Source organism: Schistocerca gregaria, chromosome 11, assembly GCF_023897955.1.
Source record: "Schistocerca gregaria isolate iqSchGreg1 chromosome 11, iqSchGreg1.2, whole genome shotgun sequence".
Classification (NCBI taxonomy): Eukaryota; Metazoa; Arthropoda; class Insecta; order Orthoptera; family Acrididae; genus Schistocerca; species Schistocerca gregaria.
Window position 1 is genome coordinate 101,859,158 of NC_064930.1, and position 56,509 is coordinate 101,915,666.

At 42.2% G+C, this 56,509-nt stretch overlaps 1 protein-coding gene and 1 long non-coding RNA gene across 4 annotated transcripts; one reads left to right on the forward strand and one right to left on the reverse strand.

Moving 5' to 3' along the window:
* Positions 1–17,616: 17,616 nt before the first annotated feature.
* LOC126295403 (uncharacterized) lies at positions 17,617–45,930 on the reverse strand. 3 transcript variants are annotated; one of them, XM_049987884.1, is made up of 4 exons: positions 45,296–45,382; positions 36,233–36,572; positions 33,624–34,140; positions 17,617–18,076 (listed from the first exon to the last, which is right to left on the reverse strand). In XM_049987884.1, the coding sequence occupies exons 2-3, from the start codon at positions 36,275–36,277 to the stop codon at positions 33,667–33,669; spliced, it is 519 nt and encodes a 172-aa protein (XP_049843841.1). In that variant the 5' UTR covers positions 36,278–36,572; positions 45,296–45,382; the 3' UTR covers positions 17,617–18,076; positions 33,624–33,666. The 3 variants fall into 3 exon arrangements, 2 of the variants coding, with proteins under 2 accessions (XP_049843841.1, XP_049843840.1); XR_007552484.1 differs by lacking the exon at positions 36,233–36,572 and having other exon boundaries at positions 33,605–34,140; positions 45,296–45,857; XM_049987883.1 differs by lacking the exon at positions 36,233–36,572 and having other exon boundaries at positions 45,296–45,930.
* Positions 45,931–46,298: 368 nt separating this feature from the next.
* Positions 46,299–47,536, forward strand: LOC126295299 (uncharacterized). The gene is made up of 2 exons (XR_007552453.1): positions 46,299–46,459; positions 46,568–47,536. It is a non-coding gene; the product is annotated as an uncharacterized LOC126295299 (long non-coding RNA).
* The last annotated feature ends 8,973 nt before the right edge of the window (positions 47,537–56,509 follow it).

The following is a 56,509-nucleotide window of genomic DNA, read 5'->3' on the forward strand; positions in this document are numbered from 1 at the left end:
TTTCCTACTGCCGAATTCCAGTCACCCATGACTATTAAATTTTCGTCACCCTTCACTATCTGAATAATTTCTTTTATTTCATCATACATTTCTTCAATTTCTTTGTCATCTGCAGAGCTAGTTAGCATATAAACTTGTACTATTGTAGTAGGTGTGGGCTTCGTATCTATCTTGGCCACAATAATGTGTTCACTATGCTGTTTGTAGTAGCTTACCCACATTCCTATTTTCCTATTCAGTATTAAACCTACTCCTGCATTACCCCTATTTGATTTTGTGTTTATAACCCTGTATTAACCTGACCACAAGTCTTGTTCCTCCTGCCACCGAACTTCACTAATTCCCACTATAACTTTAACCTATCCATTTCCCTTTTTAAATTTTCTAACCTACCTGCCCGATTAAGGGATCCGACATTCCACCCTCCGATCCGTAGAACACCAGTTTTCTTTCTCGTGATGACGACATCCTCTTGAGTAGTCCCCGCCCGGAGATCCGAATGGGGGACTATTTTACCTCTGGAATATTTTACCCAAGAGGACGCCATCATCATTTAATCATACAGTACAGCTGCATGCCCTTGGGAAAAATTACGGCCCTAGTTTCCCCTTGCTTTCAGCCGTTCGCAGTACCAGCACAGCAAGACCGTTTTGGTTATTGTTACAAGGCCAGATCAGTCAATCATCCAGACTGTTGCCCATGCAACTACTGAAAAGGCTGCAGCCCCTCTTCAGGAACCACACGTTTGTCTGGCCTCTCAACAGATACCCCTCCATTGTGGTTGCACCTACGATACAGCTATCTCTATCGCTGAGGCACGCAAGCCTCCCCACCAACAGCAAGGTCCATGGTTCATATGGGGGGGGGGGGGGGGGGGGGGATCTGTTAAAGTGAGAACATACCATTTTGCACCACAGTTTAGGATTCACACTACACAACAGTTTCCCATACTACAACTGGCTGGGTAACTCAAAAGATTTGGGAGGACGGTCCCCTTTTACTTAATGTGCCATCTGCAAGTTGTGTGTAAAATTCAAAAAATTCTTAACAACAGATCCAATCTAGAGTAGTGTCCTTGGAAAACAAACCAAGTCTCAGATGAACGCGAAACTCTGCATGAAGCAAAGGCAGTGAAGGGACCTAACCAATTGGGAATGTGGCAGGTATTTAAGGTTAAGCTTCCGAAGCAGTAGACAAAAACAACACCAGGAGGCAAAAAAGGAGTTGTGTTTACTCCACACGTGGCAATGCGAGGAGGGACGAGTCGATCAGCTGCAAAGGAGTAGTATCTGGTGGGCAGTCAAATAACCATCATCAGTAACTCCAAAAACTGATGTGTGAAACTGGATAACAGTATTGATCAAACAATGAAATTAACTTTGTTGCAATTGGTATGTTATTTACATGACACAATAATGAAATGCAATGTTGTAAGAGGGTCTAAGTGCTGTTCAATTTGGCCTGACAAAGTGGAGTTGCCTACATTCTGACATCTACAGAAGTATATGGAGCGAGAATCTAACATCTCTACCATTTTTGCAGTAACATGTGACAACCAAGGAAACTTCATCCATCTCGACTGTGTGGCTGGCATCTGAGTGGATTAATTTGAATAGTATATTTCTTGGACAAGATTATAATAGACTGACTGCACCTAAAGTGGAAAAGTAAAATTTTGCTCAGTAGGGGAAAGTGGTGACTTTAAGAGGTCATTTTTGTTATTTCTTGCAGAGCTGTTAGAAGGACAAGGCAATAGGTAGTAGTAGGCTTCGAATTATTTTATTCCTCAGAGTGCTACACCATCCGTTTTTTACTTATGTAGAAAATCTGAATTTTTCCTCAAGTAGACAGTATACCTTATTTCTTAGACAGTGTGGGGTGCTAGTTATCCTACTGGCCATGTCTGACAGTATGTTTCGAAGGGAAAGGAAAGGGAAAAAATGCATAATTTTCATTAGAAGCCTTTTTAGGGTTAACTATTAAAGAACGGACTTAAATTTGCACACTATAAATTGGTTTCATTTAAAAGAAAAGCGTTAAAAAAACACAATGTCCAAAAACATGTCTATATATGCACAAAATTTCTGTTATTGGACAGTTCATAAAAAATTAATCTCAAAGAATATTCAGACATATTTCATGTTCTAACAGCAGAATCACTTTCATTCAAATATCAGGAACTACTACTCTCAAAATATCAGTCTCATCCATTTTTTCCAAACATAGTAGGTTTAGCTTTTTCAGAAATTGTTCTGCACAGGAAAGTGAAGTTTGACGAAGATTGCCAGGTGGTACTTTAATAACAATAGTACTAAGAATTAGGAATGCTGTTGCTGTTGAGGCAGTAATATCGGTGGTGTGTGCAATGCTAATAAAATTATGCAATACATCTACAACTATGATCAGGAAGAGAAGTAGCTGGCAATCTTTGATAATAACTGGTATTTATGACACCCCCGGCTTGTTTCTGTAATGTATCAAAAGAAATACTTAATACTTACAAACATAGCTCTTGTCTGACATTCACTTGCAGAGTAATTCGAAAGAGCTCAGCCCTCAAGGTGTGTTCTACACCTACACCTACACCTACACCTACATTCTGCAAAATATCATGAGATGCAGGGCACAGGGTATGTTCCATTGTACCAGCTATTAGGGTTTCTACCTGTTCCATCCACGTATGGAGTGCGTGAAGAATGATTGATTGAATGCCTCTGTGGATGCAGTAATTATTCTAATCTTATCCTCAACATCACTATGTGAGCAATATGTAGAGGCATGTAGTATATTTCTAGTCACCATTTACAACCAGTTCTTGAAACTGTTGATAGACTTTCTCGGGATAGTTTAAATTTACCTTCAAGAGCCTTCCAGCTCATTCCTTCAGTATCTCTGTGACACACTCCTACGGATTAAACAGACTTGCGACCATTCGTGCTGCCCATCTCTGTACACATTCCATATCCCCTGTTATTCCTATTGGTACAGGTCCCATTCACTTGAGCAAATATTCTACAACAGGTCGCACAAGTCATTTGTACGTAATCTCCTTTGTAGATTGATTGCACTACCAATAAACCAAAGACTTCAGCCCGCTTTACCTACGACTGAACCTATGTGATCATTTCATTTCATATCCCCACAAGATGTTACACCGGGGTATTTGTACGCGTTGACTGATTCCAACAGAGCCACGATATTATAGTTATAGGATACTACTTTTCTTTCCATCTTGTGAAGTATAAAATTTTACATTTGTGAACATTTAAAGCAAGTTGCCAATCTCTGCACCACTTTGAAATCTTATTAAGCTCTGACTTAATATTTATGTAGCTTCTTCCAAATTTTACTTCACTACAGATAACTGTAGCATCTCCAAAAAGCCTTATTTTGCTATTAATATTGTCTACAAGGTCATTAATATACAACATGAATAGCAAGGGTCCCAACACACTATACAGGGGCACACCCGAAGTTACTTCTAAATCTGACAATGATTCTCCATCCATGACAATATGCTACCTCAGCATATGTTCCAAGATTCTACAGTAAATCAAAGTCAAGGATATTGGATGGTAGTTTTGTGGATCACTTCTCCCCTTCTTGTAGATGGTGTGATCCGTGCCTTTTTCCAGGAACTGGGTACAGTTTTTTGTTCAATGGATCTAAGACAGGTTATAGTTAAAAGAGGCTAACTCAGCCTCAAAAACAATATAGAATCTGATATCGATTCTATTGACACCTGGAGCTGTGTTGAGTTTTATTGATTTCAGCTGTTTCTGAACATCACTGACACTAATACTTATTTCACTCTTCTTTTCAGAGGTATGAGGGTTAAATTGGGGGCAATCCATCTAGGTTTTCCTTTGTAAAGGAACAATTGAAAACAAAGTTAAGCATTTCAGCTTTTGCTTTGCTACTCTCAATTTTAGTTCCTGTCCCAGTCGCTAGGCGCTGGACCTAACTTTGGTGCCACTAACAGCATTTATATATGAACAGAATGTCTTTGGGTTCCGCGAAAGATCACTTGACAATATTTTGCTACAGTACTCATTGAAGGCATCACACATTTCTCTCTTGACATCCAAATGTGTTTCATTCAGCATCTCTCTATCTAAACCCTTATGCTTTGCTTTACACTTATGCAGTAGTCTCTGTTTCTTTAGAAGTTTCCTTACAGTGACTGTATACCATAGGGTCCCTCCCATTATGAACTGTTCTACTGGATGCATATTTATCCAGTGCAAGGTCAACTATTCTTTTAAACTTGGGCCAGAGTTCCTCTACATGCTCTTGCACTGTGCTCGAAGTTTCAAGATGTGATAACTGATTTTTTTATCTAGTTTACTGAACATGTACATCTTTCTGCTTGTTTTAATTATACTTTGTACTTTGGTAATCCTTGTTACCACGACTGTGTCATGGTCACCGATACCAGTTTCAATGTGAACATCCTCAAAGAGTTCAGCTTTGTTTGTTGCCATTAGGTCCAAGATATTCTTAACATGAGTAGGGATCGTAACTATCTGTTCCAGATAGTTTTCAGAGAAGGCATTTAGTAAAGTTTCATGGAGTGTTATCACGCCCACCACTAACACAAAACTGTAATTTTTCCCAATTAATTGTCGGATAATTAAAATCTCCACTGAGCTTTTCTGCAAACTTTTCGGTTACATCATGAGATAAGGCTGGTGGGCAATAGAAGGATCCAATTATTTTATGCTCACCCCTGATACTGATGTGTTGGGTCAAAGTTGAGCACTTACAAACATGACAAGGCAGACACCAATTTTGGTCTTTTGAGAAGGAGACAGTTCATTTCCATTCATATCCTCCCTGACTCCTACCCCTTTGTCCATCACTAATGACTGTTGTTGGTGAGAAATTAAAAACTAGTCTTCTATCCTCCACAAGCAGTGCATCCTTCCCATCCCATCTTTTCCACTGAATGATGCTTGTGAACAAACGGAACAATATAATGAACCGATGGCACCATTTTGTTCGGTACTTTGCATGTGACGAATCATCTCTAGGTATGACGGCCATCTTCAAGGTGTGTCAGCAGTTACAGTTACTTTGAAAAAGGATGTGCCTCCAGGGTGGTATGTAATAATATAATGAAAAATGACAAAGGCCTTGATGGCCGAAAGCTAATTGTGTGGCAGTCTTTTCGTTGTGCCTTTCTGTGACTCAGCATTTCCGCAATATGGTGAGTAGCAAGTATCCTTTTCATTATATTGTTACATTCCATCCTGAATTTACCAATGTTTGATGTACCTCCAGGGCCATTTCTTAACACATTGTGCATTATCTGCCTGCGTCAGAGAAGCGCTTCGGTCTATGAGCGAGAGCCATAGTTGACAATTTTAATTTGCTGGTGAAAGCAACTGAAGATATTGAAATGTATTCATCCTAATGCAGATTTTGGACTTTCAGGCCAACATTTGCACTGATATTCTGAGGAAAGTTATAAATCATAGCTACATTACTGGAGAAAGAACAGTTCAACATGAAGAGTTAACAGTATAGTATTACAAGAATATGCAATACACATCACAGTGATTAGCCATGTTCTGTACTTCCAGAATCTTGAGAAGTCCAAGCTTTTTAGTACCCACAGCCACAAACAAATGAAAAAGTTGGCTCAGTAATATCTGGCAATTACCGCACACAAGAAAATTAAATGTTTGTATAAAGGAAACATTACAATGTGTAATTTGATTGATTCCATATGGCTGTAGGTTCTTCTTCACAGTGGGATTTATGGAAGATGGTGTGTGGACAAATGAGTTAATCGTCGTGTTAACCAAAATGGAAACTGTTGGATGTAATAACAAAAATTATAAAGGATGAATTGCAACTCACTATGTACAGGAAGTGTTGAGTGGCAGACAAACACATTTAAATGTTGATTAGCCTATCAATGTCCTCCCTCAATCTACTGTTACGGTCATGAAGATTCATATTTTAAGAGGTAAGTTTTTATTGCAGGAGATGCCACATTTATCAGATTTTATTAATGTAAGAAATAGAAGTTATGAAAATGAAGGATACGTAATTACATAGTAATATTATACACGACACACAGGCATCGTCTTGTGAAGACGATGATCGTGGCCAAGAAGTGGGGCAAACACAGCTACTATGACAGGCAGAACCTAAAGTAGTGCAGGCCGACCATGGTCACTGCCCTAGAATAATAGACCTATACAGAACAGTGACCAAAACGAGGCAGTGCTGGCCTAGGTAGGGCATTTCCAGACTATTTGATACAGTTCCAGTACCTTCTGGAAAGATTCAAGTCATTAGAAGGACCTTCAGTAAAGCAGGTGAAGCCAACATTGCACGAGAAATTTCCAAGACCTTTAAGAAGTGGCATATAACCAGGAGTCAGAGGTAGCCTCGGCAGTCGCAGTTACAGCCATTACCAGCGATCAGCCAAGTTGCCAGGTGCTGTCAATATAGAGTGACAGTTTGGAGATGCTAAACTACAAATCAAAAAAGCTGTAATTGCAAGGGAAGAGTAATGACCTCACATCATCATTCAGCATTGAAGAACTACAGAAGGCAATCAAACGAAGTAAAAATGGTAAATCATCTGGCTTGGATGATATACGAACCAAGCAAATCAAACACTTCGCCTTAAGTACAAAGAAGTGGATTCGCCAACTTTTCGACAACTGTGTAAGCAGAAACCAAATTCCAAAGATGGGGTGGAAGAGTCGAATGATTGCTTCGCTGAAACCTGAAAAAGAAGAAAATGATCCAAAGAATTTTAGATCAGTTGCACTACTTTTATCATCCTTACAAATTTCTGTAAAGACTGATTTAAAAATAACCTATCATTTGCAATTGACCCCTCGCTTATACCTCAGCAATCTGGATTGTGTCCAGGTACAAGCTGTACTGGATAACTGCTAAACCTCACACAATTTTATAGAAGATGGCTTTGAAGTTCGGAAGGTGACAGGAGTGGCATTTGTCAACTTATTAGCAGCGTATGATACGGTCAATTACCAGCTACTACTAATCAAGATCTACAATCTAACTTAAGATTTAGGTCTAACCATACTCATCGGCTCCCTTCTGCAGAATCACATGTTCTTCGTCGACTTCCAAGGACAGCCTAGCTGATAAAGAGTACAGAAGAATCACCTCCCACAAGGAATTGTTTTGGCTCCAATCCTGTTTAATATATACATGAACGACCAACCTATAGCCCCAAACATCAGGAGTTTCTTATATGCTGATGAGCACGCTCTAGCCACCCAGAGCAGATTTTGAATAAGTGGAGAACAACCTCACAAATGCCCTTTAACATCTATCCAGATAAAACACAAACCAGCTTAAACCAAACCCTTCAAAGACCCGTGTGTGTGTGTGTGTGTGTGTGTGTGTGTGTGTGTGTGTGTGTGTGTGTGTGTGTGTGTGTGTGTGGGCGCGCGCTTTTCATTTGAGAAACAAGGAAACCACTAACAAGTTGAAAATATGGTCAGGGGGTCGAACTGGAACACTACGAGACTATAAAATAACTAGGAGTGACACTTGACAGATCTCACATTTTCAAAAAGCTCTGCATGAAATGCAAGTCGAAAGTTTTCACCAGCAACAATCTCTTATGGAAACTGGCGGGATCACAGTGGGGTCATCAACCTGAAACAATCCGAAAATCTGCAACTATGCTATTCTATGGAAGAGTATGCCTGTCCTTTTTGTATAATTCAACTCATGCCAAACAGCTCTACGTAGCTTTCAACGAAACCTGCAGAATTATAACATGTTGCCTGAAATCCACTCCAGTCGAATGGCTTTACCACTTCGCAGGGATAGCACCACCACCTGTTCGAAGAGAGATAGCTGCGAACAAAGAAAGAAAGAAAGAAAGAAAGAAAGAAAGAAAGAAAGAAAGAAAGAAAGAAAGAAAGAAAGAAAGGCAGTGGAACAGGGAATTACCCTTCCTCTGTATGGGCATGAACCGCATCCGTAATGACTAGTCAAGGAAGAGTTTCCTTAGGACATCAAATGAACTTGGAACCACTCCTGAAAAAGCTAGATTAAAACTATGGAGGACGACAACCAACCTTCTCCCTGGTTGGAAAAAAAGAGTTATTGAAGCTTTAACTCCAGGCCATGATGGGGAATGAACAACTTTGAAGTTCCTGAATAGTCCGAGACCTGGAGTTGGAAGATATGAAATGAAATGTCGTGTGAAGAGGGCCTCCCGTCGGGTAGACAGTTCGCCTGGTGCAAGTCTTTCGAAGTTGGAAGATGAAGAGTTAACTTGGCAAGATGGGGATACACTGATCCAAATGATATTCGGTGTGACTGTGGAGAAGAACAGACAGTTGAGCACATGCCTCGGTGGAGATTGTGCCCAGTCTCCTGCACAGATGATGATCTTCAACAAACAACACAAAATGCACTGGAAGTGGCAAATTTTTGGTCAATAGTAATTTAATCATAACTGCGTGAAAGGTATGTACTTGTACCTGTATGTTTCCGTAATGAGAATAACAACGGGAGACAGTACACATTCCATGGAGGCAACTGATTTTCTGATAAGTATCCAGCCACAATTATCACCTCGAGTTTTCTACCTGTTAGTAAAGAACAAGCTCTTGACAGTTTGTCCCTGGAAGTAGTAATGGGTAATAGTACCTGTGTGGGTCAGAATAACAGGACCAAGGGCAGTCTTACCCTTGTCTCCTATGTGAATAAGGTGTCTAGTTGTGTGATTCAAAGCGACAGATAATTAGTATTTTTCTGCATGGCAGAACACAGGAAAGAACGAGCACTGTCTCCCACTTGTCTCTTATCTTGAATCGAGTATCTGTGCACAATCTTAATGATTAACAAGCAGAGCATTTGTCTCTCTCAGTGAAATGTAGAATTCAGGAACTGGGAGTCACTAGAAAGGACTAACACACAGAGGGTAAAGTTTAGTTACTGATGTGTGAACAGCCACTGTAAGACAGCTCTCTAAGTTGGGTCAAATTGTTGAGAAACAGTGTTCTTAAATTGTCTGTGGGAGAGACTGCATACCTATTATTTTACGAGGGGGGACCCAAAAGTAACTGGAATCTTAATGTTGCACATCGTGTACTTGTAGTAGCAGGTTGCGCTGCCAGAGTGTTGTAGTAGGAGCTCTGCTAAGTCATTCTGCCACGCGGCGTCACCCAACAGTGGGAAGTGTGGTTTCTTCGGCAGTTCTTTGAGTGTGCGTAAGGTGCAGACGTGACACGAGGAAATGACTAGTTCTTACGAACAACGTGCGGCAGTGAAGTTTTGTTTCTTGCTTGGCAAGAACGCAGTAGAAACTTATGCGGTGATTCGGACAGCCTACAAAGACCACACTCTTAGCAAAACGCACATGTACGAATGGTTTTCTCAGTTTACAAAGGGAGAAATGGTGGTTGAAAATCAGCCCCGTTCCAGTCGACCTTCAACTGCTTGAAGCGAAGACAACATCGACAAAATCCGTGATCTCATCAGTGAGGATCAACGCAGGACAATCGACCGACTCGATAACTTGTCCGGGTTGTCCTGGAGATCAATTCAGCACATTTTGACCACTGATTTGGGAATGCGAAGAATGGCAGCAAAATTCGTACTGAAGCTTCTCACCGGAGATCAAAGGGATTGTCGCGTTCAAGCTTGTCTCGAAATGATGGACGCTTTCAAAGATGATCCATATTTTTTCAACAAAATCATTACAGGTGATGAGTCGTGGTGCTATGGGTACGATCCAGAAATAATCCAACAGTCATCACAATGGAAGTCACCTGGCTCACCTCGACAAGTGAAATCAAATGTGAAAATGTCGATGTGTTTTTTCGACATCAAAGGGATTGTACACACTGAATTTGTCCCTGAAAACCAGACACTAAACCAACAATTCTATTTGGAGGTTATGAAACAGCTTCGCAGAAGTTTGACATGAAAATGTCCGGCTTTGTGGGATTCTGGAGTGTGGTTCCTGCATCACGACAATGCTCCCGCCCCCACGGCTCTCAGCGTTCGCCAGTTTTTGGCCTCAACGAAGACGACTACCTTGACCCACGTGCCCTATTTGCCGGAGGATTTAGCACCCTCGGACTTCTTCCTATTCCCGAGGTTGAAACGAGACTTGAGAGGGAAGCACTTTGCTGATGTGGAAGACTTAAAACACAATGTCATGAAAGTACTAGCAGGTACCAAAGAGGACGAATTTGAAAGGTGCTGCAAACACTGGAATCAACGTTTGGATAAGAGTATTAATGCTGATGGAGAGTACTTCGAAGGAGATTAAAAGTTGTATTTGAAAACAATAAGGTATATGCTTTCTAGAAAGAAATTCAGGTTATTTTTGGGTCTCACCTTTCAACAAGAGATGTTAATTGTTCTGAATCTGAAGAATCAGAAAGTGAAAGTGAAATGCCTAGAAAGAAATCACATCTTAGCAATAAAGCTGACTGGGACAAAAAATGATTATCAGCCATTACGCATTTCATGACCTGCTATCGGGACAAGTGAGCAATAGAGAATGAGCCAAGTATTCTGTCAGTTTTCAAGTTATTATTTACAGAAGAACTGATGAAATATGAGGGTAATTCAATTATCATCCTCAAAGTAGTTATAAAATTTTATTGTAATCAAATAGGAAACTTCCAAGAACATCATTTTACAATATAGCCTCCTTGCGTTTCAACGCACTTGGTCCATTGTTGCACACGCTTCCTGATGCCTTCATTAAAGACGGTTTTCAATTGAGCTGCAAGCCAGGAATGCACCAGTTCTTTCACTGCTTCGTCCAAGGCAAATCGACGTCCCCTTAATGCCTGTTTGAGTGGACCAAACAATTGGTAGTCAGAAGGGGCAAAATCAGGACTGTATGGATGATGATCCAGTGCTTAAAATTTGAGTTTCTGGAGCATTTCAGCAGTGTGGGCAGCAGTATGCAGACGGGCATTGTCGTGCAACAGTACAACACCTTTTGACAGCAATCCTCGGCATTTGTTTCGAATTGCAGGCTTTAGCATGGCAGTAAGCATCTCACTGTAGCGTACACTTTATTCTTGTGCCCCTAGCCCCATAATGTTCCAGTACTGGACCCTGTGCCTCCCAAAAGCTGTAAGCACCAATTTTCCTGTGGACGGTTGGGTCTTTAACTTTTCCTTGCACGATGAATTTGGATGTTTCCATTCAACACTCTGCCGTATACTCTCCGGCTCGTAATGATGGATCCATATTTCATCACCAGTAATGACCCGGTCTAAGAAGTTGTCCCCTCCATTACCATGGTGATCCAAATGTTTTTTGCAGATGTCCAAGCACGTTTGTTTATGCAACTGTGTGAGTTGTTTTGGGAGCCATCTTGCACAAACTTTATGAAATCCAGGTCTGTTGTGGATAATCTCTTAGGCAGAACTGTAACTTGCAGACGATGTGCCACTTTGTCATCTGTCTAACAGAATCATTCCACGTGAACACTCAATGGTTTCTTCATTTCTGGTGGTAAATGGTCGTCCGTCTCCCTCATCATGCGTAACACTTGTGCGATGATTTCAGAATTTTTCAATCCATTTGTAGACACTCCGTCGCAGCAAAACACTGTTCCCGTACTATACCAAAAGTCTTTGATGAATTTCAGCCCCCGATATGCCTTCCGACTACAAAAAATGGATCATTGAACGTAGCTCTTCTTTGGTGCAAACAGACAGCAGAAGCAGGCCATGATTAACAGCACAGCAGAGGTAACAAAACTAACCTATCAGCTTGAAAATTGCAAATATATAACAAAATAATAAACAAAGCATGCGTCATCAACATAAAACGACAGTACTACCAAAATAAACAAAAATACAGGGTGTTACAAAAAGGTACAGCCAAACTTTCAGGAAACATTCCTCACACACAAAGAAAGAAAATATGTTATGTGGACATGAGTCCGGAAACGGTTATTTTCCACGTTAGAGGTCATTTTATTACTTCTCTTCAAATGACATGACTCGTGGAATGGAAACACACAGCAACAGAACGTACCTGCGTGACTTCAAACACTTTGTTACAGGAAATGTTCAAAATGTCCTCCATTAGCGAGGATACATGCATCCACCCTCCGTCGCACGAATCCCTGATGTGCTGATGCAGCCCTGGAGAATGGCGTATTGTATCACAGCCATCCACAATACGAGCACGAAGAGTCTCTACATTTGGCACCGGGGTTGCGTAGACAAGAGCTTTCAAATGCCCCCATAAATGAAAGTCGAGAGGGTCAAGGTCGGGACAGCGTGGAGGTCATGCAATTGGTCGACCTCTATCAATCCATCGGTCACTGAATCTGATGTTGAGAAGCCTACGAACACTTCGACTGAAATTTGAAGGAGCTCCATCGTGCATGAACCACATGTTGTGTCGTACTTGTCAAGGCACATGTTCTAGCAGCACAGGTAGAGTATCCCGTATGAAATCATGATAACGTGCTCCATTGAGCGTAGATGGAAGAACATGGGTCCCAATCGAGACATCACCAACAATGCCTGCCCAAACGTTCACAGAAAATCTGTGTTGATGACGTGATTGCACAATTACGTGCGGATTCTCATCAGCCCACACATGTCGATTGTGAAAATTTACAATTTGATCACGTTGGAATGAAGCCTCGTCTGTAAAGAGAACATTTGCACTGAAATGAGGATTGACACATTGTCGGATGAACCATTCACAGAAGTGTACCCGTGGAGGCCAATCAGCTGCTGATAGTGCCTGCACACGCTGTACACGGCACAGAAACAACTGGTTCTCCCGTAGCACTCTCCATACAGTGACGTGCTCAACGTTATCTTGTACAGCAGCAACTTCTCTGACGCTGACATTAGGGTTATCGTCAACTGCACGAAGAATTGCTTCGTCCATTGCCGATGTCCTCGTCATTCTAGGTCTTCCCCAGTAGCGAGTCACAGGCTGGAATGTTCCGTGCTCCGTAAGATGCCGATCACTTGCTTCGAACGTCTTCCTGTCGGGACACCTTCGTTCTGGAAATCTGTCTCGATACAAACATACCCCGCCACGGCTATTGCCCCGTGCTAATCTGTACATCAAATGGGCATCTGCCAACTCTGCATTTGTAAACATTGCACTGACTGCAAAACCACGTTCATGATGAACACTAACCTGTCGATGCTACGTACTGATGTGCTTGATGCTAGTACTGTAGAGCAATGAGTCGCATGTCAACACAAGCACCGAAGTCAACATTACCTTCCTTCAGTTGGGCCAACTGGCGGTGAATCGACTAAGTACAGTACATACTGACAAAACTAAAATGAGCTCTAACATGGAAATTAAGCATTTCTGGACACATGTCCACACAACGTATTTTCTTTATTTGTGTGTGAGAAATGTTTCTGAATGTGTGGCTGTACCTTTTTGTAACACCCTGTATAACTAAATTGCGTATAAGATACTGACCATAAAGAAATGTATTGTTTCATAACTGTTTGTCTTCTGATGCCTTACATGAAAAAACTGAAAATCGGCGTTACTGGACCACAGATGTTCGAAATACTCCAATTTTAGTGCACTTATGTCAAGAGACCACTTCTTGTTACTTATGAGAATGTTACATTTCAGTGACAACTCTGCCCATACTGGAGTAGACAGAGAGTACTCAAAATTAGGAACATTGTTGATAACACTCATACAGCTTTCTGTCGTGCATGTAATCCACTTCAGAAATTCTGCTTTGATAAAAATTTGCTATAATTCAAAGGACGCTTATCTTTCAGACAATTCCTTCTGCAGAAACAGTAGATTCAGAATAAACATTTGTGTTATGTGATTGTAAGACAGGTTATGTCTTGATTCCATTGTTTATACAGAGACATCAACAGAAACTGAGTTCCACAATTTGTGGAAAAGTGGTGACGCAGTGGCTACACTTATAAAGCCCTATTCAGAATGTGTACATACCATCTACCTCAATAATTGGTACTCAAGCCCCGACTTATTTTCCTGACTTTAGTCACAGGAAGAACACATGTGGTACTTTCTGTAAAACAGATGCAACATGCCAGAACTTCAGAACAAACTGAAACAAGGAGATATTCAGTTCGTGTGTAATAATACAATGCTTGCTGCATGGTGGTGTGACGAAAGGGAAGTGTGGATGTTGACCACATGTAACACCACAGAAATGGTTGACACGTGAAAGACTGGCGCATACTGAAGGGAATATTAAAAAACCACAAGACATTGTAGATTATAACTTTCTGAATATGAGAACAGCTGACCGTTCTGATATGCTGGTTGTCTCTGTTGGATGTATATGGCAAATAACGAAGTGGTATAAGAAGTTCTTTTTCCATGTTCTCGATCTGTGTGTTTTAAACGTTCATTTCCTACACAGGTCACTAGCACGTCGTAAAATGTCGACAGCAGAGTTTCGTTTGTTGCTGGTAAGGGAACTTATGGAAACATAGGCACCCATCAGAGAGCAGAAAAGCTAGCAGGGGAAGGCGTTCTGATTATAATCCCCCAAGGTTTGAGGGAAGGCATTTTCCAAACATTATACCAAGTGAGCATTCCAAGAAAAGTATGTAACATGTTTTCTGAAAGCAGAAACTGCATTGAGAAAGCAGGTACAAATGTAAAACTTGCAACATATGATTGCACGTTTTGAAAATTAACATGCGGAAATGAATTACTAATGGCAGCACAGAACAAATACAACACTGCTATCAGCTTTCTTTTTTCCCCCTAAGGGAAGTCTTTCCGCTCCCGGGATTGGAATGACTCCTTACCCTCTCCCTTAAAACCCACATCCTTTCGTCTTTTCCTCTCCTTCCCTCTTTCCTGAAGAAGCAACCATCGGTTGCGAAAGCTAGTAATTTGAATCTTTGTTTTTAATATATATATATTTTACTTTGACAGAGCCGGTCGAAAGCCTGGATCTAAATGCAGTATGGACAATATATTCACAAGTGTGAAAGGAACTCCTAAATTTACACCTCATGACTTTGAAACATCTCTGTAAGTGAATTTAAGGTAACAAAGAAACAGATTACACAGCCTTCAAATGTTGGAAAATCTGTTGAGAATTTATGTGCAACAATTAAAAGTATAGTACATGAAAAAACATCTGTGGTGGACAGCCAAACACTTACAGCAGTTTCAAATTATAACTGCACTGATTACCATCCACAAGGGACAGCTGCATCAGTCACTGTATGGAACATTTTACACAGTGTACCTATTACAGATAAAAAATCTGACTGCAGATGACTAAGCACTCAGATTTTTGAATTCTCGGAAACAAACAGTAGGCCATGTGAAAATTCCCAACACATCACAAAACAAATTTAATGAAGCAAAGTAAAATTGTTCCTAGTGCTGCTCACCGTAAATTACAATGTTGTGCGACATGAAAGATGACATGTATGACCCTTCCTCCTATAAGCGAAGTAATACAATGTTTTGAACAACAAAAATGATGTACTATAATCTGTGATCTATGGATGTTTTTTTTTTTTTTCATTCTCTAGTCAGGACTGTGAGGAGCCCATAGAGAAACGTAGAGTTATAAACGGGTAGCAAGAAATAGCAGTAAACTATTAAGGTAAAACTAATGAATCACATTGCTTTTGGCGTAAGCTACAAAAACCGCGTTGTGTTTTTTTTTTAAAAAAAACACCTAACTACAAAGCAAGATGACACAAAACAGTTTTAACGATTCAGTTTGATTCTGCAGTAATTCGTCTGTAGAGAAACTACGTAATGAGAGCATTTATTCCATTTCAGCTTTGAGAGCACACAGTGCTTCACCTGGAGTTGTTGTTACTCCAGAAACATTCAGCACAGAGCGAGTGGGGTGGCATGTGCCGCTCGGGCCCAGGAGACGGCTCGAGGGACAGGCACTTAGTGCAGTTAGCCGCATTACGCCGCAGGCTGCAGCACTTCAGCGCACCAAGCAGATAGTGCACCACCAGCAAGCAAAGGGTTAAGAACAGTTCATTAAAAAACCTCAATGCTGAAACACTTAAGTCTACATCATTCGTGGGAGAACTGGAGAAAACTATTTTATTTTAAGTTATTGCACCCCTCATTTTATGTTGTGCACAGAATATTTATTTTCTTTTAACCTCTTGCTGAATAACATACGGTTAGGAAAGATGCGACACCTCTACCATTTTGATAATTGCCAGAGGTGTTTTGTTTTTATTCTTGATCTTAGGCTCCACAGTTGTGGAAACACACTATAAAGAGAAACAAATTTTAATAAAACCATTTTTCACTGAACATACTGGGCAAATGTGAACATAGCATCTGTCATCTTGTCAGATCTTCTGTCAATCAAAATTTCTATCACACATGCTCTATTTTTTGACACACATATTAAAGTGCCATACACAGTCACATATTTGGCAAAGATAGTAAAATTTGACAAATTGTTTAATTTTTCACGGTATGAGGTATCACGCAATATGAGAGAAAGCAGTGTGACTTGACGTGACTGTGCTAAAGAGAGAGAGACGAAGATGTTCTTTATATATTACTCTGTGGTAGTTTGCGCTCAGATAATTATTCTTAGTGTAGGAAGTCTCTGTTCTTGTTAAGTAGTAATCAAGAGTTTTCATTCTTGTGAAGTAGAAATCAACACAATTGGGAGATTTTGAAGGAAATTGTATTATATATATCTGTATATAAGCCAGAAAACAGATAATTCATGTTACAAGAAGAATTCCATTGACAAAAAAGTCAATAAAAGACTGTTCGTTTCAAGAAGGTGCATGTTTATTCCACAACTGACGTATACTTCAATTATGATCTATTAATGAATACCAGCTCGAGAGCATTTCCGATGGAAGCCTTCAGTTCTAATTTAATAGTTTGATGCTTTCTTCGGAAAAGGAGTAATTTTACGGATCATTTAAATCCACCAATGTTGGACATTTCTAAGAACTGAAAGCAAATCTGATTGCTATGCAACAGAGCCCAGGCAAATATATCTCTGCAACTTTGATAAACATTTTCAGCATCTGCAGCAGATCGCTACAACAACAGAAGCGTGTAGTGTGAAAGCAGTTTCGCACATCAACCTGTATCAAACCAACAGTGTTGGTATTCAACACAGGAGAGCACACAGTCACTCATACATATAAAGACAAACCCAGTGTGGTGTAGGAAACACATAGAGAGAGACACTCACTCAATATAAGTGCCCATCACAGAGACTTTGTAATGGGGGGAGGGGGGGGGGGGGGGGGGAGCAGGGGCTTTAATCTGCTTTTCCACATGCCTGTCTGCTGATCAACACTTCATCAGGTTGTTATTTGTCTAGCAGGTTATACGAGCGCGTGCAAACACACCAGAGTAGGACTCGAACCCATTCACCTTGCAGACAGTCTCGCCACTGCGGTGCGCTCGCACTGATCACTACGGAGCGAGGTGTCTGGGCTCAGTTCCTGGTCCAGTATGGAGAACCTTCCGCATTCAATGTACATTCAACACAGTAAACACCCTGGGAAACAATAAGTGTCTGTCTGGACACCACAAAACTCTCCATTTGAAGGAGGGTAGAGAAGGCACAGCTGAAGTGTAAAGGACTGAATCAGCCTCTCACTAGTATAAAGTGGTAAAAAATGTTCATTCAGTTTTATTACAAACTAGTCGCAAGAAAAAAAAAATAACAGTATCACTCTGTTGACAGCAATGTGGCACAAAAGTGAAAAAGAAAGTTACAAAACTGTTAACTAGAAGTGACCTGACGCTCAGTCACTACTGCACAGCCTTCTTCCAGAAAGGCACCTGAACGAGCCCCTTCACACTCGCCACAAATGAAACGTACGTATCTCCAGGTCCCAATCTGTAAAGAATGTCACACGATGCATTCATAACAAATTACACACGCAACAACACACGGAGACGACGGTAAAGTTGTTGTCCCAGTCGCAGCCGCACCCACACTCGGCCATCTGAATGTTCCGACCGGATCGCCGAGGTGCGCCTCTCTCTGCCGACAACACTAACGACCCGTATCCTCCCTCCACACTGTCCTAACTCTGGCATCGGCTGCTCCTCTGATTTGTCCATTGCCAGTCTGAAACAGTTAACAACACGACTACATCTCACGCAGCTGTAGAAGGTGAACAAAGATAAATTTTAATTAATTATTACATCATTAAATAGTAAAGACTCCCACGAGCGTCATGAAATTTCTAGTAGGACTGTACAGATCAACATGCCTAATTTTAGTTCTGTACTCAGTCACCTCTGCAAAGCATATCAAGTGTGTTCAATTTGCTGACAGTGAAACCACTTCATAAAGAAGGTCAAAAGAGGTAACTTACACAGTTACCGTTAATTTATTTGCTTAACAAGGTAATTTTTCTGCATAAGCTGTGTGTAAGGATTTCACCGTATAGTTAAATACGGAAGCCACTGAAGGTATTAATTACAGTCAGTCTTCTGGTAATCTCTTAACTCCTTCCTTATCCAAATCCAAGAAACACATTTCAGTTCTGGAATTGTCACCTGCTACATTGATAATGAGCCTATCAACAATAGACACCATGGAGGCACCTAGGAGCAGCATTTTCTCTTCTTTTATGGCGAGCCGTTCTATATCCCGCCAGTGTCCGGCAGTGACATGTGAAAAAGCTGCGTGCGTTAGTTCTGGTACGTCTGGCAGCTTAACAGTCTTGTTACTTCTCGGGTCAAATCCCACAGCTTGGCTCCAGATCAGTTCTGTTGGGTTCATATTGTACTGGTCCAGTAGCAAATGCAAAAAATGCAGCATTTGTATGACATGCTCGATGCTGTGAATTAACAGCGTGATAATAAGAGCACAACGCTGCAGAGGCTGCGACTGTACACGATTTTTGAAATACAAACTACGTAGCTAAAGTGTGATTAAGAAAATTGTTGATGGCTGTTAACACGTATGAATATCTAACAGTTTCATTTAACGACACTTAGTAATAAGATATCTACTAGGTAAGTAGGAACTACTTCCAAGAGTTTAACAATGTCAGTATACGTGTGCTATGGCTTCTGACCAATAATTACGTTTTTGTTTATTTACATCAGGTTTATTCTTATGAGGAACTTGGCACAGTGCACTTCACAGTGGTTTTGAGAGTGCATGTGGAGAAAGCTTGGGGTCGGCCCTGGAACGTGTTATCACCATGCGACTGATGGTGGGCTGCACCTGGAGTGATAGTCTGCAGCATGCAGATGTTGGCAGCAGCAAAGAGAAGGCTCTGGCCAGTACGAGCTGTGACAGCAGACTAGTAAGGAACAAACACGAGTCAACGAGATAAAATACTGTACCTAGACCAAATAAGGAAGTCTTCAGCCCTATATATTTTGTTAGCTGAATTACATCTGTAAATGTGAAGTCTACATATCCATTCCCAGTGGTGAATCTATCTTGGCCTGGTCCAGCCTCATCTACTGGCAGCTCTGTGGCACGGCACTACTGTCAGCTGTTGACAATGGCAGTTCTGCACACCAGTGACAAAATGCTATTCATTTGTATGGCATGAGAAACAAACATTGGTTTGTTGCAGGGTTCTCGAACATATTCTCAGTTCGAATACAATGAATTTCCTCGAGACAGAGAAGTTGCTGTCCATGCATCAGCACAGCTTTAGAAACCATCGCTCCTGCGAAACGCAACTCACCCTTTTTTCACATGATATCTTGCGAACCATGGATGAAGGGTATCAGACGGATGCCATATTCCTCCACTTACAGACAGTGTTTGACTCTGTGCCCCACTGCAGACTCATAACTAAAGTACGAGCATACAGGATTGGTTCCCAAATATGTGAGTGGCTCGAAGACTTCTTAAGAAATAGAACCAAGTACGTTGTCCTCGATGGTGAGTGTTCTTCAGAGGTGAGGGTATCATCTGGAGTGTGGTAGGTCCGCTGTTTTCTATCTACATAAATGATCTTTTGGATAGGGTGGATAGCAATGTGTGGCTACTTGCTGATGATGCTGTGGTGTAGAAGGTGTTGTCGTTGAGTGACTGTAGGAGGATACAAGATGACTTGGACAGGACTTGTGATTGGTGTAAAGAATGGCAGCTAACTCTAAATGTAGATAAATGTAAATTAATGCAGATGATAGGAAAAAAATCCCGTAATGTTTGAATACTCCATTAGTACTTAGCGCTTGGCACAGCCACGACATTGCAGAGTGATATGAAGTGGGACAAGCATGTAATGGCAGTTGTGGGGAAGGCGGATAGTCGTCTTCGGTTCATTGGTAGAATTTTGGGGAGATGTGGTTCATCTGTAAAGGAGACCACTTGTAAAACACTAATACGACCTATTCTGAAGTACTGCTCGAGCATTTGGGATCCCTATCAGGTCGGATTGAGGGAGGACATAGAAGCAATTCAGAGACGGGCTGCTAGATTTGTTACTGGTAGGTTTGATCATCACGGGAGTGTTGCGGAAATGCTTCGGGAACTCGGGTGGGAGTCTCTAGAGGAAAGGAGGCGTTCTTTTCGTGAATCGCTACTGAGGAAATTTAGAGAACCAGCATTTGAGGCTGACTGCAGTACAATTTTACTGCCACCAAATTACATTTCGCGGAAACACGAAAAAGATAAGAGATTAGGGCTCATATAGAGGCATATAGGCAGTCATTTTTCCATCGTTCTGTTTGGGAGTGGAACAGGGAGAGAAGATGCTAGTTGTGGTATGAAGTACCCTCTGCCACCCACCATATGGTGGACTGTGGAGTATGTATGTAGATGTAGATGTAGAAACATCCATCAAAATCCACAGGGAAATGCATACGGGGAAAAGTGTCTCACTATGAGAAGTGGGAGGAGGTGGTGGTGGTGGTGGTGGTGGTGGTGGTGCTGGTGCTGCTGCTGCGAGTTTGCGAAGGCCATGAAGACTTGCACAACAATGAGAGTTCGTGGAGGCCATGTTTGTCACCGACTGACAAAATTTCCCACATGGGTGCAATGGTGAAAGCAGATCGGTGTGTGCATTGAGAGGACATTTGACAGGAGATGGGCAATTTGTATGAAAAGTGTTTACAACATCATTTGTGGGACTGTTGGGCACCAAAAGGTTTGGCGGCGGTGGGTGTCTACACAGCTGGATGAAATGATGAAAGGCAAGTAAATGAGTGCTTCACTCATCGTCTGAAACATGTAATAGTACGACAAGGAGGATTAAAGTTTCCTGGACCACTCTGTTACTGGTGATAAAATGCACATAATGCATCTCACGAAGGAATCAAAGCACCACGGCAGGTGTGGAAGCATCCACTCAGTGCCGTCTGTTGGGAAACCATGGTCCCGTATCACCATGGACCACTCCAGCCAGATTTTGTGCCACTACATGCAACCATTAATGCCAACAGTTATTATTCAACACTCCAAAGTCAGCAGGCTGCCTAAGGAAGAGGTGCCGAGGCATTCTCTATGTGGACAATGTGGTTATCCTCCAAAACAATGTGAGGCGACTTATGGTAATCTGAAATGCCTACAAGCTCAAGTCAGTTAACTGGAAGAGACTAGACCAACCACCCTCATCATAATGTTTGGTTGATATGGGGGAGGGGACCTCGCCATAACGATTTCCATATTTTTGGTCTGCTGGCGAAGTTCAGGGCAGGGTAGTGATTCACGTGCAAAAACGAAGCTGACACAGCAATCCAACAGTGGCTGCAGACTATTCATTAGATAACATATCACTCCACTGAAACTAACCACATATCTGGCACTGCGAAGAGTATCTTAAGACTTCTGAATTGCATCCAGATGCAGCCTGGTAAATACTTCTGAGTTTTTGTTCTTTGCAACGAGTGTATTACTGAAACCCCCAGCCATACTTAATTATATAAGAAGCCACATTTCGAGGCACTCTGGGTGCCTGGGTTTTACTCCAAATCTCTTGCTGTGAATAAATTAGAGGTTAAAAGTGAGCAGTATAAAGTTTTAATGTGCAGCTGAAAGGGCAATTACTGGAAATGGAGATACACTTCATGGATGTCATGTGAAAAACAGTTGGCTTAGCACTGTATGTCATTCGTCATTGTCTAGTGTAACCTTTATGCCTTCCGTTACAAGCAATGATGTGTGACTTAACTGTCTCATCAAAAGTGACATGCTGATATAACTATCACCTCCGAACTGTTCCTCTACAGTACACAATGCTGTAAAATCTCTTCATATCCTTCTCCACCCAGCATTTTCTTATGCACAATAAGGGGAACACAGCCTAACTGTGAAAAATAGTAACTCCACCACCTCCTTAAGGATCCCGTCAACAAATTTGTTTGTCAAACATGTCCTTGTTTAGCTGCAGAAGAAAAAACCACAGGTGTATGTGTGGACAAGGAAAAAAATTCTCGGATTTCCCAGTTAAAAATACACTTTCACCCGGGTGAAAATACACTTTCTGTGTTAAGTGAGAGTATACTCTTCCTCGGCACATTCTTTGAATGTTTATGTTTTTCTCTATAGATATTTTGAAAGACCTTTGATATGCATCAACATGTACGCTGCATATATCCGTATTACGAAGGTATAAATTTGAATTCCACCAAACACCGCATGTCACTTTCCGAAGCATTGCAATTGAGTTTGCAAGGCGCTTTTGTAAGCCAGTCATAGCTCATTGTCACGTGATCTCGCCAGCTGATAACAGCATGGACACGTGATATAGTAAGCCAATAGCAAGATTACTCTTCAGTACCGCGAACACACAATTAAGAAAAGTTCACGGTTTAAATTAATATACATAGCATTCACATGTAATACTGGTCTCTAAAATTAATAAGCTAGAAGAGAAGGTACACTTCCACATATAATGTTGATCTTTTTCACGCGTGTTACATTTTAAGATACATCACAAATGTGCCACTAAAATTTTTAATAACAATGTAAATGTTTGATCTTCTGGGCTCGAAATTCTTCTGAATGGTCGTCCTCAAAGATTGATTTTTAAATGAGAGTCAAACATTTCGTGATTTAAGTAATTCATTCTACATTCTCGCACATAGTTCATCTTGCGTAAAAGGAAATTTGGTTTGAATGTAACGCTTCTCAAACCACCGTTCGCAACATTTTCCCGCAACCTGTTAGAAATACATTCAGCAGTTGGAAGACAGTGCCAGATAATAGGCATCACCACGCTTACGCAGCTACGATGACACAGGAAGCCCATATGTTCGTACGTGTAAAACATTAAAAGATCTTACATTATGTAATATATAAAAAAAAATAATAATAAAAAATAAAAATAAAAATAAAAATAAAAAAGACATCAAAGACTACTTCAAGAGCATCAGAATTTCGTGAACCATACTAAAATGCATATTCATATGTCCAGATTCATATGTAAATTTTCTTGGAGTACCAGTACTGTATTATCGCATGTTTGGTTCTTTATTATGGCACAATGCCATACGCGCACTTCAAAGGCAGCGAACAGTTGAAACTAGCCAATAGTGTGAAATTAAACACTTCGTTTCAAATAAAACCGGAAAGATTAATGAAAGCCAAATCTCTTTAGCAAACTGACAAAAATAACTTCATTGTTCTGCAAGGCGATTAATGCTTGACTGTCAGGAAGGTGGAAATAAAATCTAAAACTAATAACATATTTTAGCCTTCCGTAATTATGCGAACGTATTTTAATTGATCTGATAACTCCATTTGCTATCATTTAATGTGAGAGCAATAAACGAAGAGGAAACAACAAAATCACTGAACTTAAACACAGTTCACGTGGATACGACCCATCTCCCCACCACAGCTCAGACTGCTCTGGGCATCAGCGCCAGATTTACTATATTTCCGAACCGGAGCAATATTAAGTAGTGGCGCCCAGCCACACTTCAGTAACCAGAAGCGAAAGAAGGTAGAATTCATACGAGACTCAACTACGCATGCACAAGAGACTGCCCGCCACTACTCAAACGAATCTAGTTTAAACAGTTGTCACGTCACGGTCATCGGAGGCAATTTGTTGTTAGGAAGCATTGCATAGTCTTCCTAAAGCCTTTGACACACTTTGCTGTTGGCAGACACTTGTATAAGCACTGTGTTTTATTTTTCTATACGGCGCATTTCCTTTGCAACTTAAGTTTTATTTATTTATTTATTTTTCTCTCGTTCATGTTTTGTTGCTGCAGTATTATTCTGCAATAGTGGGATACAGTAATATCCTTTGTTAGAGTGTTGGTTCTTACCAGTCAAAATCAAAAAAATGTAGCCGAATACTAAAACAATGAAAAAATCCCGGAATTTTAAAAAATTCCCGGGTTTTTCCCGGTTTTCTTCCAGATGAAAAAATTCCCGGCTTTTTCCCGGATCTCCTGGTTGTCCCGGGTTGTATACACCCAGAACCAAGACACTGGTCCATAGAACAGGTTAAAGTGAGAGAGATTCACTCGTGAAAATCAGCTAAGGGAAATCTTACACTCAAAAACAGATGATTATATAAACTTTCTGCAGATGGGCAGTGAAACGTTTAACAACATTGGTTTTGGTTTTGTTTTGCTTTAGGGTGCAAAAAACTGGGGTCATACTTGCCCTAGTGAAAACTAGGGAACATGAAGACAGAGGAGTTAAAGAACAACTATATGTTAAGTACCAACTGACATAATAGAAGACAACTAAAAACAGGCACGTGGAAAAAAGGTAAAAAAAAGACGCTATACAGAAACGGAGGTCCAAAACTAAAAATTAAATGGCTTTCGCCATATTGCTCTCATGGATAAAAAGTAAAACTCAGTTGACAGTCCGTACGTCATATGCTAAAACGGCCGATAACTCAGACGGCAAACCCAAGCAGGAATGTACATGGTTAAAAAATGGGCATTTCATCAGGAAGCGGCGGACAGTTAAAACTTGGGCGCAATGTGTGCAAAGCACCACTTATCAAATTACGATGGCTAAAAACGCAGTGCCCAATACACAGCCTAGTTACAATGACCTCGTCCTGGTGGGAGGACCTAGAGGAGATCGTCCAAGCCGCTGGGAGAGGTTTAATAAGCCTGAGCTTATTCCTGTGAAGGACCACCATTGGCGATGCCAAAGGGACACCACTCCTGACAGGCGGCAACACAGGGATCATTCGAGGGAATATAGGAACTCACGGGCTGAGGTACGAGGACTGCAGCCATGACAGCAGTGTCAGCAAAACATCACATTGGCTCCACCAAGAGTGAGTAAGTGACAGTTTTCTTCGACCTGATGCACTAGGGGATGGGCACAGTACAGTGCACAGACTTTGAAGGGTGCTGCGAGTGTCTGAGCAGAGGACACAACTGAAAAGGCCGTGTTGCCGATGTACTCTGTGGCCTGATACAGGGCGAAGAGCTCAGTTGTAAATACTGAGCAGTGTGCCAGAAGCCGATATCGAAAGACACGGGTGCCAATGACGAAGGCACACCCGAGCCCATGGTCGGTCCGAGAGCCGTCAATGCATACAAAGGTACTGTTGCAAAGTTCCATGGGAAAGTTGTAAAACTGAAGACGATACAGTAAGTGTGGTACTGCGCGCTGCGGAATTTGAATCCACGCCAGACGTCGAAGACCCACAGAGGTCGCTGCACCGTAAGCTGTGGTGGCACGCACCTCCTGGCCTGCTTTTAGTGTGGTGGCGCCACAGTGGAACATGTGGTCCCAGCACAATAGCGGCGCCCCCGAGAGTGTACTTAAGCACCGGCTACTCGCTTCTTTAATCAGTCTAATCTCGCTTACGTCTGTTTACACCTCGCTTGCGCTAGACTGCTTTCTTCCTGGTTCGTGCACGAGTTTGTTTCCTTGTGACTGTTGTTCGGTCTTGCCATATTCGTTCTGTCCTACGTTGGTCGTGTCCATCCTTTTCCGTTGTGTTGTGTTGTTGTTCGCGGGCCTCTCCGCAGGTCCCGTCGCACCTTCCGTCAGTGCTACCCCGCGACCGTCCTGGTCGCAGTTACAACAGTAAGGCTGGAGTAGTGTCTTCAAAAAGCAAATGAAGGCCAAGGTTAACATGGGCGGCTTCGTGAAGCCAAGTTGAATAAGGGTTCAACACCCACCGGGAAAGCTGCAGGTAGTGTGCAGGTAGGCCCACCATAGCATGTGCTGAGAACAGACTCCAGGAGGCAACAGAAGAGGTGCGTGCCCCATACTGGCATTCAAATGAATCATCATAGGAGGAGGCATAGTATGGGTGGCCACACATGGCAAACGGCATTTGTACATGCAGAGGAGAAAGTCGTGACGATAGGACAGTGGTAGTTCAGCAGCTTTAGCATCCAGACTCTCAAACGGGCTAGTGTACAAGGTGCCAGTGGCCTAAAGGATGCTACTATGGTGAATAGTGTTGAGACAGCTTAAGGGAGATGGACGTGCAGACGCACAAACAAAATACTCATAGTAGAGTTTCAAACGGATGAGGGACTGGTACAAACGAAGGACGGCGGTTCGATCAGCATCTCAGAAAGTACCACTGAGGACACTTAAGACATTGAGGAACTTCATACAGCCAGCTGCCAGGCAAGACACATGGGAAGACAAACAGTTTCCTATTGAGCACGAGCCCCAGGGATTTCGTGGTTTCAACAAACATAAGGGCAACAGGCCCAAGATGTAAAGAAGGTGGGAGAAACCAATTGCACCACCAGAAATTCATACGAACGGTTTTGTCAGTGGAAAATCGAAAGCCACTGTCGACACTCCAGGAGTAAATATGATCAAGACATCACTGAAGACGCTGCTCAGTGAGACAGGTCTGTGGAGAACTGCAATAGATGGCAAAATCATCAACAAAAAGGGAGCCGGAGATGCCCTGTGGGAGACAGGCCATTATCAGGTTGGACGATGCTCAGGACTGAACCCTAAGGCACTTCGTTTACCTGGATAAAGGTGTCCAACAAGTCAATCCACACACACCTTGAAAACTCTATTTTACAAATACCTGGGGGAGGAGGGGGGGAAAAAAAAAAAAAACAGGGCAGGCGCCCACGGAAGCCCCACATGTACAGACAATGGAGGATACCAGTTCTCCAGCTGTTGTGTTAGGCCTTCTTTTTAAAAAATAAAAAAAAAAAAATAAAATAAAAAAAAAAGAGAAAGAAAGAAAGAAAAGAGGAGCCACAATCCGGGATTTCCACAGAAAACCATTCATGAAATAGGTGGACAAAATAAAAAGACAGTCAACTGCAGAACACCGCGCTCAAATCCGCACTGTACGTTAGTCAGTAAACTGCAAGACTTGAGCCACCATACCAGCCAGGCATGAATCATACATTCCATCACATTGCAAAAACAGCTGGTGAGAGAGATGGGGCGGTAGCTGGAAGGAAGGTGTTTGTCCTTGCCGGGCTTACACACCAGCGTCCAGGAAATGTGTCCCCTGCCCAGATGTAGTTGTATGTGTTAAGCAGAAATTGCTTGCCCCCAAGTGAAAGGTGCTCCAACATCTGAATGTGGATGGCATCTGGCCCTGGTGTGGAGGAACGGGACGAACTAAGAGCATGATCTAGCTCCCTCACAATTCAGAGAGGAGAATGGTATCGCCTGAGCCTCCTCTGCTCGTTTCTGATGGAGGAAGGCAGGATGATAGTGGGAAGAGCTCAAAACTTCTGCAAAATGGCAGCCCAAGGTGTTTGAGATAGCAATAGGATCAACAATGACACTGTCTGCTATTGTCAGGCCAGAAATTGGGGAATGGATCTTTGTCCCTGAGAGCCAATGGAGGTTGGTCCACACGACAGAGGAAGAGATGGAACTGTTAAAAGAACCAGTGAATGAAATCCAGCTAGCTCTTTTGCTATCCCGAAGAATGTGAAGACACTTTGCACGCATCTGTTTATAATGAATCCAGTTTAACATCGTAGAATGACAGTTAAAAATGTGGAGAGCATGTCTGTGCACAAATTGCATTGCTGCATGTCTTTCTTTTAAATGCTAAATGTGGTTTAAAAAATAAATGAAGGAGTAGATTCAAACTCTTGACATCATCAAATGATATTTACCACTACACCCCAAACAGATTCAGCACTACAACATCTCGAGTTGAAGATAACACTTGCTGCAGAAACTTCCACACCTTACAGTGTTGCCAGATCATGCACATAGGCAGACTCAATTCTGACAGGCAGCCTGTTTCATTGTCAGTCAGAATTCCAAGACATCTGATGGTTGGTTGGTTGGTTTAAAAGAGGGGAGAAGGGACCAAACTACGAGGTCATCAGTTCCTTGTTCCTAATAAAACAATGCCACAAGTGTGAGAATAAAACAGACTAAACATATAACACAAAATGTGAAGAAAAGAAAAACCACAAGAACAAAGGAAATGCAATGAACACTAAAAGGAACAAAAGGAGACAACAAAATAACAGACACACACTAAAATCAGAAGAGTGTGAAACAAGAAAGATTACAGTGGCTGGCCAATTACAGTGGCTGGCCAACCACGAGACATCTGAGTGACAACCTACACAAAGTTTGTGAACTAGTGCTTAGTACACAAAGGTGCCCAAAAACAGGAACACCGTACAAAATAACAGTGAAAGGAATTGAACCTTCATGTTTGTGTCAGCAATAATAGAAAAGAAAAGTGTTACTTCACTGACTGACCAGCCAGCTTCAGAGAGTGAAATTTTGGTTTTACAAGAGATCCATGTCAAAAAGCTGTATGCATTACATTTTCTTGCAGTTGAGTGTTAACCTTTTTCTGGAAGCCAGGTGCTGATGATATCAGCCCATTTACATTACATTCAACATCCGTCGCATTACACTCGCGTCATCTGCAAAGAAGAAAACTTTCAAGTTTTGTCACGTTTATGTATGGAGAAAAGCCAGACAGACCAGAACCCAGCAGTTCCTCCACTGCACATGACCCCAATCTGTTACTTAGTAACAACACAAACCCAGACAACCTTTCACACACAACTCTGGGTTATGCACAAAAAACTAACCAAATATTGTGCGAGTGTTGACGAACATGACCCAGAATTCAAACAGTGTAAAATTCTCTTTCTCACTGGATTGAGGACTTTTTGGTAGGAAGGATGCAGCATGATATCTTTAATAGAGAGTCGTCATCAGATGAAGTAACTGTGTGTGCTCCAGAGAAGTACACTGGGACCATCGCTGTTTATGTATCTCAATGGCCTTGCAGAAAATATTAATAGTAACTTCAGACTTTTTGCAGATGATGCAGTTATCTACAATGAAGTACTGTTTCAAAGAAGTTGCATAAAAATTCAGTCAGGACTGGTCTCAGTAAGATTTCAAAGTGGTGCAAAGATTGGCACCTTCTTTAAATGTTAAATGTTCAGAAATGTAAAACTGTGCACTTCACAAAACAAAACAAAAATTTAGTATCCTACGATCACAATATCAATGAGTCACTGTTGGAATCAGTCAACTCACACAAATACCTGAGCGTAACACTTCATAGTGGTGTGAAATTGAATAATCACAAAGGCCCAGTCTTAGGCAAAGCAGGTGGTAGACTATAGTTTTTTGGTGGAATAGTGGGGAAGAGTAATCAATCTACAAAGGAGATTGCTTACAAATCACTTGTGCAACCAGTTGCAGGATATTGCTGAAGTGTGTGGGACCCGTATTGAAATAGAGCTAACATGGGATATTGAACATAACAGAGAATGGCAGCATGAATGGTCACAGGTTTGTTTAATCTGTGAGAGTGTCGAGACATACTGAAGGAACAGAACTGGAAGACTCTTGAAGAGAGATGTACACTATCCCGAGAAAATCTACTAACAAAGTTTTCAGAACCAACTTCAAATGATTAATCTATGAATGTACTACAATCCCCTATGTATCACACACATGGTGATTAAGAGGATAAGATTAGAATAATTACACCACGCACAGAGGCATTCAAACAATCTTTCTACCTGTGCTCCACATGTGAATGGAAGGGAAGAAACACTAATAACTGGTACAAAAGGACGTACCATATGCCATGCACCTCATAGTGGTTTGCGGAGTGTAGATGTAGAAATGACTTACATGCTTAACTGCAAGCAACCTCTTCACAACAGTGTCAGTACCTGTCAGTCCGCACATGTTCTGAAAGTATGCCTATCACAACCAGCTAGTCTATACCAGTCTAAACTACAACTACATTATTTTAAGAGATACAGAAATCATTCAATGTATGTATTATTATTTACGCCAACACACATTTCAAGCTTTGACTCATCTTCAATTGGGGTAATAGGTATTTCGATCTTCAGTTAATATTTAGCTAAAAACAACAGTTTGGACACTACAGCTGCCATCTGTATTGCTGTTTATATTTTAATGATATATTAACTGAAGACTGAAATATGTATTATGCCAACTGATGATGGGTCAAAGTGCAAGTATATATTGGCAAGGATAAAAATATGAGGGCTGACTGAAAAGTAATGCCCCCCACCTTTGTAACTCTTCAACACTTGGCAGCATTGGTACGCAGCAGGTACTGGCTTGTTCTGTGGCCTCTTCTCTACAGCTACCGTTGGCAGGAAGCCTTAGCATTGAACGGTTTTGTTGTTACAGTATAAAGTACAGAACCCTGCGCTGACGGTCAGTTAATGCAATTTAAGTAACGTGCAGTCACTGAATTCTTGACAGCAGAAGGTGTCACCTCAAAGGAGATTCATCAGAGAATGAAATACGTTTATGGTGATTGTGTTTGTCGTAACGGCGACCAGAACAGTCACGGGGTTGAAGTGACGGAAACCCGGCAGCACCCGCGGAGCAGCCCACGAACAACAACAACAACAACAACAACAACAACAACAAGAGAGGACGGACACGACCAACGAAGGATCTTATGACAACAACAAGAACGGACGACAGAGTCAAGAAAACCAAACAAGACAAACATCCACTCGTAAAGAAACCACGAAAGTCGATACACTGTCTAATGTGAGGCTTTATGTCCCGAGACGTATGCATGGTTAGGCTGGCAGGCTGAGCGACAGGCAGGCTTTTAAGTACTCTAACGGGGACGCCACTATTGGCCGCTGCAACCTCGTGTTCCACTGTGGTGCCCTCACTCTAAATGCGAGCCAGGAGGCGCACACTGCCACAGCTTATGGTGCGATGGCACAGAGACCCCTATGGGTCTTCGATGTCCATGATGTATGGCGGGGATTCAAATTCCGCAGCGATCGATACCAGTGTGTTGACGTGAGTACTGTGCGTCGTTGGGTGAGTAAGTATAGATGTTGAGGCGGGAATATCTGACCTGCATGACAAAGAGTTGGACGCCCTGTGACAGCAACCACCGAGTTTCACAAGCAAAATGTTGACAGATTGATTCAGGACGATTGTGTTATTACCCAGAGAGAAACTGCAAGCACAATCAGCATTTCACCAAAACCCATTGGTCACATTATTGCTTTGCTTGGCTATCTGAAGATCTGCACGATGGGTACCACAGATCCTGACTCATGAAATGAAACCTCACAGACTTTATATTTGCCAGAAATTCCTTTCACATTATGAGAAGGGATGTGACGCATTTCGCCATTCAATTGTGACAGGAGATGAAGCGTGGACACACCATTATGGCCCTGAGATTAAACATCCAAAGACTCACCCCAGAAAAAAAGATATTCAACACGCAGCCCTCAGAAGGAAAAATCATGACCACACACATGGTGTTATCCACACTGATTTCCTTGACCGTGGAAGAATAAATTCAGAGCGTTACATCACAACACTGTGAAATCAAACGATGGCTAACAAGGGTCCAAAAGGAAAAGGGAAATGTTTTCCTGCAGCATGACCATGCCAAACCACACACTTCACGTGCCACCAGAGCAGAACGTCACAGGCTGATCCTCACCACTGTACAGCATCCTCCATACAGTCCAGATTTAGCACTGCCTGACTTCCATCTGTTGCCGATAATGAAAGACTATCTGCTGGGACATCATTATGCTTCTGATGAAGACGTCGAGAGAACTGCGAGACTGTGGTTGCAGAAAGAGACAGTCGACTTCTACCGTGACGGCTTCAGAAAACTTGTTCATAGTTGACAGAAATGTATCCAACTGACTGGCGATTATGTGGAAAAGTGAATACTGGTAATAAAAGATCACATTCTAAGGATTATTTGTGTGTTTGATTTATTAAAATATTCCCATCCAAACCCACTTAACAAAGGCGGAGGCATTACTTCTCATTCAACTATCGTACACAAAACAGTGACTGGATGCTATACTTTTCAAAATAATATAATCCTCAACAACCAATGAACCAGTCATTTGAAATGGTGCCTCACTGGTGGTGGTGGTGGTTGTTAGTGTTCAATGTCCCGTCGACAACGAGGTCATTAGAGACGGAGCGCAAGCTCAGGTTGGGGAAGGATTAGGAAGGAAATCGGCCGTGCCCTTTCAAAGGAACCATCCCGGCATTTGCCTGAAACGATTCAGGGAAATCACGGAAAACCTAAATCAGGATGGCCGGAGACGGGACTGAACCGTCGTCCTCCCGAATGCGAGTCCAGTGTGCTAACCACTGCACCACCTCGCTCGGTGGTGGTGGTGCCCCACTGCAAGCTGTCAAAGAATGTACAAGCATACGGGAGAGGTACACAAATATGCGAGTGGCCTGAATTGAAGACTTCTTAAGTAACAGAACCCAGTATCAAGTCCTCGATGGCAAGTGTTCAGAGATGAAGGTATCACCTGGAGCGCCTCAGAGGAGTGCGATATGACCACTATTATTCTCTGCATACATAAATGATTTGATGGACAGGAATCTTCGTTTGTTTGCTGATGATGCTGTCACAAATGGGCAGGCGACAATGTTGATTGACTGAATACAAGCTGACTGACAAAATTTCTAGTGGGTGTGATGAATGGCAGCTAGAGCTAAGTGTAGAAAAATATAAGTTAATGTGGGTGAGTAGGGAAAACAAACCCATAAGGTTCAGATACAGCATTAGCATTGAGCTGCTTGACAGTCCATCATTTAAATATATGGATGTAACATTGAAAAGCGATATGAAATTGAATGAGCTTGTGAGGATTGCGGTAGTGAAGGTGAGTGGTCGACTTCCTATTATTGGGACAATTCTAGGAACGTGTGGATTATCTGTAATGGGGACCGCATACAGGATGCTCGTGCGAACTATTCTTTTATTCCCGAGTGCTGTTTGAGAGTTGGGATCCATATCAGGTCGTATTAATGGCAGACGACGAAGCAATTTGGAGACGGGCTGCTAGATTTGTTAGCGGTAGGTTTGAAAAACAAGCACGTGCTACAAAGATGCTTCAGGAACTCCAATGGGAATCCCTGCACAGAAGGTCACTGTCTATTTAAGGACCACTACTGAGAAAGTTTACAGATCCAGAATTTGAATCTGAATACAGAACAAGTCTATTGCCTTACATTACATGTGAGGACCATGAAGATGAGATACTAGAAATTAGGGCTCATGCTATTTGCGAGTGGAATAGCAAAGGAAATAACCAGCAATGATACATGGTACCCTCCAACATGCACCCTAAGGTGGACTGCTGGGTATCGCTGTAGACGTAGATTTAGAGCTATATAAATTATTCATGACCAGTACAACTGTTCACATTTGTCACTCAATTATCAATACCATTTCCGCTAACTGTGCTTCACCTGTTTGTCCTTTGCTCACCTGGTACTCCCGCACCAGCCTAGACTCAGGCACCGCAGCCGTCTCACGTCGACGACGCGGGAGCGGCCGCCCCTGCCGCCCCCGGCAGGGCACTGCGCCGCTGCTCTAACAGATAGTTGAGGATGTCGGCCTGGCAATCTAGCGCCGTGGCCACAGGCAGCGCACGCAGGTGCGCTGCCACCACCCGGCCAAACGCCTCCGACTCGTCACACGGCGCCGACCCGCCTCCGCCCCGTGCCGCCACCTGCTGCATCGCGTCCACCGCGCGATGCAGCGAGCTCACCGCCTTGCTCACTGTGTCCGAGATGTTGACCAGCTTTAGTTTCTTGGGGAGCTCCTCGCGCTGCAGTGAGATCTTGCGCTTCCGCGCTGCCTCCAGCGGGTCCTCCCGTGATGCGCCATTAGGGACGGCAGGCGACCTCACACTGCTGCTGCCCAGGGCCGCCTCTGCAAAGAATGACGCGTCCAGCGTCGAGCCCTCCTGTGGCATCGGCTTCCCCTCACTGTCTCCCAACTCCTGGAAATAGCCAGCACACAGTTAAATATGTAGCATAGATAATGTAAGTACTGACATGGTTTTAGATAGCAATTGGCACAGAAACTCCACACATACAGAAACGTACCAGCGAACAGACCATTTATCCAACTTATTAGCTCACATTGCTGGTGCTCAGTATGGGAACACTTTGGTTGGTTGGACTGGAGAAGGGACCAAAGTACGTGGTCCTCAGTCCATCCGACCTTGGAATAACTAACACCGATAAAACCTCCCACTGCATGAGGGAACTACAACGGAATAAAATTACAAATTTACAGAAGGAAGGAAGCAGGTAGAAGAGGACAGGAGGGGAAGAAAGTGACTAATGACAGGGGCATGAAAGAAGAAGCACAGGTAGACACTCAAGATAAAACAGACCCCATAAAGAAAGGAGTGGGCAGAGGGCGGGGTTGAACCACCAAACCCAGTCCAATTGGGGCGAAGGCAGGAGCAAGACAGCCTGCCATCACCTCTGCCCACCTATAAAATTGAAGGTCCCACCACTAAATAAAACGAGAAACCCTCCCCACTCCCCATCACAGAGAAATCATAAAACTCGATCAGCCACTAAGGCATTGCCAGTTAACACCAGGGGTAGCCAGTCAGGAAAGCTAAAGTCCATCGCAGGGCAGCTAAGTCAGGACAGTCCAGTAAGAGGTGAACCACAGTCAACAGTTATCCACAACGACAAGGGGGGGGGGGGGGGGGGGGGGTCCTCACAACGGAGGAGATAACCACGAGCCAGCCAAGCAAGGCCGATGTGGTACCGGCAAAGGACAACAGAGGCCTCATGAGAGGCCCATAAGGAGGACCGCCACATAGTTGTAGAATCCTTTATCGCCCTGAGCTTGATTGGCAAAGAAAGAGGGTGCCATTCTGCATTCCAAAGTCCCAGAACCAGACGACAAAGTCGAGCGGAGGTCTATTTCTGGAATGCCAATAGCAAGAAATGGCCTGTTAGTAGCCAATTTAGCCGGCCGATTGGCAAGTTCATTGCCAGGGATCCAAACACGGTCTGGGGTCCAAATGAAAACCACTGAGCATCCACATTGATCAAGGAGAGAAAGATTCCTGGGTAGCCATGGTAAGCCCACATCATGGCCTCCGCCGTGGGAGGTTGATCCGTGTGTCTGGATAAAGGAGACCATAATTAGGATGCTTTGGGGTGCAGCAAATGCTGAGTGCGTAAGATATCAGCTGCTGTTGGTGCACAACTTGCAGTGGTGGAATCCCCACCTCTGCAAGAAGGCTAATCACGGGGCTTGTCCGGAAGGCACCAGTCTAGGATAGATGGGATCTAGCATCTGCAATGTCTAAGGAGATGCAGAACCATAGATAGAACTCCCATAGTCTAAATGAGACTGGACCAGAGCTTTGTACAATCGCAGTAGAATACAGCAGTGTGCACCCCAGGTGGTATTACACAAACATCTAAGAACATTGAGATGTAACCAGCATGTCCTCTTCAGCTGGCAAAGGTGAGGGAGCCATGTCAACTAGGCATCAAAGACTAGACTCAAGAACAATTTGTTATGTGGCCAATGTCAGTAGGACAGACTCTTGTCATACACATCCCAACAAGACTAAGTCAACATCCTCATTAGTTATCCTTCCTTGCAACAGTTTCAAATTAAATAGCAGTGGAGGCAGCAATGTGTGACCTTCCACATAACCCATATGAAGGAATCATATGGTGGTGGTGATGGGGGGAGGGGGGGGGGGGGCGCACTATAAGAGACTGGAGTCATGATGGGAATCAAGTCAAATCCAACATTGTGGCTGTTCTGCATTGTGTCAATCACGAATGTCTACAAGAAAGTTTGGTGGAGCACCATCTTGTTGCAAAATGAAGCCACACTGTTTTCCTGTAATTGTTGCATATGCCACAGCTGCAGTATGTGTAAGTACTCTGAACTAGTCACATTTTTCTCAGCAAAGGAAAGTGGCCCATATGTTTGGGAAATAGGATGTGGGTGGCCCATAAGCTTGGGGAAATAGGATGTGGTGCAAAGATGTTGACTGTGACATTTACCACAAACCAGTATGAATATTCTGATTCCCAAATACTCACATTATGACCATTCAAATTTCCAGACATGAAATTTGGCTTAAACATTCAAAACCAAATTTTGTGAAAGAGCATATTCCTCCAGTAACCACTGTGAGTCATTGCGATTCAGGATGAAGCTCACTATCCAAAGTAGTCAGTGCATGGAACAACTGTAGCCAGTATGGTTTTATATGCAGACCCAGCTGCCATCCAGTTAACTGCGGTATCTGCAGTTCTTTGTTCCCGCACACTCCACCTTCTCTGCTGACGGTCTGGGCCAGTTCTTTTTTCTTCTCATCACATCAGCAGCCAGTTTCATAGGGTGTGTTGTATGTGGGGCAGTCAAATGAAAAGCGAAACCCTGCAACAAAGGGACCATGTAATGGGTCCATTCGAAAGTGATCATCACACACAGCAAGACATTTATCCCACTGGGAGACAGGACAATCAATTCCTGTTTCGTAGAACATGTCCCGCTGCTGACATACGCACAATCGCACCACCCAGCCTAATACTTCCTCATCCAACTGAAACCGACATTATTGTCTATCTTTCTTCAGGTCACCAAATATGTTAAAATCAAATGGCGAGGTAACCAGACTGTACGGAGGCTGTTGCAACATTTCCCAGCCCAATCGCTCAAGCGTAGCCTTTGTCCTATTTAAAGTGTGCGGAACAGCGCTATCATGCGACATGGTGACTGTCAGAAAGCATTCTAGCAGCACATGGGCAAACAATTTCTCCACATAAGAAATCTAAAGCTGTTCACCCCAGTTCCAGCAAGGTCAGAATAACCTTTGACTGCAGGGGGCCCCTGCTTGTCGAGTTCCTCGAGAGTGGAACCACAGTAGACACACAGTGCTGTGAAGACACCTTGCAGAAACAGTGACAGGCCATAAAGCTAACATGTCCAGGAATGCTGTCGAATGGAATCACTCTGTTACACAATGACGCCCATCCCCATACTGTCAACGGAATGAAGGCTACACTTCAGACATTTGGTTGAGAAATACTGCAACATCCTCCACACAGACCAGATCCTTAAAGCACTTTTCACCTGACTGTTCTACGGAATTGATCCTCTCATCTCCCAGTGGGATCAATGTCCTAGTGCATGTGGTAATTAATTTTGAATGGAACTATACCAAAGTCCGGTTGTGGCAGGTGTTCAGTTTTTATCTGACTGCCCCGTGTATTGTTTCACATATTTAAGCTTTTACGTAATACTTGGTACAAAATTGTTGGTGAACAGTCAAAACTGTGCCTCAATTAGCAAATTTGAGGATGCAAAATGCATGCATCACTACATTATATGGCATATTCAGACACAACTGGCCCCTAATAGTGTGCACAAACTACGCAAAAGCATTTATTATGACTGGAAAATTAGAGAAATGATCTATCCACCGATTTGTGCGATTTTTCTGTACGTCTAATGTTTTAACCCCATCTTATGAAAACCTGGTGGTATTTATGAATAACCCTCTGCAAATGAGGAAATACTTTCAGTCCAGGGAAAACTGGTAAATATATTAGCTGAGGAGAGAACGGTTTGCCGCTACTAAGCTTCACAAGGCTATTTTCCAAATTCTGTCAAAAACTACGTATAAAAAAAACAACAAAAAAAACTTCATAAGGCTAAGAACTTTTGTCTTCCTTCCTGAGGGAAGAAAGAGGATTCCACCTATGGTGAGGACAATGGGAGATGAACATGAAGGACAGGTGTCACACTAGGTCAAAGATTAACCAGTGGTAAGCACTGAACCAGGTTTGGTCAAGAGATGATAGAACTATCGAGGGAGAAGTAAAGACGGATCAAGTGGAACGAAAACTGCAATTAAGAACTCGGATGAAAATGGATTAGTGCTGTAGTGCTGGAGAAAGAAGCTGAATCAGGAGATATGAAGCCTTTATACAGGTTGAGCATTAATAAAACCGACAAACTGCGGGGATGGGTTCCTGAACTGGAAATGGAGGAAGATAGGTCCTGTGGGCATGTATCCAGAAATGGACAGTGTGCATGCAACAGCAACAAGTCAGCCCTGAACACAGTACAGAGCTGTATTGCACCCATGTCAATGTTCAAAGTGGGCTCCATGTGATTGCAGTTGATAGGGATGGTAGTGGCTGACATGCAGGACACACATTAACTTTAGTTTTCACTATGTTGGCAAGCCACTTGCCTGGAACTTTTACTAGGGTTCATCTCTATTTTCTGCAGAACCTGGTACACCAAATTTGGTGTACATACATTCCGCTACCTCCCCGCACATTCGTCTGAGAGGACCCATGACCCCACAAAGGGGCTAAGTTATGTGGTAGGTGTCTGATGGTACTTGTTTTGGTATAACCATGCTGCCTCTCAACCATTTCCACCTGCTTGGCTGTACACAAGCACCATCTTGGCTTGTTCCAGGCGTAAATACTGGACCACTCTGCTGCTTACAGTACACTGTGCCAATCAGACAGAGTGCAAAACACGAGGAACATTTGGAAAACATAAGGAACAGATGACACATGGACAGAGGAACTTTCATTCTCAGCGCCACCTATGTGGCGACGACACATCTCTTGACTCGTGTTCAAAGAACCTTATTTTCTCCATTTCCAGTCAGGAATCCGTCCCCGTAGTTTGTCAGTTTTATTAATGTTCACCATGTGTAATATATTTGTCTGAAGAAATACGGCAACCACCCACTTTTTGTACAGCTTCATTTACAACAAGACATTTCACGCTCGCACCCACATTCATTTATTATAACATATTTTAAAGTTCAGCAGTATAATGTTTTTATCAACCGCATTGGGAACACAACAATTCTCCTTCTTTCCACAATTTGTGGCTCATTGTTCTAACTTAGCAAGAAAACAAACACAAATTACAGGGCAGACAGGACCTGCACTGTTCGAAATACAGCTGATAAAAACTTATAATGACAAACATGCAAGTGTATACAAGATGGGTGAAAGCCCAAACCACACTGTGGCATAAATAAACGAAGGCGGTTAGCTGCTGTAATTAAATCCACATCCACACAGCTCCAATGCTATTAACAAACATAAATTAATAATGTTATTACCAATTCAGGAATGACAAAAAACAGAAGAAGCGACAGCATGAAATTTAACAGCCCATTGAGGCATATTTAAAATGAACATTTCCCAGTCTAATTCAGGATTGCACATGTAAACAAAATATGTAACTCTTCTAAAAAAACTTATAACTGAGAAAATGACTGTTTAACCTATTTCAGTTCCAAGTGTAGAAGCTCTGTAAATGAAGGGAATAATTCCCGCGAAGGAAGTCTAGTAATTAATGAAAAAAATAAATGTATTATTGTAATTTCTTATGTAAGAGTTTGTTCTTGAAAGAAATAACAGACATGTACTAATATCGTAGTGTACTTACTGTTCTGAGCAGACACACATTTACATATGTATTTTCATTTTTTGTACGAACTTTAATTGTTAACTACTGAAATAATAATTTTAAACAATGCTGAGGATTGTTAAGAAAATATAAATACTGACTGCCATGTTGGCATAGTCAGTCTCGTTTTGAGTTTTGAGCAGTGTGCATGTAGCTGGTCCTATTGTTTTTTAAGCATTGTTTGCCTGTGTAATAATACTTTAATTTTGTTTTTAAGGTACAATGAATGTGTTTATAATAACATAACGCAGATGATTTTTAATTTTAACTTTTCAAAAGTTGGAATTACAGTAACTGTCTCCAGGACTTATGCTGCGACAGATTGCCTGATACGATGAGTAAAACTACCCCTAAGAATGTTATAAGCAGACATCTTATTTTATTGCACAAGCCAGTGCTGTTGCTGTAATAACACCCTTATCAATTTGGTGCAAAATTCTACCCCCCCCCCCTCCCCCCTTTTTCTAATGCAGAGATGCAAAGTTTGAAAAGAAGATATCAGTAATGGAGACAAGAGAATATGGGAGTGGGGAATCCAGACACTCCCCTCAATACTTGTTTCCTCCAAACTCATGATAAAAAATCTCAATTTGAAGCATAACTTTAATGCTTGAAAAGTAAGAATTTAGACCTTTAACCTGTGATAAGAGACAAGAAAGGCTGCTGGGAGTTTAAAAATTAGATCTCAAAGTTACATTTTCACAATACAAAATACAAATATTGTTTTAAAGCTATATGTTAGTGGAATGTGAAACAAAATCAATTGAAGCACACAACTGTTTTAAACATTGCATAATCAGTAAGCACAGTGAAAGTAATTTTCAAAGCAGTAAAAACTTAACTTTAATCATGACTCTCGTGTTAATAAAGTTTATCTTCAGAACTGCTAATGACAAAGAATTTCACAGTGTGAACATCTATACCTAACTCTCGCTTCCTGCGCACGGGGTCCTGGGTTCGATTTCCGGCGGGGTCAGGGATTTTCTGTCTCGTGATGACTGGAAGTTGTGTGTTCTTCATCATTGACTCGCAAGTCGCCGAAGTGGCGTCAACTAAAACAGGACTTGCAATACGGCGGCCGAACTTCCTCGAATGGGGCCTCCCGGTCAACAATGCCATACGATCATTTCATTTCATACAACTTTATGCACCCATAGTAGTGAAGTCTGTGAGCCAGCACTGTAGTAGAGGTGTGTGTGCGAGCGCGTGCGCACGCATTCGCGTGTGTGTGTGTGTGTGTGCGCGCGGGGAGGGGGGGGGGGGGGACTAAGCAGACAATGAAAGGGTATTGTGTTACTTCTGAAGCATTTAGGCAGCTGTCACCGTACAAATTACTAAAGATTTTAGATTCTATTGTTCCCTGTCAAAATTTGATCTTACATTGCTTAAATGCACACACAGACCTCATAACCTACTGCTGTTCTTACCAGCCACAAGGCTACTTTGATGCAGCCCTGTATACTTCTCTACCCAATACAAATGTCTTCATCTCTCCACAACTACTGCAGCCTACACATACTTCAACCTGCTGGTCTCTTCCTGCAGTTTCTAACACCCACACTACCCTCCATTACCAAACTGACAATTCCTTAACATCTCAGAATGAGTCCCGTTAATTTATCCCTTCTTTCAGTTGAGCTGTATCACGAACTCTTCCCCACCCCCACCCCAATATCATTTCGTAGTTAGTCTACACGCCAATTCTCAGTATTCTCCCACAGAATTGTATTTCAAAAGCTCTTGTCCTCTTCTTGCCCTTACAGTCCATTGTCCACAGGCCACGTTTTACTTGCCTACAAGGTTACTCACTGCACAAATATTTTTATAAATTCATTCAGAGAAAAATTACCACTCTGTAGCTAATAGTATTCCTGGAATTAACTATTCCATAGATACACGTATGTTCCATACATACTTTTGAACACCATTTCATATTACCGCCTGCATTTTGAATTCACTTCTTCAGCTGTCAGGTTATCTGCTACTAGTTAAGAGAGGTCCCCAGAAGTGGGATCGACTTTTTTGAAACAATTCGCACAGTGATGTAGGCCAACGTACAAGGAATCACAGCCCACAGCCATTCATTCACCCTCGTTTGTGAGTAACCAACAAAAAAATATTTCACAATTTCACATGTTCTATAGCTTTAAAAATAGCCAGCACTTAACAGACTGGTTGTATGACATAAAAGTTATGGTTCTAACTTAACATAAGAGACAAGAAAGCATGTGGTAACGAGGTAAATATACAAAACTGTTTTTCAAATTTGTAAATACTGCCTTAAAAACTCAAATTTGTGTGTATACAAATAGTATATGTATGGAAAAGACAAAACTGTGTTTTGCTCAAAGCAGATCCCTTTCAAAACCAAATCTGTTGGTACAGCAAACGTGGACAGAAAAGCTTCACTCTTAAGACAGTCAATCTTAGTTATTGTTATCAGCAGTTTTCTGTGGACATTGCATGACCCCTCTCCAAAACCACAGATGCAAACTTGAGTTAGTTTTTTTAAAAACAGAAGATGACCAACCTCCCAAGCCATACTGTTACATCACGTATGATCAAATTATTGTATGACATGTGAGAAAAAGATTTTATTCTACCAAACCAAGAAGGATGGCATTAATGCCTTAATACTTGAGTATTTTGTGATCAAGGCAATCTAAGGTCCTAGAATGGTGGAAAAATACAATTAACACTGTGAGAAGTTCATTTGTGAAATTTCTGTTTGCTTTCCGCATTAAGCATCCTTTACAAAATTCAAACAGAAAACTTAAAACCTTCTGTTCAGTCAAATAAGTCAGTATTCTATCACATGTCACTTTCTCAACAATTTTTGGAAAGACCAGAAGCAGAATCATTAACTGATTACATAGATAGCTCAATGGCAATGTTATCAAAGTGATAAGATTTTAATATTCTGGTAGACACACCATTGTTATCAAGCCAATTATTACTTTTTAGTGGCCTTATTTATTCTGTGATCTTTTTCGGGGTAGTATTTTAGAAAGTAATGTCCACTGGTCATGCATGTGGAGTGTGGGGCACAACTAAATCTGAACTACTGGGTACAGTGCAACTGATAATCATCTAATCTCAAAACCAAAAAGATGAAATTGTAAAAATTTCAGAGCTCTCAGTTTAGGCCTAATTTGGGTCATTATTTTTGTTTAATAGCTGTCCAAATAGTTCTTGCCATATCATTGAAGTAAGTTATTTTCTAAGTACAGCATAAGCATTTTACTTTTAACAATAGACTGAAGGATTTTTTATAGTATTGCTGATGAGTTTCAACTCATGATTTCAGCAAGTTCTTCAAATCAGGTAAGGCGCTCTTCTTAGCACAAGATAGTCTGATCCCAGGAGCTATTCGCCTTTTATACTTTATTCTGTTATGCTTACCCTTATAAGCTTTCAAATGAAACATGTCTCAAAGTGCTACTAGATTATGTTTAAGAAAAAAAATTAAATTTTTCTATCCAGCCTGCTTTAAAAAATTCACTTTATAATTCAGAAAGGCAATTTAAATCTGCACCTACCTAGTCAGTATCTTTCGTGGTTAACTTTTGACCATCATGCTCAGAAAAACCACTGGTTATTGATTTTAAAGCAACATTTTATGGTTGGAAAGAATCCCAAGCTGGGCAGCAACAACACTATATCCCACCACAAATTCAATATTACAGTCTCCACAAACAATTACTGTCCAATAGTCTTATAAACAACACCCAGTGGAAGATAAACCTACACATGCAACAAAGTGGCACATACTCACTTGCAATAACTATACTCCAAAAAGTACACTACACGTTAAAGAAACAGGGGATTTAAATAGAACAGCGAACAGACGATGTGACTGCGAAAGAAACTAAGAACACAGGTCACATATGCTGAAAAATTATAGGGATCAGGCATATACTGTACCGACTCTTGCCAGGCAGTATACACAGTGCAGGCAAACACAAATTTTAAAACAACGGATCCTGACACCTCACAGCCTGAAACATTCCAACCATAACCTACGCCAAAACCTCACCTCTCAAGCAAACTTGCTTTTTAAAAATGGCAAGAGGATGGGGAAGATACCATAAATGATTATATTATAATTTGCAATGGCACACACACTCTGGCACATCACAGAAACTACGCAAAAGACAATTCAAGAAGACAGGCCAAGGAGCAATTGAAAAAATTAAGTCTAAATGAGGCACCACACCAACCAGCAAGATGGTTTAACAGAAAGACCAGTCACTCTACAAGGAAATAATTTTCATGCAACAACATAATGGTCAGAGATACCTAAAGTATACCTAACTCACTAAGAAAATTCACAAAAACACATTGTTTAAATGACAAGCTAAATTACTTTAGAGAAGGTCCTACGAAACAACCTAGACACAGAAGTAATGATCACAATATACCAAGACCTAAAATGTTTTAATCCAACTTTTTAAGCGATTACTGTGTAAGAAACATTTTCCAGAACTGAATGAAATATGTAACATAGTGGCACACATGTGAGCAAAGATGTATGGGCAATAAAAAGATTTGTTGAATGCACAGTCAGGCAAAACCCAATTCCCAAACTAGTGTATTGCATGAATTTGAGTTGCACATCTCTAAATTAATCTTGCTAACAAAAGTACATATCACCAGATAAAACGCTGGTCATTACTGAAATGTGATTAACACAATCACACACCACTTTAAATTGCAGTAATGTGGCTATGGTACCCTTAATTAGTCCACAAGCTTATAAATACAGTTACTTCTGAAATTATACGAGAAATAAATATACAACGCAAGCAAAGTAATGTTAAAATAGGATACTGTAAACCTACCAGAAATACTGAATCTACCGATACCACTCGTCAGCTGTTACCATGTCTTCTTCAAAAATGGCGACTGCCCAAAGCATTCAAATCTAACATGCGTAAAAAAAACGCGCGATAACAACAACAACAGACAGTCTCGCGTCGTTACATTCTCGCATTTCGCCAATCCACAAACGACCTACCACCTAGCGCTAAGCTATGGATCAGTAAGTCACCGCAACTATAACTACTTCGTATTCACATTCGGTGGCAACGCGTAACTCCCAATCGGATTGTCACTTTCTACGAATCTTTCTTTTTATGCACTTTAATAGCGAAAAATCGGTAGAACGTAATTCTATAGCCTTACACATTTCATAGCTGTGGTCTCTGACAAACACACAAATAATTTTGCAAAGGATTTTTACCCGTCACGTTAATAACTTTTCCCTACGATACGTTAACTCATTTTATTAGTCGTTCAGTGATGTCGAGTAAAAATCAGTCTTCGTTTACTAATTATTATTTCCTAGCAGACATTTAATTAATCAAAACAACTTTTGTTATGTCACAGCAGCTAACGTCTATTATGCTATAACGCACAGTACAGTGACGGCATAAACACTTGACTTTTCGTTTCTGACATATTTAGCCTATTCTTTCAGCTGTCTATTAGCGATTGCTCAATAATAGAGTGCATCCGTTATAACACAAAGTACTGAACAGTCGTCCCACAATCAACAGGTATTGTCAATGTTTTGCCAACAAGTTAAACATCTAAATTATATCACTGATTTTACCGCACCACATACATGATTACTGAATGTAGTTATTGCTTACCTGAGGACTTCTCGGTTCTCTTGTTTCAACGACGTACTTCAGGAAGCGGTCAGCAATAGGAAACCAAGGCACTGTCGGGGTATAAATATCGTCAGGAGACTCTGCGTTTCTGTTTGAACGCCAAACCTTGTGGAGTTCCAACATGTACGCATTCCGGAGACTGCGTATTTTTGCTTTCGCCATGTTAACATCAAAATTGCGTACATATTCACTCATAGCCTCAACTATTTCTTGTAACGCTTCTTCTCTCAAATTCCTATTTTTGTACAATGGACTTTTGTGATCCCACAGACAAGGTCGTTGCTCATATAACTCTAAGAAATGAATGACAAGGTACGACGGCCACTTTCTAGTCATATTTTCTGCGCAAATTAACTTGTAACGACCACAAACAAACACTTACTAACGCAGGGAAGCTCACTGATCTTGTTTGTACAGGCAGAGACGCCTAGCGGCAGACGAAGGATTATAATGGACTGGCGTCAAAAGCTTTTAATATATTTAATTTTTTCCAAATTACGAATTTCTATTCCTAATTAAATTTAGGATTTGCCATAGCATCATAAACTAGCGCCAAACTACTGGCGCCAGTTAACCACTCCTCGAGGAAATATATGTGAAGATTCAAAGAACTTCCATGTTTGATTGTGTATCTGTAACAAATTAGAAATGGCAGTTGTGTTTCACGTATTATTTATAAGATATATTTTGTTTGCTTGTAAATGTCTCGTCGTTCGTTTCGGTCGCGAACAATATTATCTCTCGTATAGTGTACATTTTATCACTTAGGAATACCAAAATTGTATTTCAATAATTGGATATAATCATTTTAATGTACATAGCCAAGTGATTTAATGGGGCTGCACACTTTCAATATTTATTGACAATAACAGATTGTTAAATATTAAATATGTTGAAACGAGCCTTGGGCCTTCAACAACTTTGTTTATGTTATCGGATGTCAGTTGGCAACGTGATTTTACAAGGTTAGATGTCTAACAACTAAGATAACGGTTGCCCCGCAGCTAATATTCACTGACGACTGTGTGATATTCATCACGGACGACTTGCCGGAGAATGAGACTAAGTATATATATACAATCTGGCTATTGATGATTCCTCATACCTACGCGTGGAACCGCCATTTTCGACCCAAAGCTCATGGTGAACGACTGCGATTGTTCAGGGACAGATGCGCGAGCAGTAATTCATCATCATTCTACAAATATACATTCCTGTTGTTACTTTGAGACGTTAATGTTTTGTTTGTAGGTGTGCTCCATGAGAATATTGGTGTTCTAACATCGGCACCACCATCACAAGCCGCTGGTGAATCCGCACCAATGCTTTCTTGGCGAATTGACCGAATTCTGTCGGAGGCCTTTCCCAATCTGCGCCACGCACCGCCACCACCAAAGCACCAACGACCCTGCTGGATATGCATCTAACACGCCCGCTGGTAATGGAGTGCTGGTCCTGGAAGTGTATTTTCAGCAATGATCACAATGGTCTTTTAGCTGTAGCTGGCAAAGAACGATAGAAAACAATGAAAAGGAGAAAAAGGGGCCGAGAAGGGTTGGAAAAGCAGCGACTCGCCGCCTGTTAATGTAGTGGCAGAAATCAGAATCACGGAACCGAAAAATTTTCGGAAAATTAATATTGATACGACATGATACAGATATGGAAAATGCGTTAATGAAAGAGGCAATCGCTGTCGACGAGCTACTAGGATTAGCAATGAGATATTTGGTGACAAGCAGGGCATCCAAATGCTTGAAGTTTAGTGCTATAATAGCTGCAAAACAGTTAACAAAGTTTTATTGCGGCCTGTGAACTAATTGCATCTGCCCTGGAAAGGTGTGTATATATCACAGCAGTAGAAAACGCTTCTGTTTGCTGGTTGGAAAAGTACTTCATAAGGACTAGTAAGAAGTCTGCTAAATGCATCCCAGTCTCACCATCGGCTGGAGTGGCCGACCGGTTCTAGGCGTTTCAGTCTGGAACTGCGCGACCGCTACGGTCGCAGGTTAGAATCCTGCCTCGGGCATGGAAGTGTGTGATATCCTTAGGTTAGTTACGTTTCAGTAGTTGTAGGGCACTGATGACCATACCTGTTAAGTCCCACAGTGCTCAGAGCCATTTGAACCAGTCTCATCGAATTGACCATTTTGTCTTATAGTGTCATAAATGTATTAACAGATATGGCGATTGCTTTGGAAATAAACAGTTTACTTACTTTTTCCCCTCTGTTTTATATTCATTTGGCTGTCCCTAATATACATAATCATGAATCAAGAACCAGTTTGTACTTGGATTTACCAAGGAAAAACAAACAAAAATCAGAACAGTGTTTCCTACCAGCGAATAAAATTGTGTGATAAAATGGCCAAGGGGATGAGAAAGATTAAGTAAAATCATCTGTTCAGAAAGGCAGATAAAACTTAATTCATAAGCAATGCATACTGCACAGTTAAAGATTACTTACAGGATACACAACAGTATTTAATAAAGAAGGTGAATAACTACAACACCTTCTCACATTACAATGCTTTAACAATAAAATCATGTACCAAGAGGTATGAACTCAATATTTCACTCATCAACATAATTTCTGACTTAGTCATGCAAACAGACTGAAATGAAGTTACAGAGACATATACGAGGTGTGATTGGAAAGGTTCACGAATGAGCTTGTGATTGTACATTGGTGGTACTTACATGCTATTGGGATGCATCTCCTCCAAAATAGTCCCCTTCTGACTGAACACAAGGACTCCAACCATGTTTCCACTTTCAGAAACATTCCTCAATTTTTTCTTTTCCTGAAGTGTGTTAAGGACGTTCTCTATATTTGCCTGGATGCCTTCAATTGAGTCAAATCGCTTCCCTTCCAGTGAAAATTTCAGTTTAGGAAACAGTTGGAAGTTCACATGGACCAAATCAGGGGTATATGGTGGTTGTGGAAGCACAGGAATTTCGAATTTGGTCAAAAATTCAAGGATGGAGAAGGCACGATGAGCCGGAGCATTGTCAGGTGTAGCACCCAACTCCTGTCTTTCCAGAATGCAGGCCTTTTCTTCCGCACCTTTTCTCACAAATGCTCATGGACACATTTTTAGTATTCCTGGTTATTTGTCTGTCCTCCAGGCGTAAATTCGTTATGCACAATACTGGCAGAATCGAAAAAAATCAGCAACATTTTCTTCACCTTTGACCGACTTTGCCATGCTTTTCAGTCATGGTGAATCTGGAGTCTTCCACTGCGAAGACTGCACTTTGGTTACAGGATCATACCCATATACCCACGATTTGTCACCTGTAATTTCCCTATTTAACAAATCTGGGTCATTTTTAGTCCAATTAATCAGTTCTTGGCACACTTCAAGTTCGTAATGGCTCTGGTCGCTTGACAACACTTTTGGAATGAATTTTTTGAACACTCGATGCATGTTCAGATCTTCAGTCAAAATTGACTGAACTGCATAGAATCTTAAAGTAAGTTCATCAGCCACCTCACTAATTGTAAGTCTACGATAACAGTGCACTAAGTCGTGAACTTTCACAACATTTTCATTCATTTGTGAGGTGGAAAGATGGCCAGAGCGTGGTTCATCTTTAAATGATTCGTGGTCATTTTTAATCTGTTGAACCAGACAAAAACATTTGACTCGCTCATACAGTTATCTCCAAAAGCTGTTTTTAATAGTTTGTAAGCCTCAGAAGCCGATTTCCCTGTTTTAAAACAAAATTTCACACAAACGTCCATTTTCACACAGACAGAATCCAGCAACAAGTCCCAACAGACCCACACTCAACCAGCTGCCACTATGTAAAGCAGTTTCCTGTCAGAGGGTATTCAAGAAGAAGGCAATGCATCACTCCCCACCCTCCATGTAGCTGCCCACCAAACCAGTAAGCTGTAGCGGATCCATTCTTAAAATGCTCCAATCACACCTTGTACATTCGTGGTCCCAGAGTCACGTGCAGGCATTCACAGAGTGTAAGTTTGTGGTACGATCTTGTGAGACCAAACTGCTGAGGACATCAGTCCCTAAGCTTACACACAACTTAACCTAACTAAGGACAACACCCAGACCCATGCCCGAGAGAGGATTCGAACCTCCGACGTGGGCAGCCGCGCGAACCAGGACAGAGCACCTCAGACCGAACGGCACAGAGTTTACAGTGGTCCAGTGCGGTGCTATAAGTTTTTTGTTGTAAGCTGTGTATGACTGAGAGTACTTTGCACGGTAGAGACTGACTGAAAGAGGGAGTGCAGATGTACTCTGTCCAGCCATCTTGGTTTAGGTTTTGCAAAAACAGTTCAAGCAAATGCAAGAATGGTTCATTCAGCAAGGCCATGGTGGGCCAGCTGTCATGCCCTCAAAAAACATACTTTTTTTGTACATGGTGTTCAAAAATTCAGTGCACGAACTGTCAACAATGATGACTAAGACAAAAATAAATATATTTTGTGAAACAACCATGTGTCAGAAAAACATTTTGCTGGAGTACTGAATATGTGAGAGGTTACCACACTACTGGCCATTAAAATTGCTATACCACTAAGATGACGTGCTACAGACACGAAATTTAACCAACAGGAAGAAGATTCTGTGATATGCAAATGATTAGCTTTTCAGAGCATTCACACAAGGTTGGCGCCTGTGGCTAGACCTGCAACGTGCTGACATGAGGTAAATTTTCCAACCGATTTCTCATACACAAACAGCAGTTAAGCGGCGTTGCCTGGTGAAAGGTTGTTGTGATGCCACGTGTGAGGAGGAGAAATGCGTGCCATCACGTTTCCAACTTTGATAAAAGTCGGATTGTAGCCTATCGCAATTCCAGTTTATCGTATCGCGACATTGGTGCTCGCGTTGGTCGAGATCCAATGACTGTTATCTGTGGGTTCAGGAGGGTAATATGGAATGCTGTGCTGGATATCAACGGCCTCGTATCACTAGCAGTCGAGACAAAAGGCATTTTATCCGCATGGCTGTAACGGTTCATGCAGCCACGTCTCGATCCCTGAGTCAACAGATGGGTACGTTTGCAAGACAACAACCATCTGCATGAACAGTTCAACGATGTTTGCAGCAGCATGGACTGTCAGGTCGGAGACCACGGCTGTGGTTACCCTTGACGCTGCATCACAGACAAGAGCGCCTGCGATGGTGTACTCGACGACGAACCTTGGTGCATGAATGGCAAAATGTCATTTTTTCGGATGAATCCAGGTTCTGTTTACAGCATCATGATGGTTGCATCTGATTTTGGCGACATCGCGGTGAACGAACGTTGGAAGCGTGTATTTGTCATCACCATACTGGCTTATCACCCAGCATGATGGTATGGGGTGCCATCGGTTACACATCTCGGTCACCTCTTGTTCACATTGACAGCACTTTGAACAGTGGACGTTACATTTCAGATGTGTTACAACCCGTGGCTCTACCCTTCATTCGATCCGTGCGAAACACTGCATTTCAGCAGTTTAATGCACGACCGCATGTTGCAGGTCCTGTATGGGCCTTTCTGGATACAGAAAATATTCGACTGCTGCCATGGCCAGCACATTCTCCAGATCTCTCACCAATTGAAAACGTCTGGTCAATGGTGGCCGAGCAACTGGCTCGTCACAATACGCCAGTCACTACCCTTGATGAACTGTGGTATCGTGTAGAAGCTGCATGGGCAGCTGTACCTGTACACGCCATCCAAGCTCTGCTTCACTCAATGCCCAGGCATATCAAGGCCATTATTACGGCCAGAGGTGGTTGTTCTGGGTATCGATTTCTCAGGATCTATGCACCCGGATTGCGTGAAAATATAATCACATGTCAGTTCTAGTATAACATATTTGTCCAATGAATACCCATTTATCATCTGCATTTCTTCTTGGTGTAGCAATTTTAGTGGCCAGTAGTGTATGTGTGCCTGCAAATAAAATGCTCGTAAATGAATAAGCACTGTTAACATCAGCGCAAAGTTGGTGTCGATGTAGCAGGAAGTCCTGTGTTCACTGCAAAATGCATGGTGTGTTGTGTATTTGTGTGTCTGCTTCAAGAATTCTTACAACCAGTTCTAACTCCAAGTCAACAGGGGCAGTATACACATCATCTTTCTTCTAGACCCAGAGAAAGAAGTCTATGGGTTGAGGTCGGGGAATCCTGTAGGCTAATGTACAGATACTCCATGGCCAATCCTCCAGTTTCCAAAAGTACTGGTTATTACTGGTGCTACGGTCGCAGGTTCGAATCCTGCCACTATATCCTCTTTTCAATAGCTAAGGGCACCTCATCCAATAAAGTCACCAGGTAAACTTCAGAGAACATTCTATAGATTGTGCATCGGAGGCAAGCAGGCAACAAGCGAGGGCCAAGTAAAGTAGTTGGCAATGATACTGGCCCACATGTTTACTGCAAAACCTCTCTGATGAACCTCACACTACTGTAATAAGTGGGCTTACATCTGACCATATAAGTTAATTGTGAGTGTTGTGATTTCTGAATAAGCTGAACCCCATCGGTAAACATAACAACTTCAGGAAAACGTGGGTGTTCATTAGCCTGTTTCAGGAACCAGAGTACATACTCAAGATAATTTGGATAGTCATCTGGTCCCTTGGCCTGAACTCTCATATGATCCTAAGGATCAAGCAGCTGTTCACTCAATGAATCCCACACTAAACTATGGTGACTACCAAGCACAGCAGCAACTGCTTGCGTACTTGTCTCTTGATTTTTCTCAAAATGTAACAGCACTTGAGAGCAGTGTGCTGACCACACGCCCCTCCTATCCGCATCCTCTGCCTGAGGATGACACAGCGGTCGGATGGTCCCGGTGGGCCACTTGTTGCCTGAAGTTGCTAACAGCACTTCCACCTCAGTGTTAGGTGTATGTGCTGTCGTGGTCTAACCACCTTAGCCCTGTTTACCATCAGTGTGCCGGTATTTTCCAGTTGAGTGTGGATTGCAGTAAATGTACGATAATGTGGGCATCTGCATTCAGGAAACACTCGTGATGCATTCACTGGCCCATTCGACTGTTGCCCTCAGCTGCACCATAAACAAAGTGCACATCTCACAGTGCAGTGCTCCATATTGACACTGCAATTGTCGTGTAGACGCTAGTACTATCAGCTGTTCACTGATTTAGTGCCAAAGAGCCTGGCATGACAATGTACTGCATATCTCAAACTAAGATTTGGTATGACAATGTTAGACACAATGACTGTTATCTGCTCTACACATTCTCAGTGCTTGCACAATATGGGCTTCCAACACATGGCTGTTTTACAAAATATATTTGTTTTTGTCTCCTGTGCCTGTTAGTTTATGCATTAAATTTTTGCACATGCTGTTTGTATTAGGTTGGCACAGAAGTCCGTAGCATTTTTTCATAAGTTTAACAAACACAACAGACACACGTAACAGAAGCTTTAGCCATAATATATTCTCCTTCACTTTTACAACAGTCTGCCAATGTTGGGGTAACTTTTTTTTTACTGTGCAACTGTAGAAATCGCTCGGTCTTGGGGCAAAGAACTCGGCGAGCTACGTTTGGAGCATACTTTTACCTGGAAAGGAGGTACCTTGAAGGTTGTTTGATAGAGAGTGGGGAAGATAAAAATCTGAGGATGCAAGATTAAGTGAATAAGGTGGGTGCCAAATGACATCCCAATCCAACTTCTGCATAGTGCTTTCTCTCAGTCTAGGGGAATTTGGGTGGATGTTATCACAGAGCAGTATTACATCACACAGTTTTCCTGGTCTTTGTTCTTGGATTATGTCATCAAGATGTCTCAGCTGATGAAAACACATGTCAGCAGTATTTGTTACACCTCAGAGAATCAATTTGTAGTACACCACACTGTACTGTGCCACCACATACATATCATTATCTTTTGTGGGTGTATGCAGATCTTTGTACAGGGAACTGCTGCTTTGTTTGGGCTCAACCATTCCTTTCTTTTCCTTATTTTAGTACAAAGATGCCATTTCTCATCACTAGTAACAATACAAGGTAGGACTGGTCGGTGTCATTCATGAACCAAGTGATGACACAGAAATGCACATACGCCCAATCACGATTTTTGTGATTTTGGCTTATTGCATGCGGTACCCATATACATGATTTTTGAATCTTCCATATTGCATATATCACACACTGGTGGAATGATCACATTTCAACACATATGCCAGTTCTTGAGTACACCGGCATGGATCATTGTGGATTAATGCAGGAGAAAACCATTTTCTTTCCACCCTTTGCCCAATGGGAGTATCCCAGTACACGGTGCAAAGGCTTCCTCTCTGTCACTTTCCAGCAGTTTGTATTGTAGTGTCGCGGAATAGTAAAGAGTTGGAAACGTGGAATATTGTCAAAGTTTCGTTGCCTATGCCGAGAGCCAGAGGCAGTAGGTTAGCGAAGAGGTAAGGGGATTGCACATGTATTGGAATGTGTCGTCACACAGGGGCAGTGGCCTGGTTACACACAACAGGCGAGAGAGAATTGCTTAGCACGCGGGTTTGTGTTAGGCGGAAACTTTCGTAGAGTGTAAGACAGAGGTATAGCGTCAGCTGTACTGCATTTCACAACTTCGCGTAAGTCTGCCGCAACAACACGTAACTCTGTCGCAAGAACACCTAAGGGGCAAGTATGACAGATAAATCAGCAGTATAAGTGGAACGAATGCGTTCATTACAAACGAGCATGACGTCAGGGCGTCACTTGTTCTTCCTTTAAATATGCCAGCTTTGATAGCAACAAGGCACTTGCACTCAGACTTGCAGTTAGATGTGTACTGGGTCGCTAGGTAGCGCTTAGCTTGGTGATCGACGTGTTAATCTTTATTAAGGAGATGTTGTAGTAAGGGTGGCCCATCTAGCAGCAGACGTGATGGGACAGTACCAGCTCTGGTCCTCTCTGCTGCCGCTGTCAATCATCAACCCAGGATTAGCAGACATTGCAGCAGAGTCGCTCGCCATCAATGCTGACCCATCAGTGAGCTGTCGTCAAGATCGTGCGGGGCCTAATCCCCGTGCATCCGCCGCCACAACCGCGTGAGCCGACGACACTGGGGGACTGCAGCCCGTTCCGCCCGTCCACCGCGGATGAGCCACAAGGAGGAACAGGGAAGAAGATGGGGTGGGATAGAGTACACTCCGCACTATGAGAACGCCGGGGCTCCAACCCGGAGCCTCCTATGTGCAGCGGCCTGTTGTCCGCCACCAAGCCGGCCGGCCAGCCAGGCGCTGCCAGCCATGTGCGGCCAAAGTAAGGGCATTCCACCGCTACGTCACAGCACGCGGCGCTGTCCAAGCAAGACTGGTGCGGCCCGGAGCTCGTGTTATTGCTCCCCGTCAGCGAGGACTCGGGGAAGGTCGTTGATATCACCAAGCTCAGCCAGCCTGTGTTACGCGGGCCACATTGTACTCGGCAGGGATAAAGGTGTCATGAATTAATCATGTTTCTTTGGCGTTTCTGACGCGTCCACAGTCATTTCCTAGCATCCTGTCAACTGGAGAGGTCACCGCTCGGCTTCCAGTCCACCATAGGCGAATGGGACCACTGGGGCGCCTACAGATTTGGTGTCAGAAGTCCTCGCACCCACAGCCTACAGATTTGGTATCAGAAGTGTTCGAACTGCTACAGTATTAGTAGCTCCAGCCCACGCCTGGCAGACACCAGACGGTAGGCATAAACCCATGAGCCTCAGACACAAAGCATTGTATTAAAGGCACCTGCAGCTGCTACACCCAGTACAGTCCAGACAAAGTTTGACCTCGTTCGTAAATGTTCTTGAGCTACATTGGGAGCTGGTTTGGCAGACTGACACATTTGGATCAAGGGCAGGATGGGCTGGTGGTCTGCTCCAGCCATGGTGGGTGATGGAGTAGTAGATGTCTGGGCTGTGAACCCCGAACCAGCATCTGGTGCCAGCGGACACCCGGTGGGTTGGTGGCTAGGAGGCCTTCAGTTCACCCCTTGGTCTGTAAGTGTTGCAGCAGGACCCACTGGCAGGGTGACAGTTGAGCATGCGGCCTGACTAACTCGGATTTGGCCTTGGTGATATTTGTGCTGCTTTCCAGTGCCTCGGCACCTTGCTGAAATCTGGATTAAGGAGAAGTTTGAAATGATGGGCGCAACAATGCAGTAGTTACCTTGACATCTTTCCACATTTATTTATGCATGTGATGATACGATAATCAGCTTGGATACAGTATTCGTCAAAGGTATGTTCTTCCGTCACATTACAAAGGATTTGACCATGGCTACAAATTTTTAGCTATATGGCAGGTTACATAACAAAAAAGTAATGTAACAATGTGTAGAAAAAGTTCCAAATACATCCACTGGGATTTTCAATTTAAAAATTTAATGAAATGTGATAACACACAGTAATTCAAAATTATGCTGCCAATCCCTTCAGTTTACTGATGTGTTTTCAAAACACATTCAGAGAATGTCTTTGAAGAAACTCTTTATATTTATTATATTTGTTATCGACTAAATTCTTTGCATCACTTGGTAATTTTTGTGGGAGAATATCTCACTCCTTTTTTGTGCCACATTAAAACTGAATGAGGAATAGTGTGTCATTTCTTCTAGCATTATACAGTATTTGTGATTGTTCCTGTTGGTTCCAAAGTGTGACGAAATGTTGCTAACAAACTTCATAAAGCAATAAATGTACTGTGAGCCACTTGCCAATATGCCCAGCTGTTTGAACATCCACTCACCAGGGTTTCTGTAGCAGATACCACAAACTCTCCCTATAACACACTTCTGTGCAACAAACACTTCATTGCTCAAAGACAAGTTACACTAGAATACAAAGCTGTAGGATACATTTTTTGACATTTCCACCTCCAAAATTTGATATTATCTGTTATGAAAAAGCTGCAGAGCCCATATGTTTAAAATTGTAATGTGGCAGAATGGGGAACATTATGCAGTTATCAATGCCTGTACTAGTGGGGGACACCATCCAATAGTCACATATTGTACATGTGTGCTATTAAGTGATTGCTTAAGTGTTCACTTCTATCTCCACTTGTATGCATACTTGACTCTAAGGTAAATACAATTTTTGGCATTTACTTTCTTTAGAATATTTCACAAAGATTGCCTCATCATCAGTTCCTTACCCTGTCAAGCTTAAATATATTAAAATCCACCACATACACAGATACAGATCAAAAGATA

Coding starts and splice junctions, on each gene's coding strand:
- LOC126295403 (XM_049987883.1), bottom strand. CDS start 45,652: ATGACTAGAAAGTGGCCGTCGTACCTTGTCATTCATTTCTTAGAGTTA. Junction 34,141..45,295: donor GAGAACCGAGAAGTCCTCAG/GTAAGCAATAAC, acceptor GGCTATTTCCAG/GAGTTGGGAGACAGTGAGGG.